Below are 72,089 nucleotides of genomic sequence, written 5' to 3' on the forward strand. Positions count from 1 at the left end.
ATTTTTCATATAACATTTCCCCGGGGTTCAAGAACAGATCCACCCACCCGTGATGTAGGTTGAGGTCCTCAGCACCCATATCACGCATAGATCTGTTCCCGTTCTCCAGTTCAACAACATTAGTGGTGAGTCCTCATTCTTCTAGGATGATTGACATGTTATCTTTCAATTTTCAGTCTTTTAGTTTCGGTATTGCTAGAGTTAGTTAGGCATGCTCTTGTCACTTAGAGGCTATTATTCATATATAGTTAGATTTAGTTTAATTGAGTTTGGTCTTTCAGTTGTCATTAAACTAGTTTTATATATTTAGATTTAAAATGGGTATTCCCCATCATTTCCCCTTTATGTCATGTTTTAAGATTTTACACAGAATTATCTTATTTCAGTTATCTTAGTATCCTTATGATGTACCACAAGCATTAGCTTGGGGTCACTCGTGATCCTAGGTCCTGTGTTGGGGGTAGCTTCAGGGTGTGACAAACTTGGTATCATATCACTATATTTAAGAGTCCTACGATGTCCAAAATGCCGCATTAAGTAGAGCTCTTTTCATGAGCGTATAACGCACAACACCTATGAGGGGGAAGGCTACGAAGTATTTTAGCACAAACTCTAATTTCTTGATATTTTTATCATGTGTTGGTATGATCTCTCTTTGAATTCATCGTAATGCATTTTCAAATCATGCCTCCTCTCAAAGTTTACCCCAGGAATGCTAATGCCCTTAACTTTAACGCAACTCCTCCAGTCCCAGATTATCAGGTTTCAGATGCAGTTTCATAATTTAATTCAAATATTGTCCTAGAGTATAGCTTTCAAGAATAATGAATAATTAGCAGGTTCCAGTTCCTGCAAATGATAGTGGTGGATCAATGATAACTATGATCTCTGATTTTGTTAAGATGAATCCACCTGTGTTTCTAAGTTCGCATGTTTGTGGGATCCCTAAAACATCATTAATGAGATCAAGAAAATATTTGGATTGATGCGAGTGACGGTAAATGAAAGTGAAGAGTTGGCATCCTTCCAGCTTAAAAATGTAGCTCACTATGGAAAGACAATAGGGGCGAAAATTTCACCCATGTTACTTGGGAATGTTGTACTGGAGCTTTTTTTGACAAGTTCTTGCCAAGATAGCTGATGGAGTCTAAGGCTCAGGAATTGATGAATTTTAGACAAGGTTCCATATCGGTCCAAGAGTATGGAGTTAACTTCACCCAACTTTCTAGGTATGCTCCACATATGGTTGCCTATTCCAGGGCTCAGATGAGTTAGTTTCTATTTGGGGTATCTTACTTAGCAAGAACAAAGTGCATAAATTCTATGTTGCTAGAAGATATGAAAATCTCTAGGACCATGAGTCATGCTCAGCAGGTTGAGGAAGATAAGCTTAAGGAACGGGCTAAGAAGAACAAAAAGGATAATATAGGAAACTAAGAGTATACTTAACAAAAAATGGGTGGTCGAAATTGCTCGTAGTGTCTATAGAAATCTTTTTCTCTAGCACCTTCATCAACTAGTGTTCCCTCCTCTGGGTCTCGTCAGGATAAAAAAGGCAAGAACCTACCCAACTTGTCCAAAGGGATGTGTTTCCCTTACTAAAACCTATTCAACTTTTCGAAAGTGTGGTAAAAACCATCCAGCGAACGTCTTGCGGGGAAAGATTGATGTTTTAGGTGTGATTGAGGGATTTCCCTTCTTCAAAACAGGATAAGCAGGTAACAATGGTAGGGTTCAGTCTAGAATTTCAGCATCACCAGTAGGTCGCTCGATTTAATAGGGTAACTCATCTGGTACATGTGTGGTACGCGCTAGAAAAGGTTATATGCTCTCCTAGCCCGCTAAGATCAGGAAGATTCTCCTAATATGGTTACTTGTACATTGTGATTAATTCATTTAGATGCTCCTGCATCGTTAAATCCAGGGTCTACACTTTCCTCTGTAACTCAATATATAGCAGTACACTTTGGTGTTAGTCCATAAACTCTCTTCGAACCCTTATCGATCTCTACTCCAGTTTGTGACCCACTTATAACTAGATGGTAAATAGAAATTTCCATGTAATAGTCTCCCAGAAAGTCACTTCAGTAAATCTTGTAAAGTTAGACAAACAAAACTTCGATATCATTCTAGGCAAGTATTAGATACACTTCTATTATGCCTCAGTCGATTCTGATACTAGGATCATTCCAAATGAGAAAATCGTAGAAAGGAAAGGTACAAACTAAGTGCTTATGGGTTGATTTATCTCTTCCCCCAAGGCCAAAAAGATGATCTCTAAGGATTATATCTACTTTCTAGTTGCGGTTGGGGATTCAAGCTCCAAAACCCCAACTCTTGAGTTAGTCCTATTTGTTAATGATTTTTTAAAAGTGTTTCCAGAAGATATTCCTAAGTCCTTCTTAAAGGGAAATCGACTACGGAATTGATCTCTTTCAAGATACCCACCCTATTTAATTCCTTGCTTACAAATTAGCTCATGTTGAGCTAAAGGAATTGAAAGAGTAGTGGAAATACCTTCTAAATAAGGGGTTCATCAAAACATATATTTCCCCAAGGGGTGCACCCATATTATTAATGAATTTCACGGCCCGAGGATAACCTTAGACGCGGACACGGGACCTAGGATCACTAATGACACAAGCTAATCCTGCTGGCATATCATGAGAATAGTAAATTAAACTGAATCAATAAACACTATGCGGAAACTAAATCATATTGTAATCGGAAATACTGGGAAATACCCATAAACTAAATGTGAATATAAGAAAACCCGAGAGCTTGAATACAAATGAAAAGTCAAACTCTAGCACTTAAGTTGAGACTAACTATCTCTGAATATAGCCTCTACTAACTATAAATGATGGGACATACCCCAACTACATCTTGAAAAAAGTAAAACTAAAGCTAAGAACAACATAGATAATGGTGGATGTAGTCCTCAAAGAGTGAGGACTCACCTGTTATCTATGCGTGATCTAACTAGTTAGGATATGAACCTACATCACAAAAAGATCAAGCACACAGTATGTGCCAGTACTTGAAAGGTAATGAGCATGCAAGATAGAATAAAACTAAACAATAACATAACTGAACAGAGAAATAAAGTAATGATATAATCTGAACATGATAAAGATACCGAAAATACGAAACATGAACTAACTGAATGCAATGTCCAAGTTTATAATATGTTGAGACTGAATTACTGAACTGTACATATAACATGGTAAATGCAATATAGTTTGACTGAACTGTGGGAGCTGCTAATAACTGACATGAAACCAAATGATCTAAATATAGAGTCTGATGTATACTCCCCATCGGCAGGAACCAATATGTAGCACTCGTATTCTATGTGTACTAGTTTATTTATATGACCATTATAAATTTCCTTGTGGTATAGTTATAGACTCGGTTTCCTATGCAACTAGTCACTATAGAATAGGTTTAAAATGAACTGTCCAGTAGATTTTGATGTGACTTCATTAAGTTAAATCGATGAAATTATTTAAACTTGAGATCATAAGGTGACGTTTGAGTCTAAAGTTAAAAGTTAGTGTATATAAGTCTTAAGTTAATTTAAAGGTATTGAAGTCAATAAGTGGAATAAAATATTGAGGTGCTTGCTTACACTTAAGATAATAGGTGATGTAGCTACTTAGAATTAGTGAATCACATTTTAAGTGAAAAGAGCAAGTAGGTGATGCAGCTACTTAGAATTAATGGACTACATTTTGAGTGAAAAGTACAAGTAAGTGATGCACCTATTTAGAATTAGTGAACTTCATTTTAAGTGAAAAGGACAAGTAGGTGATGCAGCTACTTAGAATTAATGGACTACATTTTGAGTGAAAAGGACAAGTAAGTGATGCACCTATTTAGAATTAGTGAACTTCATTTTAAGTGAAAAGGGCAAGTAGGTGTTTCACCTACATAGAATAAGTGGAGTGCATTAAGGAAAAGGACAAGTATGTGATGCACCTACTTAAACTGGTGAAAGAAATTAAGGAGGTGATGCACCTGCTTGCTTAATGTAAAGGACCATATTATTTTCCAATTTATTAAGTGAAAACGTCAAAAAGGGACCCCTTAGAGCATCAAGCTTATCATATCTCCTTCATATAACTTATTCTCATATAATTACTCCGAAGGAAAGCCATGAAAGCTCCAAAAGTTTTGGTCTATAGATTCACCATTAAAATTTGAAGAAAACCCATTGTTTTTAAAGTACAAGTTGGTAGAACATTTCCCATATTAAGGAATTCAAGTGAATAATCGGATTTAACATCAAGGTCAGGGAGAGAGGATAACCTAAACCTTGAATAATAAAAGTCTTAGCAAGTGTGGTTTCTTCCTACAAGGTAACCTGAGGAAATTTTCATCCTTCTCTTGTTCTTGCATTGTTTGTAAAAGTTTTATGTCTTAATAACCTGAGGAGTACTTCCTCTATATTATGTGAGCTTGGTGAATGTTCAGGAAGGATGTTCTTTTTGGGACAGACATGGAGTGGAGTCGCCTTAAATTTTAATTGTGAGATTGTTTTTATAATCTAAATGTTAGTTGAAACTCATGGGATGTTGATCGAAAGTCATGATTTTATATTACTATTGTGATGCTTAGGGACTATTTTTTTTATCGTAAAATAAGGAGATGTGGATGGATATGTGCAGAGAAGTAATGGGAACTGGTTAGAGGATAGAACATTGAAAGTGTACATATGTGACGCTTAATTGAGTGTTGTGATACGCTCAAACTTACTTCTCAAATAAGAAGTAAAGCGGTCGTGTCAAGTAAATAACCCAACTAGTGAGGTTGGGATCGTTCCCACGAGGAAAATAGTTTAGACTTAACTTTAACCTATTATTACTATTGTTTGGTCAATGACTCCCTTGGAAAGTAAAAACAATAAAAGGGGGGTTTCTAGTTCTAAATGAGTGAAAATAACTAACGAAATTGAAAGAGACACTTAACAGCTTTGAATGTTGGAGTTTAGTCAATTAATGAAAGTAACTAGGGTTTACGTGTTCCCCACAGGTTCATAACTTGATAAGTCTAACTATAACAATTCTTTCCTAGTATCTTGCATGCAAATGATACGTTATGTATTTCTAAATCCTTGGTCCGACATCTAGAAAATCTCACTCCGCACCTTGGTCCAGCTACGTGTGTTGCTATCCTAACCTTTATCCTTATCTCATTTAAGCATCGTATTCGATATTTGACTAAGTTATTAACTCGTACCAATCAATACTAGCCTATTAGATAGTATACACTAAATCTATGTTGATAATTCTTTTCCTATTATCTACCTCCTTGGTCCGGCAAGTAGCATTAAGGCGAGTTCTAACGTTGGCCATCCGTTAAAAAGACTTCTAAGCGAAAGAATTATTAATACATGCAAGACACTATTCTAGAATCGTTATTTTAGTTAGGTTTTATCTCATTATTTGCCTATGGTTCCCACAACCCTAGTTATGGAGTTTAGTTACTCATAGTCATAATCACAATATTCAAATATATTATATAAGAATTCATGTACTTACTTCAATGAGAAAGAGTAAAATCCGAAAGTTCGCTTGATTAATCAACAAAAACCACCAACAATCACTTGCAAGAATCTCAAAGTAATCAAGAATCTCACGAAAAGTCTAACAATGGTCTAGCGTCTCACTATGCGGAGTTAAACGTCTAATCTAATAATACCGAGTCTAACAATACAGAGTCCAACCTCAAAAACGAGGTTTTTCGAACTATTTATAAAAAATAAAAACCTAATTAAACAAGGACTCCATTTTCTGGAATCTACGAAAACGCGGCTAGGTCGACGGACCACGCGACGGATCGTCATGGTCACGACGGAACGTCATGGACTCCGTCGTCCCATACTTATGCAATTTCTTCTGCTGCTCTCTTCATTACCCTCGACGGCAAGTATGACGGACCGTCATAGGCACAACGGTCCGTCGAGGGTCTTCATTCCAAAACACTTCAACTCTTGGAATCTGGGTACTGGGATTACTTCTCTGAACTTCATGACGAACCTGCAGGACGGACCGTCATAGACACGACGGACCGTCACAAGCTGCGTAACCCCACACATGGTCAGACTTCCCCATCTTCCTTCAGCAGCTGCACTACGCTGCCACATACGGACCGTCACAGGCACGACGGACAGTCATAAGCTCCGTAGGTGGTCTCTTCTGCATTTCTTCGCTCAAAATCTCCGCATTCATCTTTGGACAGATTTCCTGCAAAACAAAGAGACACTTATATAAAAATTAGCACTAAAAGGCTTTTGGACACACTAAACATAAGGAAAAAGTATTTATAATACCGTGAAACCACGGTATATCAACACCCTCAACTTAAATTCGTTGTTTGTCCTGAAGCGACGCACTATGACTCAATACCAAATCTTTGTACTATAGTATCCATGTTCTATCCTTTGCAATCATTTGGCTATCAATCCCGATTAATCTCATCAACTCTATGCATGCTATCACTATTAGGCTTGAATTTTGTGGGATCAGAACATGACACAGACTCACCATGCATTAACACCTATCCTCTTCAATTTCTCACCGAGGTGCTAACAATTCTGGTATTGCAACTAATGTCCTCACTTTAGAACAAAATCCTCATTTTTCACACAATGATTTCAGTTTGAGTATAAGGATTACATTTCAACACTCGCTCTCAGAACAAAGTCACACTCATTCATACCTATTGCCATAAGCTTGCCCTTATTTTCACTGCCTTAAGTTCGCTATACAACCCTTAGGATCACGATAGGACTTTCTTAGCTTGTAACATAGGCTCAGGGTCAGGTAGGGTATATTTAGGTATACTTTAGTGACTTTTTGCCCTCCTTGACATATCGGCTAAACCTTCCCTTTTCTATCATTTTATCTCGCCCAGTTTCTCATATTCTTTCCCTTTGCTCAATTTTCTCTTCTTTCTTCATTTGTGTAAGTGACTCTCTTCTTTTCTTGTTTGTAATTCTTGTATATTTTTCTTTTTCTTTACTTTTCTTTCAACTAATTTTGAGTCACTTTACTTTTGTTCTTTCTCTCTCTTTTGTTCTTTCAACCCCACTTTCCAGAGCATTCCTCATAATAGCCACCCTCAACTCATGGCTTTGCCATGAGTCAAGGTACACTAGCCAAAGATGGGTCAGGGCCATAACGAAGGTTGTTTACTGCATTAGCCACCCTCAACTTATGCTTATTGCATAAGCTGAGGTGCACATGTCCAAGGAGGGACCAGGGCCAACACATTGTTCCCCGAAAAGATTAGTTAGGGTGAAAAAGAAAGGTCTAATTTAAGCTCAGATTATTTGGATCAAAGAAGGATAAATTTCATTCGGTTTCTTTTATTTGGGTTGGAAATGGGCTTTCTTGAATAAGGGCCTATGATCCTTTCCTAATTGTTTGTTACAGCTTACTTTTAGCAGGACTAACCAGGCAAGTTCTAGCTCAGTACCAATAGTGGACTATTCAAATTCTCCTCACACTCACTTGACATCTCATCACTATACCAGATTATCAGACACCTAGTTCGAATTTAAGACTTAGGGTAATGCAATGGTGTAACTCTATTTCATGCTTAGAGCCACACAATTATCAGTTACTATGCCTAGTCATGCATCATTTTCCAGTTTATCAGGATATCATTTTAGCCATCATGCTCAAGAATTAAACTATGTAAAAAAGATATAGACATGCCGGTTCAACAAAAAAAGTAATCAGTCTTTTGGGGAAAAAGAACACAGGCAAGAAAACCCTAAAAGAGGATAGTGAATTGGCCTACTGAGACTTCACCCTAACACTCACTTTCCATTTACCCCACCCCCAACAAAAAAAACATGCAATTGTCCCCAATGCATAAAAATTTAAATACTAGAGTGGTAGGTGAAGCAAACCTGTGGCGCAAAGCGCCGTCGATCAGCAAGCTGGTGGGTCCGGTTTCCCGGAACCCGCGTCCTCTGCAATGTGGACACCCTCAGTGTTGTCCTCAACAACAACCGCACTATCAGTAGTGCCTCCTGCTATCTCCACAGTTCGGGAGCTAGACGCCCCAGCCGCTAACTCTGATGCTCTCATCTGGTGCGCCTCCTCCTCAGCAAGTGAGGCTCTCCTTGCAGCCTCCATCTCTCGGCGCTCCTTCTTCCGTGCTCGCGCCTCGTCCTCTGCTCGACCCCTACGCCTCTTGGCATGCTCTCAAGGGGGAGGTGGTGGAATCTCTGAGGTGGCGAATAGGGCCGCTAGCACTGTGTCCTCGGCAGACTAGACAGAAGGGGCCTAAGACTCTGGCACTCTAGCCTCTAAGATCATGTCGATATCTGCACGAAGACTGTCAACTACAGCCTGAAGAGTCGACACATCCACCGGAGGGGCTGGTCGGGCTAGCACCCTCAACTCAAAGGCGTCCAAGCGCTGGTTAACCTCAGCGATCTTCCGCTCTGTATACTGTACCATTTTCCGCTCTAGGCGCTCTTCTGACTCAGTAATAGACTTCTGCATCCACGGCTGGATATGATGCAGAAGTGTAGCCATTTGCGCCTCTAATTTTTGGACCCTAGCAAGCGGGACCAGTGCCGATAGAGGGGCTGTGCGAGAGGAGCTCGGGGCAGTGCTACTACACGGGATAGACTAGATCGGGGTAGTGTCAGTGGACGCCGCCTGTGTAGCCGTGCGGGTCTGGGCTACCGTATAGGCAAGATCATCTGCAAGTGGGGGCAGCTTTGGACGGGGCCCTATACGTGGAGCCAACTCATTGGCCTCGTCTCTGATGAGGCCAACGTCACCAGTGCCCTGCGGGGTCTTGAGCTGATCTACGTGCCATATAGGCACACCTGCGGACCTGCAGAGAGCAAAGATCATGCACGGGAAAGGGTAAGTAGTAGTGACCTTGAAAGCCCTCTCGTGCATGACTGCCTGTAGAAGCCACGCGAAGTCCATCTCGAACCCGTCTATCATCGCCGCCATCAACACTGCTCGATCCCATGTAACGATATTATCAGCAGCTGTGGGGGTAAGGCAGTGACGGACAATTATCCACAAGAACTTCGCCGTGAAAGTGAGGTTGGCCTTCTTGATGACCCCATTTGGCTCAGTTACCCAGTCGGCCCCCTCTCCATCAACTGACAGGTGCAGGGCCTTCAACCTCTTGGTGGTCTCTCTCAGTGATGGCTCGCGCAGGAACTGGCCATCTTTAACTATCTGCCAGCGGTAGTCAAACTCGGCAGTGACAGGGGTCCGAGTAGCATCACCACCCTCACCGTATAGAAATCGGCGAATGGCAGGCAGGGAAATGTCAACCTGTATGCCCCGTACTCGGACCTGCTCCAGTGGGGCCTGTTTAGCGGGGGCAGCCCTCCTATATATCTGTGATCGGAGAGTCGCTACGTAGGATGCGTAGAACTATCGGACCATTTCTTCACTGTAACGTCCCAACGGACGTGCTGTCCACTCCAAGCGATGCCTAGTGAAGAGATTTTGGATCTCAGGCATCGTCGAGAGACTCCCTTTAAGGACCCGCAGCTCCAAGGTGAGTGCTCAAGTCATCACTCCTTTATCAGTCAGGAACTTGGCGTCGGAGTAGACTTGAAATTGCCCGTCGACACACCACTGGTTGGGCTGGTCAGTGGCTGGGGTGGGGGCCTGAGCTGGTGAACCTGATGTGGATTCCGAACTGTCAGCCTCATCAGACGAGGCTCGACGCTGCAGCGGTGGCGGGTGTGGGAACCTCAGCAGAGCCGGAGGCTTCCTCGGACCACGATACTCCTAAGGAGCCAGACGCTCCTTCTTCATTTGTGGCTGACCAAGAGGGTGTGCGGGTCAGTGTGCGCTCCTCATCAAACTGGGAGGCAGTGACTACGCCGGACGCCACCTTTTTGGGTGTGGCTCTGGGAGCACGTGAAGCACAGGAAGGGGTGGAAGTTCCTGGGGGCACATACTCAGGGTCACGCTCATCATGCGAGCCAATGACCATGCGGGAAGACGGGGCGATAGACTTCGATCGTCCGCGTGCGTAGATTTGGTCTTGCTTGGGTGCCATAGTAGATAGTACCTGTAAAGGATCAATATTAGTATGAGAAGTGGCAAACAAGACAAGCAAAACCACAAAAACAATTAAAATAGTATGTCATTACTATGGTAACAGGGACACACGACGGGCATGGTGACGGCTTGTCGTGACTATGACGGACCGTCATGGGGTCCGTCGTGTTTTACTTAAGCTACGTATATATGGAGAACCCTGAAGGAGTCTCTTACTAGTATGACAGTATGTGCAGGACGGACCGTCACAGGCACGACAGTCCGTCGTAGGTGTCCATCGTAGGACACTTGAAAAAAATATGGAGACCTTAGGAGAGGGGTCTCTGACCGTCATGACGGTCATGAAGGACGGACCGTCGTGGGTATGACGGTCCGTCACATGTGTCCGTTGAAGGACACTTGGAAAAAGTGAGAGACCCTTAGAAACAGGGTCTCTGACAACCAGAACGGTTGTGCAGGACGGACCATCGTGAAGACGACGGTCCGTCACATATGTCCGTTGGAACAGGGTGCTAGGTCTTTTGGAACGTACCCTGTGATGGTCCGTCGTGGGTACGACGGTCCGTCGTCGGGGTCTCGTTCTGTATATCAGTGACAGAACTAGGGGGTACCCCATGCATCCCCGATGAACCCTGGTCAAACTTGTAGTGTTTTGGACCTACATTTGTCTAACCCAACTACCTAGGAAACTAGCAATGCAAAAGCACCTATGTCTAGGGTTGTAAACACAACAATTTCAAAAATTTGTAACCTAGGTTAGACAGAATCTTATAAAATAAACGAACATATAACGAAGAACTAAGCTAATACTAATTAATAAACAAAAATGCAAGATAAATGAGTAGAAATTAGAGACACATACCTTAGAATTGGAGAAAAACAAGGTGGGAAAGTACTCGGTGACCAAGAAGACACCCACAGCAGCAACTCCGACTAATAGATGATAACTTTTAGGGCTGGTGAATTTTGGGGGAACAATGATCGAGGGAGAGAAAGTGGAAGTTGAAAAGAGAGGGAAATGGGAGGAAAAATGAAGGAATGGGGTGAAATGAGGGGTTGGGGGGTTTAAACGGACTGATTAAAAAAAAAAAACTCCAGCCGGGTCGGGTCGGGTACGACTCATTAATCACGCGACGATTCCCGACGATGGTCCGTCTCAGTTGTGACGACCCGTCGTTGGTTCCGTCGTGTGTTCCATAGTTTTAAAATAACAGAAAGACGTACCTGGTATGACGGAGGCATACGACGGTCCGTCGCAGGCGCAACGGTCCGTCGATGTGTCCGTCAGTTACTGCTGCAGAGCAATTTGCTGCAGAATTTCCTGGTGATGTGCCTGCAAATTTAAAAACCCATTAGTAGAAAAATGCTACCATTACTAAAAAGACTATAAATATTGGGTTGCCTCCCAACAAGCGCCTGATTTAATGTCGCGGCACGACTGGGGACACTTGATTACTCAGACTTCATCAAGATGGTATGCCTCTATCACTTCATTCCCTGATGCTTTATGCCCAAAATAGAGTTTTATTCTATCTCTATTCATCTTAAACCGCACTCCCTCCTTAGCTTTTAACTCAACTGCTCCATGAGGGAATACTTGGGTAATCAAGTAAGGGATAGTCCATTTGGACTTGAGCTTGTNGTCTATCATCATCCTCAAAAGTGACCGATCTTTTCTTTGTGACAAGATCTTTCATAAACTTGGCATAACCGGGCATTTGTTCTAGAGCTTCTACCGAAGGGATATTGATAGAGAGTTGCTTCAACATTGTTATGAAACGCCGATATTGACCATCCTCGGTCTTTTTCACTAATCTCTGAGGGAAGGGTGGTGGTGGCCTAGGCATGGGAATTACCTTGATAGGTACTTCTGCATCTTTTCCATTACTTTCCTCTGCTTCACCACTACCCTTTACCACATTATCATTATCCTTTCTCACATTTTCCTCAGTAGATGGCATAGGTGGGTCAATGGTTTGCTTACAGTGCGCATCATTTTTTGGATTTTGGACAGTGTTTCTAGGAAGAGTGCCCGGTTGCCGTGTGTTCACTGTCGCAGATAATTGGGCCATTTGCAATTCGATCTCTTTAATCGCTATTGCATGTGTATCAACTTTTTGCCTAATACTAGCTAAATCACCCCTTAACTCTTTAATGTGCTCATCACTATCATCGAACCTCCTCATCATTTTGTGCAACATATCCTCAACTCGCGCCATACTATATCCACCTTCCCTAGGAGTAACTTCACGATTTTGAGGAGGGACATAGGGCCCATTCCTATCATTTCTGTTACCGTAGTTACCCCTATTGAAGTTGTTGTCGCAGTTGTAGTTTCCATCTCGAACATAATGACCTTCACGGTTGTAGTTACCATAGATCCGACCTTGGTTCCCTTGACCTTGGCGCCAATTATCCTGATTTGAGCCTTGGGCGCTTGGTCGGAAACCCCCCGTCTGCTCATTTACTGCATAAGTGTCCTCCGCATAATAGCATTCATCATTAGGAGGTGGTGGTTTATCCAAGTAGTTGACTGCATTTATCTTTTCTGCACCCCCAGTGACATGTTTTGGTACCAACCCAAGCTCAGTTCTCATCTGAGCCATTTTACGAATCCATCTGTGGCTGGGTTGTGAGTGGACTGCACTGCGAAGGTGTTTCTCCCTGTATCAGACTTCCTAGTACTCCAAGCTTTGTTATTCCGGGAGATTTTCTCTAATTTTTCAGCAATCTCAGCATAAGGACACTCCCCATAAGATCCACCTGCTATAGTGTCCAGCACCGCTTGATTGTTATCATCCTGTTCCCAATAGAAGTATTCCTTCAGTAACTCATCATCTATACGGTGATTTGGAACAATTCTCAAGAATGAGGTGAATCTATCCCAAGAACTACTAACTGACTCTCCTGGTAGTGCCACAAAGTTGTTCACTCTGTCTTTGTGGTTTAGTTTCTTGGAGACCGCATAGTAGCGTGCTAAGAAAACATCCCTTAGTTGGTTCCAAGTAAAGATTGAGTTGTATGGGAGCTCAGTGAACCATATAGCAGCCTCTCCCGTCAGTGAGAGAGGAAACACTCTGAGCCCTATTACATCTAAATCCAAATCAGTCCTCCCTACACAACTTTTACACACTGCCCTTACCTTAGCTATATGGGCATGTGGATCCTCAGAAGTTATCCCTGAAAACAAACTTCTGGCAGTGAGCATTTGCATCAGGCTACTAGTTACCACAGAAGTGTGGCCTGTGGGTAGAGGAGGCAAAACCAGTGGCCCATCCGAATCTTCTATGTTATCATAGCCTCTGTAGTATGCTTGGGGCCATGGAACGGGATTTTGTCCCCTCTGTTGGTGTTCACCCGGAGCATCGGGTAACATCTGACCATGAGCATCAACCGGAGCTGGGATGTTCTGGTTCGGATCATCATCATTTATTCCCAAGTTTCGATTCATATTGCGCAGTGTAAGCTCTAACTCGCGATCATAGGGAAACAAGGGTTCTCTTCCTCTCCGTGTATTTGGCATACAAGGAGGATAGTTCTAAAAAAATCAAAATCATTAAAACAAAGTAAAATCAAGAAAATATCAACTAAACTATAGTAATAAGTTCAAGTTAATCTAAAAGCTATAATCCCCGGCAGCGGTGCCAAAATTTGATACGCTCAAACTTACTTCTCAAATAAGAAGTAAAGCGGTCGTGTCAAGTAAATAACCCAACTAGTGAGGTTGGGATCGTTACCACGAGGAAAATAGTTTAGACTTAACTTTAACCTATTATTACTATTGTTTGGTCAATGACTTCCTTGGAAAGTAAAAACAATAAAAGGGGGGTTTCTAGTTCTAAATGAGTGAAAATAACTAACGAAATTGAAAGAGACACTTAACAGCTTTGAATGTTGGAGTTTAATCAATTAATGAAAGTAACTAGGGTTTACGTGTTCCCCACAGGTTCATAACTTGATAAGTCTAACTATAACAATTCTTTCCTAGTATCTTGCATGCAAAGTGATACGTTATGTATTTCTAAATCCTTGGTACATCGAGGGTCTTCGTTCCAAAACACTTCAACTCTTGGAATCTGGGTACTGGGATTACTTCTCTGAACTTCATGACGAACCTGCAGGACAGACCGTCATAGACACGACGGACCATAACAAGCTGCGTAACCCCACACTTGGTCAGACTTCCCCATCTTCCTTCAGCAGCTGCACTACGCTGCCACCTACGGACCGTCACAGGCACGACGGACCGTCATAAGCTCCGTAGGTGGTCTCTTCTGCATTTCTTAGCTCAAAATCTCCGCATTCATCTTTGGACAGATTTCCTGCAAAACAAAGAGAAACTTATATAAAAATTAGCACAAAAAGGCTTTTGGACACACTAAACTTAAGGAAAAAGTATTAATAATACCGTGAAACCACGGTATATCATGTTGCACGAGCTGACTTCCTACCATCCCTTTATATACTGTTTTTCAAACGAGTGAAGCCCAAGGAGTTCCATAGGACTTTATAATAAAGTTGTATAGTATAAGAAAAAATTAGAGGAGAATGGGTGGGAAGAACACCCTTGATAGTATCAATTGTAGATTTATTGCCAAGTACTGTTTTGGTCTTGATCAAGTAGCCAAATTTGTTGATGAGATACTAATGCTAGTTTTATTATTTACTCCATTGTAGATAAATAATCTGAAAGGAATACGGTTAACTCATTGTAATATTCAAATTTGTGCAGCAAGGTATGTAAGACTATTCGATTTCCTATTTCTTTGGCATAAATCTAACACTTGTATTACAAAGTAAGCTTTCTAAGTGCCCTTGATAGCGACTTGTTCCTACACCCTAGAGAATTAAGGTGAGTAATCTAATATGAGGTTATAACTAAATGTACGTGCTTACTCTACCATGTATTACCATGCAAGATTTATACTTGTTCTATCGTCAAATTTCCCTTGGCAAATACTCCCCTTATATAATCAAAAGTGATGCTAGATTACACATGGTACATATGTCTATATATTGGATATACAATCTGCCAATATCTTGCCAACTTTCCTCAATGGTCTGTTCCATCATATATGTCATCTTTTCACATGTTCATAATTTTCCTTTATTAGTTATTATTACTTTCATTCTGTTATACTAGCAAGTTATCTCACAATATCCCTAATTGCTCTATTGTGTATTTTTATATTGTACTTAGAATATGTATCTGTCCTTAATTTGAATCTGCCCACTTTCTCCCTTGTTTCCACGTTCATGTATACCTCGTATTTGATATTATTTAGTGAGTATTTGGCAATCATATAGAGTTCAAATCTCTTGGCTGAATGTTAAATATCTTTACTTGATGTGCTTCAATTTGAGATGTCAAAACGCTTACCGAGTCATATAAGCTCCTATGTACTATGTTGGTGTCACATTTGCTTCCTATGTCATTGTTATTATCGTAAGTCCATATTCATATGGCTTCTACTACTGGTCCATAGTTTCAAATCTCGACAATGATCATTACCACTAAAACAACTATCTCAAAAGATATAATGATCATCAAAAAAACAATCTCAAAGAAGTTATGATTATCTAAAGAACAATCCCAAAAGAATTATTAACATCAAAACAACAACTTAAAGGATTAAACAATCTATGTAAAGCAATTTGTATAGTTAAGGGTGGCTGCAGAGCGAAAAATGCCTAGCATGGGTCGATCCCAATTGGTTTTGAAGGGTGAAAACTCAAGGGTGAAAGCCTCACGTGGGCCGATCCCAATTGTTATTGAAAGGGGAAACTCAGGGGTGAAAGCCTAGCATGGGTCGATCCCAATTTGTGGAAATATAAGGACAGTATCCCAGGGGTTAAAATGCCTAGGAGGGTCATCCTTTTCTACCACTGATCAGTTGTTCACTTGTATCATATGTCTTATAAAGAATATAACACACATAAAAGTAAGGAAAAGAATGTAACATGCATGATTCAACAAGTACAAGCTATGGTGGTTGGTTTCACTTGAGCTCTCATTTTACATATGGTTGATTATGCCTTATATATTCGGTACATTCTTTTGTACTGACGTCCCTTATTAGGCGTGCTACATTTTATGCTACAGGTAAAGGTACTTAACTAGTACATCTCCCTTATAAAAGAACATGATACTCGACACTTATTGATGAGCTTAACATTGATTTAGGGCTTTTCCAGGTCCTTATCTATGCATATTTTCATAGTTGTATAGTCATGAATTCCGATAGAGGCTTTGTGACATTGTAAAGTTATCAACTATATCCATAGTTTCACTTGTCACATTTATCGATTCATCTAGTCGACATGTATTGTACATGAAGCTTCTCCTTAGTAAGTCTATCTACATAGTGGTTTACTTTCTCATCTTAGGTCACTTTTAAATCATGTATTCATATGGTACTTGTCCGCGTCACCTAGGGTTAGGGTATGACACAATATACCCTGCAAAAGGTTTAGAGGCATGACTAGCGTGATCACTAAAATGATGCCTATATATGGAGCTTACAACCTATGGGGGCACGTAGTTCTAGTGCTATGAAGGTAAATAATCCTACTCCAACTCGGTATTTAGATACTCCCAATTGATTATATAAACAAGACCTATTATGATTAGTATGTTGTAATACTGGATAACTCAAAATGCGAACAATTATATTGATACGGTGACATTCGTAAACTGAAGAATGTATGTATATACCTTAATTAATTGACCTAGCATGTGTAATTATATTGATATTGTGAGATTCATAAATTAAATCATGTATATATATAACTTTATTAAGTGACCTAGGATGTGCAATTCATGAACTAAAAGAAATATATAGATAGGGTTCTAAATTTTATGCAATAATGGGTGCAACAACATGATAATCTGATTTGGATCATACTAAAAGCTGAAAACCAAAATTTTCTAACATTCAAGAAACCTTATGTCTACATAAATCACGGGAATCATGAAACTAACAAAAATCTAGAGGTAAAAGGAACCTACTAGTGAAATCCCACATATCAAGAAACTTACAAAAATCTACGGACGTAATGTGTTAAAAGAATCCACTACTGAAATCTCACAGAGAAATATTTCAATTTTGGGGCTGGAACTGATGGAATCTTTTTGTGGTTCAGGGTTGCTCGACCTCTTTCTTCTTTTGCATTCTAATTTTCTATGTTTTTGGTAAATGATCTGACTTGGGTAAGTTCCACTTATTTTTCTAGGCTATAATTGTCCAAAACACGTAGTTTCGGTGTCCAATACATATGAGAAAAAGACCAAAATAACCTCAGTTAAAAATTTGATGGGGCTGACCACGACCACTATCAAGGACAATAAAAGGGACCATGCACCGTGGGAATAGTCGTGGTCATTGGGCAGTGGTTACTGGTCAGGAGGTGCTATTCACTAGCCTTACCACGTCCCATGTGGATGACCATGGACCGTAAAGGTCCTCGTGGTCCTCACTTAGGTTGTGGTCTTTTGGTTCAGGTTCACAGACCCTCCCACACACTGTGAAGGTCCTTGTGGTCCTCACTTAGTCATGGGGTCTGAGATCTAGGCTTGGTTCTCTTACTCGGTAAACTAAAACGGATGCCACCACATAATATCGTCCAAACCATAACCCGTGAAGGGTCCTATGGTCTAACGCGTAGGCCTGGTGGAGTCTAACTCTCCACCACGGGTAGGTCAACGGAACCACGGTCTAAGATCTGTGTTGTAATTCACTGGTTCAAGTAATTTTTTGAAATATTTATCTAAGCCTGATTTTCAAGGTGTTAGAATGTTTCCTTGTGGAACAATCGCCCTTCAATAAAGACTAAACTAGCTAAAATGGAGGGAAACAGTTGCAAACCTTACCACTAAATATTGAAACTGATTTCTCACTAAATTAAGTTCTTAGAACATGCAAATACACTAAAAATGGAAGTACAAACTGGTGGAACATGATACTAAGACTGAATTTACGCATGAATAATTGAAAAACTGGTGAGGAACTATTACTTCAAGATGGAACGTAATCAGAAGGAAAGAGGTGAGGATACTTGACCTTCATGGCTGCTTTTTCTTCTCAAGTAGCTCCCTTTACGGGCTGACTCCTCTAAAAAACCTTAACTTATTTGACTTCTTTGTTTCTCAATCTTCTAACCTAAAGATCAAGAATTTCAACTGGTACCTCCTCGTAAGTGAGACTATCCTTCAAAGCCACAATTTCTAAGGTAACTATAGATGTTTGATCACCCATACACTTCTATTGCAATGAAATGTAAAAAACCAGTTGCAGTGATGCTATTTATAATGGAAACTCTTACTCATAAGCCACTTTACAAATTCTTTTCAAGATATTAAAGGTCCTATATATCTAGGACTGAGCTTGCTTTTCTTTTCAAATCTCATCATCCCCTTCATAGGTGACAATTTTAGGAAAACAGTATCAACTTAGAAATCTAATTCCCTTCTCATCACATCTCAATAAGACTTCTAGTGACTCTAGGTTGTCTTAATTCTATCTATAATGAGTTGTAATTTCTCCATAGACTCATGAACTGAGTCTGGCCATATCAAGGTTGCTTCATCTACTTACAACCGATCAATTGGAGATCTGCATCTACACCCATACAATGCCTCATAACGGTTCATCTAAATATTAGACTTGTAGCTATTATTGTAGGCCGACTCTATAAGAGAAAGGTGAACATCCCAATGACCCTTCAAGTCGATCGCACAAGCCCTGAACATGTTCTCTAAGGTCTGAATGGTATGATCTCCCTGACAATTTTTCTAAGGATGAAATGTTGTGCTAAGATTAACCTGAGTACCAAGACCTTTTTGAAATGACTTTGAGAATTTAGACGTAAATTGAAGACCTCTATCTGAGATGATATACAAAGGAACCCCATGCAACTTGACTCTCTCATTAATGTAAAGCCTGGTGTAGTCCTCCGCTGAATCTGTTGTCTTCATAGCCGAGAAGTGGGCAGAATTAGTAACCTTGTCAACAATTACCCAAATGGAATTATGATGTCTACAATACGAGGTAAACCTATAATAAATTCCATGTTGATCACTTCCCACTTCTAAGTAGGAATGTTATTCTCTTGGGTCATACCTCCCGAATTCTTATGTTTTACTTTGACTTATTGACAATTAGGATGCACTTAGCCACAAAATCTGTTATTTGCCCCTTCATAACATTCAACCAAAAGACTTCCCATATATTAAGGTACATCTTAATGGCGTCCAGAATAGAATACCTGAAATTATGGGATTTTGCAAGAATCTGCTGTACGAAATCACCTATCATTTGAACACATAGTCACCCTTGATACCGAAAAACAACATCTCCCCTTTGGGAGAAAACCTCAACTAGCTACTAATAGACTGCACCCTTTAGGTGGACCAATATCGGATAAATATCTTGATTTTCCTTGACCTCTACAATCAATGAAGATCCAAACCCATTCTGAACTGTCACATTGACCAAAATCAGTTATGCTAATAAGATGAACTCCTAAGTAAGCAATCCTGTTAACATGCTTCGCTAGTTCCTTTATTTCTTCTTCAACATGTGTTACACTACCCATAGATGGTCTGCTACGAGCATCTTCTACTATATTGGTCTTACCAAGGTGGTAATGAACACACATACCATAATCCTTGAGGAATTCAAGCATTCTTCTCTAGCTTAGATTCAACTCTTTTGGTCTGAACACATACGAAGGCTATTATGGTCTGTGAACTAATATACGTGAACACCATACAAGTAACGTCTCTAAATCATAACTGCAAACACTAATGCTACAAGATCGAGTTCATGAATTTGATAGTTCTTCTCATGTACCTTAATCTATATAGAAGCATGGGCTATAACCTTACCTCGCTGCATCAACACACAACCTAGGACGACTATGGATGCATCACAATAGATAACATAAATGTCTTAACCCTCTCGTAGCGTCAAAATAGGCATTATAGTCAACCTAGTTTTCAGCTCTGTGAAGTTTTTCTCATAATCATCCGACCACTGAAACTTAAACTTTTTTTTGCATCAACTTAGTCAATGGAGAGGCTATGGATGCAAATCCTTCCACGAACCTTATAAAATAGTTAGCCAAACCCAAGAAACTTCTGATATCTATAGGAGAGTTAGGTCTCCGCCATTGTTTCACTACTTATATTTTCTTGGAATCCACTCAGATCCCTTCGCTAAACACAATATGCCCAACTAAAGCAAAAGATTACAATCAAAACTCACACTTCCTAAGCTTATAGAATAACTGGCGATCTTTGTGTGTTCACAAAACAACCCTCAAATGATTCGTATGTTCTTCCTCATTCCTAGAATAAATGAGGTTATCATCAATAATGAAGATAACAGACAAGTCCATAAACTGCTTGAACACTCTGTTTATCAAATCCATGAATGCTCCATAAGCATTTGTTAGTCCAAATGACATAACTAAAAATTTATAATGACTATATCGAGCTCCAAAGGTTGTCTTTGGAATCCACTATTCTACTCTAAGCTGATGATAACCAGACTGCGATCTATCTTTTGATATGACTAGCACCTTGAATTTGGCCATACAATTCATCAACCTGGGGATGGTATAGTTATTATGTATTGTGACCTTGTTCATATTCCTATAGTCAATGCACATTATGAGGGCACCATCTTTCTTCTTCACAAACAACATTGATGCACCCCGAGAGGAAATACTAGTTTTGATGAAGCATTTATATATATGGTCTTTCAACTGCTTTTCAATTCCTTAAGCTATTATGGGGCCATTTTATAAGGAGTAATTGATATAGGCTCGATATGTGGAAGGAGATCAATTCCATAGACAATTTCCCTTTGGGTATAAACTCTGGGGAGATATTTTAGAAAAAATTCTCGGAACTTTTTAGCTACTTGAACTAATTCAAGACTTTGGGCTTTGGAGCTTGAATCCTTAACCCAAACTAGATGATAGAGACAACCCTTAAATATCATTGTACTTGGTTTAAGGTAAGAAATGAATCGAGCCACAGGCTCTAGGCTACTACCCTTCCATTCTAAGACTGGTTCGTTAAAAACCTGAAATGAACAATTCTAGTTCTACAATTGATCGAGGCATAATAGGAATGTAACAATCCATTCCTAGAATGATATCAAAGTCTACCATTTCTACTCTAGAAAATCTATTGAGGTTAGTTGCTAAGAAATTGTGATAGGGCAATTTCTATAAACTCGTCTAGCTGGGTCACTGTTTAGAGTGAGACTAAGAAGGGTTCTGAGAGAGTTTCAGGCTAACATCAAATTTGACTTCTATAAAAGGAGTTTTAAGGAAAAAAAGTATCCCCTGGATCTAACAAACCATACATATCGACATTAAAGACTCGTAACGTACTAGTTAGTACATTAGGAGAATGTTCCTAATCCTAGCGATCCTGAAGAGCATACAACCTATTTTTGTGATGTTCGCAACTTGTACCAGATGAATTACCTTGTTGAGTCGGGCGACTTGCTGGTGTTGAAGTTGTAGAATGAGCTCTATTATTACTACCACTTTGACACTTCTTAAAAGGTCAATCACTCAACCTGTGACCAGACTAAACACACAGAAGACATTCTTCCCTTCATGCAAGACACTCACCTAGATAGTTCTTACCGCTTTTATGAAAACTTGGGTAGGTTCTGGTTCCTAAAACACTTCCTTGAGACTTAGAGACTAATGCCCTACCTTCATTATCATGTCTAACCTTGGAGGATAGAACACTAGCTGATGAAGGTGCTGGGGCTAGAAATTTTATCTGAGACTAAGAGCAATTTCCACAATTTCATTTTTGTTTAGACACTCATATTTGCATGTCCTATCCATCTTATTCTCCTTATCTTGTTCCCAAAGATTATCTCCCTCAACCTAGTGAGCATGATTCATCAGACTAGAGATGTTCATATCTTCAACATAACATTCCTACACTCTATTTTCTCAAGGTCGAATACCCCATAAGGAAAATTGTTCATTTGAGCCCTAGAATTGGAGACCATGTAAAAAGCATACCTGGAGATTTAGGTGAAATTGAGTCCATACTCTTGGAATCTGATGTTACTTTGTCTTCATTTCATGAACTCCTGAGCTTTTTTGCCTCTCTTAGCTCTCTTGGGAAGAACCTATCTAGAAAGGTTTCACTAATACAATCTTTAGTCATAAGATTTGCATCTGTACCCCTATTCTGTTTTCGCTAAGTATACGAGATATTAGCCACATCTTTAAGTTGGTAAGAAGCAACTCTTCCCGATCAACCCCAGTTACATGTATGACTTAAATCATCTTCTTGACCTCATCTATGAACTTTTGGGGATCCTCACCAGTTTGCGATCCCAAGAATTCAGGAGGAATCATCCTAACAATATCTCCAATCTAGCTAGAGCTGCCCAACATTAGCATTTGCCAAAATTGGGACCCACTAATTGTTCTGGTTGGTCACACTCCGAGCCAACAACTGGATAGCATTATAAAACTTAGCATTCAAAACTTTTTGATCTGGGAATGGAGGAGCTCTGTTTGAATTCCTGGCATTTGCATTTTTTGTATAAGCTCTACTAGGAGGCATTATTTGAATTGCACAACAAAGAATAATCGTGAGAAGTTGGATATTACCTCATGCACGATAAGAGTAGTAAGAAAATGAAGTTATCCTAAAATGCTTTGTAGCCTCCCTCTCATGTGATGTAGTGCACTTCACACCCATGAAAAAGAATCTAATTATTATGTCCTTTCATACATCTTAGGACACATAAATCCAATTCTTTGAATCCCAAGTTTCTCACGGCCCGTGTCTAACCCACGTCTAACCCCTAGATATGGACACGTACATAAGATCGCTAATAACCTCAAGATAGACTTGTGGTATATCATAACCATACTAAAGTAAACTAAATCAATAAACACTGTGAGGAAGCTAAATTATATGGTAATCTGAAATGATGGGGAATACATATATACTAAATCTCAATATAAGAAAACTAAGAGTTTGAATACAAATGAAATGTTAAACTCTAACACTAAAATTGAAACTATCTCTAAAATATAGCCTCTACATTCAAGAAATACTAGGACATGCCCCAGCTAAATTTATCAAAAAAATATCTAAAGCTAAAATCATGAAATATAATCATGTCACTAGACCTCGAAGAATGAGGACTCACCAGTGATGTTCAAGAACCAAAAATCAGGGACTGAACTATGTCTTATATTACTGCTGACGACTTGAACCTATATCACGAGAAGATGTAGTGCAACGTATGCATCAGTACTTGAAAGGTAATGAGCATGCATGATAGAATAAAATTGAACAATAACATAACTGAACAAAGTAATAAAGCAATTATATAATCTTTATATGATAAGGATACTGAAAATACTAAAATAAACTAACCAAATGCAATGATCAGGTTTTAACATGCTAAGACTGAATTACTTAACTATACTTATAACATGGTCAATGAAATAGAGTCTGAGTAAACCGTAGAAGCTACTAATAATAGACATAAAACCACATGACTTAAATGTGGAGTTCAACGTTTATGTCCTATTGAGAGGACCCAATGCACATTTCTAAATTTATAAGGCATGACTGCAGTGATAGATCACTAAAATGATGCCCACAGAGGAGACTTACAACCTATGGGGGCACGTAGTTCTAGGATTATGAGGGTGATTTCCCATAGTCTAACTCGGTATTAAGCTACTCCTAATTGATTATATAATAAGCAATATTATGACTTAAATGACGTAATAATGGATATCTATAAATAGAGACATACAAACCAAAAATGGAACAATTATACTGATATTGGGACATTCGTAAAGTGAAGCATGTATGTATATATCTCAATTAACTGACCTAGAATGTACAATTCATGAACTAAAAGAACTACTTATCTAGGGTTTTGAATTTCATGCAATAAGCTGAGAAACAACATGATAATCTAATTTTAATCATACTAATATCTAAAGCCCAACAATTTCTAACATTCAGAAACCCTTGGTCTACATAATATTAAGGGAATCAAGAAACTAACTGAAATTTAGGGATCTGATGGGTGAAAAGAACCCACTAGTGAAATACCACATACATGGTGACAAATTCCACAGAGAAATCTTATGATATTGGAGTTGGAACTGACGGAATCTCGTTGCATTCTTGAACTAGGGTTGCTTGACATCTTTCTCCTTTTGGGTTCTAATTTTCTGAATTTTGGTGAATGATATGACTTGGGTAAGTTACACTTATTTTTCTACGCTAAAACATATAAACCCACTTAATTTAGGGGTTAAATGATGTATTTTAGTTGTCCAACGCATAGGGAAAAATACAAAAATAACCTTACTTAAAAATTTGACTGGATTGACAATGACCACTTTCACGGACAGTGAAAGGGACCACGAACTGTGGGAGCAATCGTGGTCCTTGGTCAGTGGATACTTGCTTTGGGGTATTGTTTAGGAGCTATACAACAACTTGTGTGGTGGACCACGAACTAAGAAGAGTCCTTGTGGTCCTCACTTTGGATGAGGTTTGGTGGCTCAGGTTAAAGAACCGTTTGAGGACCACATACCATAAATGTCCTCTTGGTCTTCACTTATGAGTGATGGTCTAAGGGTTAGGCTTGGTGGCCTACTAGTTAAGCTCCTACAAATGCCACCACGGTTTATCGTCAAGACCACATCCCTTTGTCTAATGTCTGGGCCTCGTGGACTCTAACTTTCCACCACGGGCAATTCAACAAACCGTGGACCCTATAACCATATGTGAACCACTTCGTGGTTCACTTGTACAAATAATATTTTGTAATTTTTTTAGTTCTTGTTTTCAAGGTGTTATAGTGAAAAATCAGTCTCTCGTGATGTGCATTAGTTATAGATAGTTGAATAAATTCACAATCAAGAATAAGTACACTATTATAGGGATTTATGACCTGTTCAACGAACTTAAAGGTGCTAGTCATTTCTCGAAAATAGTCCTCAGACCCCGTTATCATTACCTTAGAGTTAGAGATAAGGACATTCAAAAAACAACGTTCAAGACTCGGTATGATCATTATGAATTTGTAGTTATTTCTATTTGACTAACCAATACTCTTGTAGCTTTCATTGAATTGATGAATAGGGTGTATAAGCAGTATTTAGACTTATTCGTTATCATCTTTGTAAATGATATCCTCATTTACCCTAGGAATGAGGAAAAACATGCAACTCATTTGATGGTTGTCATGCAAACTCTCAAAGATTGGCAGTTGTTTTCTTAGTTTAACAAATGTGAGTTTTGGTTGTAATATGTTGCTTTACTTGGGCAATGGCCCAAATGTCACGACTGGAATCTAGACCCCAGAGGAGACCGGCGTCGTTGACCTCTAAAATGTCGCAAACAAGCCTACTTACGTCATACTTGCTTTACATAGGTTAATATTAGCAGAAAATTTGAATTTTTTTCGTTCTTTAAACATGCTTGCTAAATATTCTTAACAGTTTATAATCGTTCGTCATCAACCATCTAATATTAAAGAAATAAACAACTGAAAGAAATAGTTCATTAAGTCTTAATTGTATAATTGCCAAAATGGCCCAATACAAAGTCTAAATCAAAACAGGAAAGAAACGCTATTAGAACATGCTCCACTAGCTCACCTCTAAAACTATGCTAGATTATAAAACAATAGCATCTTCAAAATCATGAGGACCTACCAAACTCTGGATGAATGCTGACGTCCAGATAGCTGCAGCAAAGATCCTGCAATTCTATCGACCACCTGTGCCTGCACCTAAAATAGTATAGACGTATATGGTTAGTACACAATTGTACTAAGTATGGGTATATGCAAGCACACACTAAGAACATGCATGAGAAAGAACAGCTCTTTCCAAACGACATGGTTTTTGGAAGTCAAGTCAGTAGACTTGCCAAATTGAGATTAGGAAAGTTAGTGAACTTTCCCAATTGGGTTAGGAAGGTCATGCCATGAGAGTAACATGCATCATTATAAATATCGTATTGCACACAACATATAACATCTTCATATAGCACATATCATAGCACATAACCTATACCACCTTGCTTATTTCATATCATTCATTCATATGCCATGAGACCTCGGAATCATGGACTTGACATTAAGACTTTCCAAAATGAGGGCCCAACATATGGGACCTCAACTAGGGAGTCTTCATTAGCAAACACAGAGTCTGCTTCATTCATTCATACGTAATTCATTTCATTTCATTCATAGGCCAGTGTGAACACCAGTTATACCTACGATGTAGTTTAAGACTTTCATCGGGTTTGTTGTGCAATGATCAGGAATGACCTAATGTCAGTACCCGAGTCTAGCTCACCTCTTGATTATCCTATCCTAACACCTTTTGTATCATTCATTTCATTATGTGCTTCATTTGAGGCTGGCCTCAATTAATCACTAGGAACTTTATCTTTAACCGACATAGATCATGTGAGTATCATGAAATCTAGTGTCTTCCCCACACCAAAAAGATGTGGAATCACCGGCCAAAATGACTCAATAACATGCTAGCGTATATAGGAATTTAACCCTACCAGATCCCTGTATTGGCAGTATATGTTCAAAGACTAGGAGATGTATGGAGTCCTATTCTCGGCAAGCCGGATAGTCTCATCTCATGAGAGTTACGTGAACCATCGCCCTTCCCAAAAGAAGGCATCACCGCTCATAGCTAGCCTATCAGTGCTCAGTAAAAAGTTCCATTACGTTCAACTCATACGTCTTGGAAGTTGACTTCTAATATGAGGACAGTATAGGTCATTAGATGATATCTCATCTCATCATTAGTATCAAGTGTGTTAAGCTTGATACCTTCATTAGGGTGTTCATAGAGACTGGTCTCTTCATTGTCTTACACTCTCCTTGGTGAGTACGTATTGGTAACTATTATTAAAATTACTTGAGATTTCTCTCATCATATTCATTAGCCTCATGCCATGTTGTCACCGCATTCTTCATTATTAGCAACTTTGCTTTTCATAGTTACTCGCCTCTTATTACGTGAATACTTATTTCATCATTTCATTGTGTATCTTATCATATGCCAATGCACTTGGCCACTAAGTGTATCTTACACTCATACTTAAACCTCCTAGGGTTCATCGTTTCATTACATTCATCTTAGGTTCACTTATTTTTGAAATTATGTTAAACTTATGTGTCTATACATACAAGCCATGGGATTTCATTCGTAGTTTGCTAAGTGATTATTACTTTCCTAAGATTATGTAGTACAAGACTTATGTATCTTGTATATATACCAGGATCTTAATTTTTTTTATCTAAGTAGATGGCATTATTCTTGGATATTTTACTCACGTATGACTTATGCATCAATACGGAAATTTGGGCAAGGGAACCAAACCTTGGATCACTTGGATATCATTTATATTTTTCATTAATTTTATTTCTAATATTCATAACATTAGACTCTAAATTAAATCTCAACATTTACATAGAAGGATTAATTTTCTATTTTAATTTCACTCTTAGATAACCAAATGGTTGGGGGTTCGATCCCACACAACCCCTTTGATTATTAGAGTTAAATTCTCTATAATAGGGAGGTTNATAGGGAGGTTGTGGGTTCGAACCCCCCCAAAACCCCCCCCCCCTTATTTTTTTTTAATTTTGCTGAGGAGGCTGTGAGGTGGTGGGTTCGAACCCCCACAACCCCTCTATCTTTATTTTATTTAAATGGGTGAGTGGCAGTGAGGTTGTACGATCGAATCCCCACAGCCTCACTTTATTTCCTTGTTATTTCTCCTCTCCCTTCAACGGTGAGGTCGTGGGTTTGATCCCCATGCCTCGCATTTTCTTTTTTCATTATTTCCTCTCCCTTTGCGCGTACTTGAAGGTCGTGGGTTGGAATTCCACGCCTCCCATTTACTTGTTTACTTAATTTTTCTCCTTCTCCTCCCCATAGGTCGCGGGTTCGATTCCCCCGAACCCTATTTCCCTTATTTTTTTCGCGAAAACAGGAGCTAGGATCGAATTCCCCCAGCCCCCATTTTCCTTTTTCTTTGCCTCACGAAACCAGTAGGTAAGGGGTTCGATTCCACTTAGCTCCTTCACGTTTTTCTCTTATTTTTCAGCCTTCTCAACATGTGACGTCTTGGGTTCAATTGCCATTGACCTCACTTGTTTATTTTCCTTTTTAAAAACCCATAATTTAACCTTATGGGAGAGTATGCAAATCTGGAAATTTTTTTCTTATCATTATTCACTCATTTTTCGTCACCTTTTTTTTGAGTTTACTTAGCTAAAAGAGTGTTATTCAACCCAACATTTTTCATTATAATGAACACCACATTGCACACACATAAAATACACCTAAAACTTATGAATATTCGACCCCAAAACAGTGGCTAAAGTCATTGCCCACGATGCACACACAACACCAATTTTTGGTTACACTTCGAATATCGTTTTCGTAATTTCCCTCACATAAAACAAGTTAACACTTAATATAAATACGTCACTCATGCCTAAGTTAGCAGAACAACATACCCATCCTACGAATTCGTTTGAGAGCTAAGAACAAGGACATACAAAGGGGAACAACCTTAGTTTTCAGGAGCTTGAGAAACGTTCGAAGGAAAGTACTCTTGGAGAAAGAATTCCATGAGAGAAACCCATACCTTTTGATGTTGTTCAAGTGTAAAGCTGATGCCCGGAAACTCCTCCAAACCACGCCCAATTCACTTCAACGTACACACCATCGACGAACCTCTCTTAGCCTTGATGTTTTGATTACTTTATCTTTTACTTAAAAATTCTTGTGAGTTCTTCAATTGTGAAAAACTCTTGATGTATTTTCTGGTTTTTGTTGTGTTTGGCAGAATAACGTGAGAGAGAGATTGAGAACGTCAGAGAGTTGAGAAACGTGAGGGAGAGAGTTATTAGGATTAGGAGACTAAATTAAAGACTTAGTCAAAATAGGATTTAATTAACTTAATAAAAAACTGATATATTTTAATTAATACATGAAAGGACCATTTTAACCTTAATCAATAGATTTTAATTGATGATTAATCATCAATTCCTTGCTCCTAGTGGGGCTCAAACCCGAGTGGCAATCCATTTGCGAAATGGGTCACTCTGAGTCGCCCCAAATTTGAAAAGCTCTTTTAATTAAATTAATTAATTAATTTATTAATTCTTCAGGTTAATTACAATATTACCCTTGGCCTAGAAATGACCATTTTACCCCTGGACCCTCAAAACATAAAATTTCTTCTTTTAAGTCCGGTAAAGACTCCTTCGATTAAATCTTCATTTTCGCGAGCCTTACTTGGTTGGTTCCAACCTTTCCAAGCCCAACTAACTCCCCAAGTTAGTTGACTTGATCGTAGTAAGGGTTTTAAGGTCTGGTTCTACGCATATCAATCGGTGAGAACCTTGGTTTAATGGAAAGCATTCTTGACACCCTAAGTCTTGATCCTATTCATTTTTAGGGTTGTTACATTATCCCCCCTTAGGAACATTCGTCCCCGAATGACACTACCACTTCACATCGTAATGCTTGTTAGGTCATAATAAAATCACCATACGCAGTTAATCAATAGCAACAAAATACGGAGAGATAAGGAAACATAAGCTTAAGAGTAGGAAGTCTAACCTCAAGAGCTGAAAAGATGAGGGTAGCGGGATATCATGTCGGCCTCAGCCTCCCACATAGCACCCTCAACAAGATGATTTCTCCACAATACCTTCACTTTGGCAATCTCCTTGTTCCTCAGCCGCGTGACCTGTCTGTCCAAGATCTCAACAGGTACCTCCTCATAAGACAAGTCTTCACCAACCCCCAAACCTTTAACAGGTAGGATTGATGCTGGATCACCTAGGCACTTTTTTAACATAGAGACATGAAAGAATGGATGAATAGAAGCTAGCTCCGCAGGAAATGCTAACTCATAGGCCACCTCACCCACACGCTGTAGAATCTCATATGGCCCAACATACCTCGGACTCAACTTCCCTTTTCTACCAAATCTCATCACCCCTGTCATAGGAGATATTTTCAAGTAAACCTGGTCACCAACATCACACTCTAAGGGTCATTTTCTGTTATCAGCATATGACTTCTGCTGACTGTACGCAGTAGTAAACCAATCCCTAATCACTCTGACCTTCTCTAAGGCATAATTGATTGATCTCCGGACCCAAAATGGATGATCTCCAACCTTGAACCACCCAACTGGAGATCTACACCTTCTACCATACAGTGACTCAAATGGTGCCATCCCAATGCTTGAGTAGTAGCTATTATTATACGAAAACTCTATCAAAGGCAAATGGTCATCCCAATTCCCTCTGAAGTCGATCACACACACTCTCAACATGTCCTCTAATGTCTCAATGGTGTGCTCTGTCTGCCAATCTGTCTGAGGATGAAATGCAACACTAAGCTTTACCTGTGTGCCCAAGCTCTTCTGGAAAGATTTCCAGAAATGAGAAGTAATCTGAGCTCCTTTATCTGAAATAATAGACAAGGGAATCCCATGCCATCTCACAATCTCACCGATATGAAGTCTCGCATAATCCTCAGCTCTGTAGGTAGACTTCACAGGTTTAAAGTAAGCAGACTTAGTCAATCTGTCCACAGTAACGCATATGGAGTAATGTTGTCTCCTAGTTCTCGGAAGACCAACCACAAAGTCCATATTAATGGCCTCCCATTTCCACGTTGGAACCTCAATAATCTGAATCAGACCACCAGTCTTAAGATGCTTTGCCTTGACTTGCTGACAACTAGGACACTTAGCCACATATCCTGCAATGTCCTTATTCATGTCATCCCACCAATAGATTTGCTTAAGATCATGATACATCTTGGTGGACCTGAATGTATGGAATATTTGGAACCATGGGCCTCTGCCACAATCCTGGTCCGTAAATCATCCACATCTGGTACACACAGCCTGTTCTGGCATGTAATTATGCCATCAACTCCCAAAGCGAAAGACTCATTCATTTTTAACAACACTGAGTCGTTCAGCTCCATCAACACAGGATCAAGATGCTGACCCTTCTTGACTTCAACTACCAAGGATGATTTAGAACTAGGATGAACTGAAACACCCCCACTAGTAGAGTCACCAATCGCACACCCAGTCTGGCCAGTCTGTGTACCTCTTTTGCCAACTCCTTCTTCTCGTCCTCAATGTGGGATGTACTCCCATGCTCATCCTCCTCAAAGCATCAGCCACAACATTAGCCTTACCTGGATGGTAGTGCACATTCATGTAATAATTCTTCAATAGCTCCACCCACCTGCGTTGACGTAGATTCAACTCCTTCTTTGTGAGCACGTACTGGATACTTTTATGATCCGTGAAGACATCCACATGCACTCCATACAGATAATGCCTCCACAGCTTCAATGCAAACACCACATCTGCCAACTCCAAGTCATGAGTGGGATAATTCTTTTCATGAACCTTGAGTTGTCTGGAAGAATAGGCTATCACCTTACCAACCTGCATAAGAACTCAACCTAAACCAACCCTAGATACATCACAATAAACCGTGTAATTCTCACCACACTTAGGTAGAGTAAGCACCGGGGCTGAAGTGAGTCTGTCCTTGAGCTCCTGGAAACTCTTCTCACAAGTCTCCGTTGATTCAAACTTGGCTTTCTTCTTCTTCTAAGCTATAAGTGGGGCAGCGATGGAAGAAAATCCCTCCACAAACCTGCGGTAGCAACCATCCAATCCCAGAAAGTTACGGATATCGATGGGAGTAAAAGGCTTTCGCCAGTTCTTAACAACTTCAGTCTTCTTGGGGTCCACCTCTACACCTTGATCGGACAGAACATGACCCAGGAAGGTCACTGATCTCAGCCAAAATTCACACTTGCTGAATTTGGCATACAATTGATGCTATCTAAGTACCTGCAAGGTTAGTATTAAATGTTATTCATGCTCTTCCTTGGTCTTAGAGTAGATGAGAATGTCATCAATGAATACTATGACGAAAGAGTTAATGTATTCACGGATGACTCTGTTCATGAGATCCATAAATGCAGCAGGTGCATTCGTGAGACCAAATGACAGAACCAAGAACTCATAATGATCATAAACGAGTATGAAAAGTTGTCTTTGGGACATCTCCCTCCCTAACCCTAAGCTGCTGATACCCTGAATGAATATCAATATTAGAGAAGAAACTAGACCCTTGGAGCTGATCGAACAAATCATCTATTATGGGAAGTGGATACTTATTCTTTATAGTGACTTTGTTGAGCTGCCGATAATCGATACACATTCTAAGGGTCCCATCTTTCTTCTTTATAAACAACACTGGAGTGCCCCACAGGGATATGCTCGGCTGAATGAAACCCTTATCAGTGAGATCTTTTAACAGCAGCTTCAACTCTTTGAATTCTGCTGGAGCCATTCTATAAGGAGGAATCAAGATTGGTTTACTATCGGGTTCTATGTCAATACCAAAGTCAATCTCTCAAAGGGGAGGTACTCCAGGCAAATCGTCAGGAAACACATATAGGAAATCATTCACTACAGGCACTGAGTCTATGGAAGGAATGTCATGATCTAAATCGTTAACACTCACAAGATGACATAGTAACCCCTTGGACATCATTTTGTTGGCCTTAAAATTTGAAATCAAGGGCTTGGGACGACTCAAATTGTACCCCTTCCAGACTAACTCTTCTTCATTAGGGAAGTGAAATTTCACCACTCTACTACGACAATCCAAGCAAGCATAACAACCGTGAGGCCAATCCATGCCAAGAATAATATGAAATCATGCATGGGTAACTTCATCATGTTTGGACACATGGTCTTAGCACTTACAACTATTGGACAATCCTTGTATACCCTATTAGTCCTTACATTTTCTCCTAAATGTGAACTAACCAATATAGGATCATGTAGAACCTCAGGTAATACTTCAAAAGTAAGGGCAAGCAGAGGAGTTACAACGGAAAGCGTAGACCCTGGATCAAGTAAAGCATAAACAGAAGTTGAGAATACTTGCAGCATACCTGTAACAACATTAGCAGACTTCTCCTGATCCTCCCTGCCCTTTCAGGACATAAAATCTGTTCCTCTTGGGAGGCTCGGCTGCTGCTGCACCCTGTAGGTTAGGCCTAGGATGAGCATTACTTCAGGCCTGACCTCTGTTCTGTGGACAGTGTCTGACCATGTGTCCACTCTTACCACAACCGAAGCAGGCATTTGTGCCTTGTCTGCATTCTCCACTGTGAGCTCGGCCACACTTAGCACAATTCTTCTTAGGATGCTTTATCTCACCTCCATTGCCCTTCTTGGGCTCAGGTCTGCCTCCTTTTGGTGTAGCACCCCTTTGAGCATTTGAATTCCCAGAACTCTATTGCCTCTTTTTGAACCTTGGCTGCTCACGGACGCCAAAATTATTTTTGTGGCCTCCATGACTGGGACCTACCTGATCTTGAGGCTTAGCCCTCCTAACATCACGAATACCTCTCTTTTTGCGGCTGTCCTCTATATGCTGGACATGTACCATAAACCTTGAAAGGTCCATGTTATCATGGAGCATCGCATATCGACACTCCTCCTCCAAATCTCCATTGATTTCTGTGAGGAACCTGCTCATCTCATCCTTTCTGTTAGAAACCAGGGAAGTAGCATATCTGGATGATTTCAACAAAGCTCAGTACCCTCCTCGTTCTTGCTATTAAATACTAGAGGAAAGCAACATACCTTGATAGCTTAACAAATTTCAGGAAATACTCCCTTACTGTCATAGAGCCTTGCTTAATGTTGATGAACTCCTCAACCTTGGCCTCCCTCATCTCTCTGGGGAAGAATCTCTCCAGAAATGTTGTCTTAAACAGCTCCTATGTGACTGGCACTCCACCAAAGACACGGCTATCTTACCACATCTTGCTCCAAGTCTGTGAAACATCCTTGAGCTGATAGGAAGCCAACTCAGTCTTCTCAATATCAGTGGCCCCCATAGCCACCAGGATCTTATGCACCTCATCTACAAACTCTTGATGATCCTCCGATGTCTTAGCCCCTGTGAATATGGGAGAGTTCATCCTCGTGAAATCTCACAATCTGTCAGCCATGCTGCGAACCAAGGGGTTCTCCCTCTGAATATCCTGCCGGTTGACTTGGGCAGCCATAGCCTAAGCCTGCATCGTGATGGCCTATGCCATCTGGTCCAAAGATGCCCTTACCTCAGCATCGGTCAACCCAGATGGGTTAACCGGCATGGCCACTCCTTCAGTTGGGGCCTGGGGTAGAACTTGATTGCCCCCAACAGTTGCCCCCCTCCTCCTCTGACCAATAGCCCTCCTAGGGTTCATTCTCTGAAAAACAACAGGGGTTGATGTTAGACACACTCATAACACCAAGAACTCAGACATTAGGAAAAGCACGATAAGATTAGAAGAAGTGAAATTTTCCTACACATCATGCAGTCTCTGATTCCGGATAGTGGTGCACTTCACTACCATGACTTAGAAACTACTCAATGTTGTTGATGTGAACTCATTATTCTCAGAATTTAACCTGGTGCTCTAACACCAACTTTGTCACGACTGGAATCTAGACCCCAGACGAGACCGGCGTCGTTGACCTCTTAGAGGTCACAAAGAAGCCTACTTATGTCATAATTGCTTTACATAGGTTAATTTTAGCAAAAAATTTGAAACTTTTTGTTTTTTAAACATGCTTGCTAAACATTCTTAACATTTTATAATTGTTCATCATCAACCATCTAATATTAAAGAAATAAACAACTGAAATAAATAGTTCATTAAGTCTTAATTGTATAATTGCCAAAATGGCCCAATACAAAGTCTGAATCAAAATAGGAAAGAAACGCTAGTGGAACATGCTCCACTAGCTCAACTCTAAAAATACGCTAGAATATAAACCAGTAGCATCCTCGAAAGCATGAGTACCTACCAAACTCAGGATGAATGCTGACGTCCGGATAGCTGCAACAAAGATCCTTTAACTCTATCGACCACCTGTGCCTGCACCTAAAATAGTATAGATGTATATGGTTAGTACACACTTGTACTAAGTATGGGTATATGCAAGCACACAGCAAGGACATGCATGAGAAAGAACAGCTCTTTCGTAACGACATGATTTTTGGAAGTCAAGTCAGTAGACTTGCCAAATTGAGATTAGGAAAGTTAGTGAACTTTCAAAATTGTGTTAGGAAGGTCATGCCATGAGATTAACATGCATCATTATAAATATCGTATTGCACACAGCATATAACATATTCATATAGCACATATAATAACACATAACCTATAGCACCTTACTTCTTTCGTATCATTCATTCATATGCCATGAGACCTTGGAATGATGGACTTGACATTAAGACTTTCCAAAATGAGGTCCCAACATATGGGACCTCAACTAGGGAGTCTTCATTAGCAAACACAGAGTCTGCTTCATTCATTTATAGTTACTTCATTTCATTTCATTCAAAGGACAGTGTGAACACCAACTATACCTAGGATGTAGTTTAAGACTTTCATCATGTTTTGTGTGCAATGATCAGGAATGACCTAATGTCATTACCCGAGTCTATCTCACCTGTTGATTATCCTAATCTAACACCTTTGGTATCATTCATTTCATTATGTGCTTCATTTGAGGCTGGCCTCAATCATTCATTTGGAACTTTAACTTTAACTGACATAGATCATGTGAGCATCATGAAATCCAGTGTCTCCCCCACCTCGAAAATAGGTGGAATCACCGGCCAAAGTGACTCAATACCATGCTAGCGTATATGGGAATTCAACCCCGCCAGATCCCTATATTGGTAGTATATGTTCAAAGACTAGGAGATGAATGGAGACCCATACCCGGCAAGTCGGACAGTCTCGTCTCATGAAAGTTATGTGAACCTTCGCCCTTCTCAAAAGAAGGCATCACCGCTCATAGCTTGCCTATTGGTGCTCAGTATAAAGTTCCAATACGTTCAACTCATACGTCTTGGAAGTTGACTTCTGACAGTATAGCTCATTAGATGATATCTCATCTCATCATTACTATCAAGTGTGTTAAGCTCAATACCTTCATTAGAGTGTTCATAGAGACTGGTCTCTTCATTATCTTACACTCTCCTTGGTGAGTACGTATTGGTAACATATATTTAGGCTCACTTGAGATTGATCTCATCATATTGATTATCCTCATGTTATGTTGTCACCACATTCTTCATTATTCGCACCTTTGCTTTTCATAGTTACTCACCTCTTATTACGTGAATGCTTATTTTATCATTTCATAGTTTATCTCATCATATGCCAATGCACTTGGCCACTTAGTGTATCATACACTCATACTTAACCCTCCTAGGGTTCATCATTTCATTACATACATCTTAGGTTCACTTATTTTTGAACCTAAGATGTATGTAATGAAATGATGAACCCTAGGAGGGTTCATCATTTCATTACATACATCTTAGGTTCAAAAATAAGTGAACCTAAGATGTATGTAATGAAATGATGAACCCTAGGAGGGTTCATCATTTCATTACATACATCTTAGGTTCAAAAATAAGTGAACCTAAGATGTATGTAATGAAATGATGAACCCTAGGAGGGTTCATCATTTCATTACATACATCTTAGGTTCAAAAATAAGTGAACCTAAGATGTATGTAATGAAATGATGAACCCTAGGAGGGTTCATCATTTCATTACATACATCTTAGGTTCAAAAATAAGTGAACCTAAGATGTATGTAATGAAATGATGAACCCTAGGAGGGTTCATCATTTCATTACATACATCTTAGGTTCAAAAATAAGTGAACCTAAGATGTATGTAATGAAATGATGAACCCTAGGAGGGTTCATCATTTCATTACATACATCTTAGGTTCAAAAATAAGTGAACCTAAGATGTATGTAATGAAATGATGAACCCTAGGAGGGTTCATCATTTCATTACATACATCTTAGGTTCAAAAATAAGTGAACCTAAGATGTATGTAATGAAATGATGAACCCTAGGAGGGTTCATCATTTCATTACATACATCTTAGGTTCAAAAATAAGTGAACCTAAGATGTATGTAATGAAATGATGAACCCTAGGAGGGTTCATCATTTCATTACATACATCTTAGGTTCAAAAATAAGTGAACCTAAGATGTATGTAATGAAATGATGAACCCTAGGAGGGTTCATCATTTCATTACATACATCTTAGGTTCAAAAATAAGTGAACCTAAGATGTATGTAATGAAATGATGAACCCTAGGAGGGTTCATCATTTCATTACATACATCTTAGGTTCAAAAATAAGTGAACCTAAGATGTATGTAATGAAATGATGAACCCTAGGAGGGTTCATCATTTCATTACATACATCTTAGGTTCAAAAATAAGTGAACCTAAGATGTATGTAATGAAATGATGAACCCTAGGAGGGTTCATCATTTCATTACATACATCTTAGGTTCAAAAATAAGTGAACCTAAGATGTATGTAATGAAATGATGAACCCTAGGAGGGTTCATCATTTCATTACATACATCTTAGGTTCAAAAATAAGTGAACCTAAGATGTATGTAATGAAATGATGAACCCTAGGAGGGTTCATCATTTCATTACATACATCTTAGGTTCAAAAATAAGTGAACCTAAGATGTATGTAATGAAATGATGAACCCTAGGAGGGTTCATCATTTCATTACATACATCTTAGGTTCAAAAATAAGTGAACCTAAGATGTATGTAATGAAATGATGAACCCTAGGAGGGTTCATCATTTCATTACATACATCTTAGGTTCAAAAATAAGTGAACCTAAGATGTATGTAATGAAATGATGAACCCTAGGAGGGTTCATCATTTCATTACATACATCTTAGGTTCAAAAATAAGTGAACCTAAGATGTATGTAATGAAATGATGAACCCTAGGAGGGTTCATCATTTCATTACATACATCTTAGGTTCAAAAATAAGTGAACCTAAGATGTATGTAATGAAATGATGAACCCTAGGAGGGTTCATCATTTCATTACATACATCTTAGGTTCAAAAATAAGTGAACCTAAGATGTATGTAATGAAATGATGAACCCTAGGAGGGTTCATCATTTCATTACATACATCTTAGGTTCAAAAATAAGTGAACCTAAGATGTATGTAATGAAATGATGAACCCTAGGAGGGTTCATCATTTCATTACATACATCTTAGGTTCAAAAATAAGTGAACCTAAGATGTATGTAATGAAATGATGAACCCTCCTAGGGTTCATCATTTCATTACATACATCTTAGGTTCACTTATTTTTGAACGTATGTTAGATTGATTTGTATATACATACAAGCCATGGGGTTTCATTCATAGTTTGCTAAGTGATTATTACTTTCCGTAGATTATGTAGTACAAGACTTATGTATCTTGTATATATGACAAGATCTTAATTTTTTGATCTAAGTAGATGGAATTATTCTTGGATATTTTACTCATGTATGAATTATGCATCAATATAGAAATTTGGGCAAGGGAACCCAAATCTTTGATCACTTGAATATCATTTATTTTTTTCATTAATTTTATTTCTAATATTCATAACATTAGACTCTAAATTAAATCTTAACATTTACATTGAAGGATTAATTTTCTATTTTAATTTCACTCTTAGATAATTGAATGGTTGGGGGTTCGAGCCCCCAAACCCCTTTGATTTTTAGAGTTAAATTCGCTACAATAGGGTTGTTGTGGGTTCGAACCACACAGCCACCCCCCCCCCATTATTTTTTTTAAATTTCGCTAAGGAGCCTGTGAGGTGGTGGGTTCGAACCCCCACAGCCCCTCTATCTTGATTTTATTTAAATGGGCGAGTGGCAGTGAGGTTGTGGGATCGAATCCCCACAGCCTCACTTTATTTCCTTTTTATTTCGCCTCTCCCTTCAGTGCTGAGGTCGTGGGTTCGATCCCCACGCCTCGCATTTTCTTTTTTCATTATTTCCTCCCCTTCGCACATACTGGGAGGTCGTGGGTTCGAATCCCAAGCCTCTCATTTACTTGTTTACTTAATTTTTCTCCTTCTCCTCCTCATAGGTCGCGTGTTCGATTCCCCCCAGCCCCATTTCCCTAATTTTTTCGCGAAAACAGGAGCTAGGATCGAATCCCCCAGCCCCTATCTTCCTTTTTCTTTGCCTCACGAAACCAGTAGCTAAGGGGTTCGATTCCCCTTAGCTCCTTTACGTTTTTCTATTATTTTTCAGCCTTCTCAACATGTGAGGTCTTGGGTTCAATTGCCATTGACCTCACTTATTTATTTCCCTTTTTAAAAACCCATAATTTAACCTTATGGGAGAGTATGCATATCTGGAATTTTTTTTCGTATCATTATTCACTCATTTTTAGTCACATCTTTCATGAGTTTACTTAGCTAAAAGAGTGTTACTCAACCCAACATTTTTCATTATAATGAACACCACATTGCACACACATTGCACACATAAAATACACCAAAGACACATGAATATTCGACCCCAAAAAAGTGGCTAAAGCCACTGCCCACGATGCATACACAATACCAATTTTTGGTTACACTACGAATATCGTTTTCGTAATTTCCCTCACATAAAACATGTTCACACTTAATATAAATACGTCAATCATGCCTAAGTCTAGAAGCACAACATACCCATCCTACGAATTCATTTGGGAGCTAAGGACAAGGACATACAAAGGGGAACAACCTTAGTTTTCAGGAGCTTGAGAAATCGTTCGAAGGAAAGTACTCTTGGAGAAAGAATACCATGAGAGAAACCCATACCTTTTGATGTTGTTCAAGTGTAAAGCTGCTGCCCGGAAACTCCTCCAAACCACGCCCAATTCACTTCAACGTACACCCCACTCGACGAACCTCTCTTAGCCTTGACGTTTTGATTATTTTGTCTTTTACTTAAAAATTCTTCTGAGTTCTTCAAGTGTGAAGAACGCTTGATGTATTTTCTGGTTTTTGTTGTGTTTGGCAGAATAACGTGAGAGAGAGAGATTGAGAACGTGAGAGAGAGTTAATAGGATTAGGAGACTTAATTCAAGACTTAGTCAAAATATGATTTACTTAACTTAATAAAAATCTGATTTATTTTAATTAATACGTGAAAGGACCATTTTACCCTTAATGAGTAAATTTTAATTGATGAATAAATCATCAATTCCTTGCTCCTAGTGGGGATCGAACCCGAGTGTCAACCCATTTGCGAAATGGGTCACTCTGAGTCGCCCTAAATTCAAAAATCTCTTTTAATTAAATTAATTAATTAATTTATTAATTCCTCAGGGTAATTACAATATTACCCTTGGCCTGGAAATGACCATCTTACCACTGGACCCTCAAAACATAACATTTCTTCTTTTAAGTCCGGTAAAGACTCCTTCGATTAAATCTTGATTTTCGCTAGTCTTACTTGGTTGGTTCCAACCTTTCCAAGCCCAAGTAACTCCCCAATTTAGTTGAATTGATCGTAGTAAGGGTTCTAAGGTCTGGTTCTACGCGAATCAATCCGTGTGAACCTTGGTTTAATCGCAAGCATTCTTGACATCCTAACTCCTTATCCTATTCATTCTTAGGGTTGTTACACAAAACCAACCTCTCCTTTAGATATAAAATGTTTCTTGGGTATGCCTAGTTATTTGGAAAGGTTCACAGAAGGATTTTCATCCATAGCTCCCCCATTGACTAAATTATTTTAATAAAGGTTAAGTTTTAGGGGTTAGACGAATGTAAAAGAGATTCTATGAACTGAAAATGATGTTAACTATACCTTCGGTTGTGACTCTATCAGAGGGTTCAGACAATTATGTGATCTATTGTGATTCATCTGAGTCATTCAAGGTTGTGTGTTGATACAGCGAGGAAAGGTTATACCATATGCTTCTAGAAAGATCAAGATATGTGAGAAAAACTATCTGACTCATGACCTCAAGCTTCCAACCATATTATTTTGCCTTAGGATGCAAAGGCATTACTTGTATAGTGGTCATGTAGATGTGTTTACGGACATTAAAATCCTTCCGTATATGTTTACCCAGAAAGAGTTGAATCTTCGCTAGAGGGGATTTGTTGTGTTCCTTAAAGACTATGATATGAATATGCTTTACCATCTTTGTAAGGACAATGTAGTAGAAGATGCTCGTAGCATACTATATATGGGTAGTGTAGAACATATTGAGGAAGAAAGGAGAAACTAGGTAAAGATGTTCACTACTTGCTCGCTTAGGAGTTATCTTTATGAGCATATCAGATTATGGGGTGACAGGTCAGAATGGGTCAAAATCTTCATTAGTAGTAGAAGTTATGGAAAAGAAAAACAGCGACCCAATATTGCTTTAACTCAAGGGTGTAGTTCCACAACACAAAGTTGAGGTTTTCTCCAAAGGGGGAGATGGTGTGCTTCACTATCAGGGTCGTTTGTGTGTTCGTAAGGTGGGTGAGTGTAAGACAACATAATCTTGTAGAAGACCATAACTCTAGGTATTATATTCATCCAAGTGCCACTAAGATGTACCATCAAGTCTTTTGGTGGACCGTCATGAAAAGGGATATAAATTTTTTTATGTCTAAGTGCCACAATTCTCAAAAAGTAAAGGTAGAACATCATACACAAGGAGGCAAACCCAAGGGATTAGCATTCCTACATGGATGTGGGAAGTGGACAACATGGACTTCATTACAGGTTTACCTTGTACTCGCAGACAACATGAATCCATTTGGATGATAGATGGCAAAGTTACTAAGTCTTCACGCTTTTTGGTCGTTAAAACTACAAATTCGGCAGAGTACTACACCAAGATATACATTAATGAGATAGTTACGTTTTATGGGTTCCTTTTTCTATTATTTTAGATAGAGCTCCTCAATTTTACCCTCATTTTTTGAAGTCAATTAATAAAGGTCTTGGTACTCAGGTTAACCTCAACATAATATTTCATCCACATATAGATGGTCAGGGAGAGCGTACAATTAAGACCATAGAGGACATATGAGAGCTTGCATGATCGACTTCAAACGTAGTTAGTACGATCATCTTTCTCCTATAGAGTTCACCTACAATAATAGTTACCATTCAAACATTCAAATGACCACTTATGAGACATTGTATGGGCGTAGATGTAGATCTCCAATTGGTTGGTTTGAAGTAGGTGAAGAAGCTTTGATAAGGCTAGATTCAGTTGATGATGCCACAGAAAAAATTTAACTACTAGAGATAGACTAACGACATTCTAGAGTCACCAAAAGTCCTATGCAGATGTAAGCAGAAGAGACGTGGATTTCCCAATTGATGATTGGGTTTCTTGAAAGTTTCACAAATGAAAAGGGTGATGAGATTCGTCAATAAAGGGAAGCTCAGTCCTAGATATATAGGCCCTTAAGTGTCTTATGATTCAGAGTTGCCCGCAGAACTAGTAGAAGTGCATTTGGGGTCTTCATATTTCGTTGTACAAGAAGTGTGTGGGGTGATCTAACATCCCACCATTGGATAGTGTGGTTATTAAGGAGAGTATCACTTATGAGCATGTGCCTGTTGATATTCTTGATCGTTAGGTTCGATGGTTGAGAAACAAAGAAGTCACTTCAGTTAAGGTTTTGTTGAGGAGTCAGTCCGTAGAGGAAGCTACTTCGGAAGAAGCAGCAGCCATGAAGGCCAAGTACCCTCATCTCTTTCCTTCCAATTCTATTCCATCTTGAGGTAATAGTTTTCTCTAGTCTTTTAGTTACTCATGCGTATATTCACTGTCAGTATCATGTTCCTTCAGTTATAGTTTCTTTTCAGCATATTTGTATGTCCTTGGAACTATATTTAGTAAGAATTCTGTTTCCAGAACATGGTGAAAGGGTTTGAAGATCTTTCACTTGATCTTCAGCTAGTTTAGTCTTCATTCGAGGAACAATGTTCCCATAAGGGAGATATGTAACACCTCGTATCATAAACAGACCAGAATGCAAATTTTAAAAGTTGCATATGCTACTGACAGGCACCACCCACGGACCGCAGGTGGGGTCCTTGGATGGCCACCTGTGTTCCTCCCACGAACACCCAGAAAAATGTGTCTAAGGGTCGACCCATGGCCGGAAAATCGTAGGTCAAACCACGCGCCATAGTCCTTGTCCATCGATCGAGAACCTATAAATCCCCTCTCTAAAAGCCAGTGACAGTTGACAGAACGAATCATAGGTGAGTAGACGATCTGTTGGTCAGTCCATCGATTGGCCCCGACAACATTTAAGTCATAGGTTGTTTGGTTTTTTCCATGTGTGTTGGACCCTCAAACTTCGTTGTTTTAGTCAGATTAGCACAGTAAAAAAATTAGAACATACCCTAGTCAACTCATCCTCCAAAATAATCAAGTTGAACAAAAAGAAGGAGAAAGAGTCGACCAAACCCTCTAATAGAATGCAACGAGTTTTCTTCGAATCCAACCCTAAAATTGAAAGATTTCTCGATGATATTCTTCATCGGGTATGTGAGATTTCACTAGTGGGTTTCACTTATTAGGTACCTAGAAACTGGTGAGATTATTTATTCTCTATATCATGTTTAGACCTATAGTTTCTCATCCTTTCAGTATTGTCATGAATTAGCTGTTATAGTATTCCTAGTCAGATTATCATTTTTTTATAGAATTGTTACTTAGTTAATGCATGAAACTCAAAACCTTAGATGTGTAGATTTGTTTAGTTGATGAATAACAGTTGCTAGGTCAAATTATCCAAATAAACATGCCTTAGTTAAGAATGTTTCGGTTATCAGTATATTAATGTTGCATTTTAAGTTAACATGTCAGTATTTTTAACTATTCAGTGTTAAAGAACTTCAATCATAAGGTGTTTTTTGCATAATCAATTAGGAGTAGGCTTAATACCAAGTAGACAAAGGGTGATTCACCCTCATAGTCACAAAAGTGTGTGCCCTCTATGATAAATCCCTTCTGTGGGCATCAGTTTTATTGATCACGTCAGTCATGTATTTATACCATTGGCAAGGTATATTGGGTCCTTTCGGTGGGGAGATACATTCGACTCCACGGATAACTCTAGTGGTTTTATGTCAGTTAATAGTAGCTCCCACAGTTAGATTGTAGTGTATTGACCAGATTATCAGTTATAGTTCAGTATCAGTTTCATCATATCATATACTTGGTCGTTGCATTCAATTAGCTTAGTATTTAACATGTTTCAGTACATAGATGATGTTCAAATTATATCATTTCTTCTATTGCTTAGTTCAATTATGTTTATGTTATTCATTTTTATTCTATCTTGCATAATCAATACCTTTCAAGTATTGAACCATACTCTACCCTACATCTTCTCGTGATGTAGGTTTAGATCCTCAGCACTCAGATCACAAATAAATCATTTTTGATGTACGGTGAGTAATCATTCTTCGAGGACGGTTGACATGTTATCTTTCTATTTTGAGTTGTTTCGTTTTTATTTTGCAAGAATTAGTTACGGAATGTCCCAACAAATCTAGTGTGTTAGAGGCTTTAATTTTGACATAGTTAGATTTAGTTTTAGTTGTGTTTGTTCTTTTAGTTGTCATTAAACTCAGTTTTATGTATTCAGATTTAGAATGGATATTACCCTTTATCTCCCCTTTATGTTATGTATTAACCTTCCGCACAAAATTATCTTATTTCAGTTATCTTAGTATGTTTGTGATATGCCAGCAAGGTTAGCTTGGGACCACTCATGATCCTAGGTCCCGTGTTTACGCCCTTGTGTAACTTAAAGGCGTGACAAAAACAGAAATTATATTTCAACAAAATTAATTGTAAAATATATATATATATATTAGTTGTATGACTTTCCAAGGGTGATATCAATAGTTGAACTGAGGGATTTCTAAGTTCAATACAAACAGCTGAGTGGTTTTTTAATTATAAAACAAAGTTAAGTGACTTTTTAAGTAAATTATTCTAAGTTGAGTGACTTTCTTAGTGGAGTATTAAAAGTTCAATGACTGAGATATAAACTCATCATTTTATTCAACGTACTATTTTTCATTATTATATTATATCATATAAATATATAATTAAACTTAGTGCCCATTTGGCCATCAGATATGAAACCATAATTTGAAATCATGACATAAATTATGAGATGTAGTTGAAGTTTTATTTGAAAATGCAATTAGGACATTTTATGTTGTATGTTTTATACTAAACATAAAAATTTCATAAATTATAAAACTATTAAGATTATCTAATTCTTTTTACAGTCTTACCAAATATGAAAAAGTTTATAAAATCGCATAATATAGTATCCCAAAGATATTCGAAAAATTTACAAAATTTTATAAGTTAAACTTTAATTCAATAAAAAATAAAATTAAACATAAGTTATAGTGTCTGGTTTTTAATATAATCCTCCCACATACTACCAACAAGCATCTCATGATGATAGCTCGGTTTATGTGCGTCTTAATCATGGCCACTAATCGACCGGTCACACTGGAGCATTTCTCGATTATGTAACTAAGAAGAGAAAAAAACATTGTTACTTTGAATCATTTGGTTGGTAAGTAAAGTTGATCAAAACTGAATAATATAAATGGTATAGTGGGAATTGATATGAATTACTAATAAAATTTATGTTGGTGAGAATAATCTTTATATGAGATATAAATGGTTTAAAAGTCATGATATGAATTATAAATTTTATTTATATATGAAATAAACTGTAAGTAGATTTAAATGCGGGATAGCTTTAATAAAATATAAATTTTTTTTAGGTCAACCTTAAATCTGAAAAATCTCATATCATGATTCGAAATTCCCAAATTAGCATGAAATTACATGTCTAAGCGCTAATTTCATGTCTTGATTCCAGATGCCTCATTAAAGGGAAAGCCCCTTGAGAAAATATTGAAAGAAAAAAAACCTATTCAAGTTGAATGACTGTAATATCCTTTCAAATATAAAAAAATTATTTACCCTTATGAACTAAATTAATTATTGATAGTAATAATGTTTAAAAAACATAACATATACTTTTTTCACATGACACAATAAAAGTAAATATATATTATATTAGAGATAATTAACAAATATAATAGCACATTCATGGTATGAATACAAAAGGAAAAAATCATTCATATCATTCATACAATACATTCATTGTATGAATACAAAAGGGAAAAAGGAGTTAATGTATAAATGAATTGTATTTTTTTGGGGGGGTGGGTGGGTGGGTTATTTTTTATTCCTTTTGACAACTTAATATAAAATGTGTTTGTTACCTGAAAAGTTGAATAGAATTTTTGAGAATTTCAAAGAAGTAATATTAGGGAGTTTTGAAAGGCTTCCAAAGTGCTTTCATTATTTCTAAGCTATATGTAAATCACTTGATTGATTTTTCAACCACAAGATTTTTACAACTAGTTTTTTTTTACATTTCATTTGATATCTTTTTGTCCCTCTTGCCTCCATCTAATACCTTGTCATAAATTATTAATGGTAGATCAAATTGTAACAAAATCATGCATATGAAGTCAAAATTAAATTGTTCAGGATAATGAAATAGTTCAAATTCCAGGAATTAGTAATATAAATAAATTTTCATGGATACTCTTTTTTAAAAAAAATCATAAATTGAGTCTTTAACAATATTTGTTTCGAATCAAAGAAATGAAGCAAACCCGGCCCATCTCAATAATAGACAGAAATATAAACAATAAAAGGAAAGTCTACAAGGTTTTTGAAGGGTTTCAAGACTTATTTTTCCTCTTCAAAACCCTTTTTTCATCGCCACCACACTTACATACTCCTTTGGTGGGTGAAGGATCCTTGAGGTGAAGAGATTCAGGCTATGGTTGGTGGGATCTGGGTTCATACAACATCATTGAGAGTCTCCAATTTCTTCTATGCTCAGGTAGGGAACCTTATTCTTTTGTATTCAATTCTTGGGCAGATTGTTCTACCTTTTTGATACATTATGTTGTTGAATTTGATCCTGATACGTATAATCCTGTTCCAACACTAATGAAGGTCGGAGCTGGGTTCATACAACATCATTGAGAGTCTCCAATTTCTTCTATGCTCATGTAGGGAACCCATCTTGTTCCAACACTAATGAAGCTGCCAAATTTATACCTTCTCTTTCTCAAATATATCATAATTGTCTTTAAGTACACCTCCTATGATTTTAGATAATTTATTAGTTCTCAAATATTTTATTCGAAGGCTAATATCATATATACGTTAATATAACCATCTAAAAATTAGATTGTTGGATTGTGTGTGCGCCAAAGTGATCACTATACAGGTCCTTTGATAGAGTAATAGTGCGAAAACTGAATAGCTCAAGTTAAATCTGGCACAAGAGTGGAAATCTACTTGCTTAACGGACTAAAACCACGACCTAACACACAAAGATTTGGAATTGCTTTCACTAATCACAAGAAAAAATGAATACAGATTCAAGCTACAACAATGAAACTAAACTCTTAGTCTCACACTAAGTAATACATCTACTACTTACTGAGCAAGAGAAATACATTCATTGCCCACTATATTAACTACCATGAATTAATATAGACTTCAACACCCAAGACACACAATTAACTCTAATTCTGTTCTTACAACAATACACACAAAGGTTTTGAAATGTTTCTTTATGAATGTGAAACAATCCTACAACTTTAGCACAATACAAGCATTAAACAGCACCAGCAGATAAAAATTTCTCTTCTTTGGCAAATTTCTCTTCTTTGGCCTATCATGTCCCTTGTTGTATGCGTTCTCTTATGCTTGAGTTCTTGAGAAGAAATTTTCTCTTACTTTGAATGAAGGAATCTAAAGTTGTTTGCTACTTTGAATATATCAATACACAGATAGAGTTATTGACCAATGAACAAACAACCTCATCCGCTCCTATTGGTGAAGTACGCTGACATGTTCACCAACAAGCTAACACGACAGCTTTACATCCTTTTGAACCTCGACGAGAACACTCTACTAGGGATCTGGTCCCTTAATTTGTGAGGATCAGAAAACACCTAAAATACAATATTTTCCTCCTTTTTTATGATGAAAAACAAACATCCTTCTCACACTGAGTGTACTAATTCATTCCTTTGTCAGTATTCCCACCTGTTATTAAAAGTCATCCATTCCCTTGTCATCATGCCCACTTGTTACATTCATAAACATGTAAAAAACTAGTCTCCCTTTTGACATCATTGATAAGGTCAGTAGTAAACAAGCAAAAGAAATATTCAAATAAGTAAGGATTACAGAGTCATAGGAAGAACAGGACAATGTCCTTTTAGATTAGTGTGTCACAGAACTAGCTATCACCAAAACAATTATATTGCCATTACACCATTTTCAGGAAGAAAAAACAAGAATAAAAGACGACATACAATTTAGGACAGAGGGGGGCCATGAAAAAAATATGTTCAATCGAAAATTAGCATATGTGTGCATCTAACCAAGCTGCTTAGTGGGGACTTGACCTTCTCACTAAGTTAGAAGTTTGAATCTACCAGTCTAGCATTGTTAGCCTTCAACCAGTCGATTTCCTCTTTATTCACAATGTTGGTACTAGGTCATTGAGATTTTCTTTTTTAAGCAGGGCCAGGCGTCGAGAAATCACTACATCCTTAGCTCGTAGAAGTGTAGTGAAATCGTTCATTTCATGTTTAAGAGTTTCCTGATTTTCAAGGTGTTTAAAAACATGAGACCACCTTTCCCTCCACACATTCATATTCAATAAGTGTGGTCATAGAGAAACACTGCGTGATAGAACCTGCTACCCTTCTACCAAGGGGACCTCAAAATGATCAAAAACCAAGTTCAATAAACTACCACCGTAAGCTATCCATGCTTTGCATTCCTGTATGTCATTATCTGATGCATTTGTTCAATCATGATTATGGGAAGATTTATTGCTTCAATCTTATCCAATTGTTCCATGAGGAATAGTTCCGCAGAAGAGCGCAGTGCTCATGTCACGCCCCGAGCTACCCCCGAGACACGGATCCATGGAACCTAGGACGACAAGTGATCCCAAGCTAACCTTGATGGCATGTGCAGGAGCATACTAAAGAATATAAACTGTTACGGAAGCTAAATCATAAATTTAAACTCAAAAGATGGGGAATACCCATATTCTAATAACTGAGATAAATGAAGTCAATGAGTTTAATACAAAGAAGTTATTAAATCAATACTAAGTTGAAACTAACTAAGTCTAAAATAGGACTCTAACAGGACTAGACATACTGGGACAAGCCCCAGCTAAATCTAGCAAAACTGAAACTAAATGACTAAAGACTGAAATGAAACTCATGATTGTTGTTCTTGGAGAATAAGGACTCACTACTGAATCTGCTGAACTGGAGATCGAAAGTAGATCTATGCGTGATCTGGATGCTGAGAATCTGAACCTACATCACGAGAAGATGTAGCGCATGTATGCGTCAGTACTTGAACGGTACTGAGCATGTAGGATAGAGTAAAGCTGAAACAAAACATGACTGAACAAGCATAAAAGCAAATATAATAGTCTGACATGATAAAGTGAATTCTGAGCTAACTGGATGCAATGACCAATTTATAACTTGCTGAAACTGAATACTAAATATACTGATAAATGGTCAATGCAGAGAGACTGATTAATCTGTGGGAGCTACTAATAGTAGATAATAAAAACACATGAGCTAAATGTGGAGTCCGATATATACGCCCCATCGAGAGGACCCAATATACTTTGCCAAAGGTATAAAGGTGTGCTGGCGTGATCACTAAACTGATTTCCCACAGAGGGACTTACAACCTACTTGGCTAGTAGTTCTGAGACTATTGGGTACGCTAAACCCTAGTCCAACTTGGTATTATGCTACTCCCAATGAATCCTGTAAATTTACTGATTATGTCTGAGTTTCTGTAAATACTGGATAGATCGAAACTGAACCTGCAAACTTAGAATGCGACAATTAATCTAGTAATTATGCATTTATAACTAAGGCATGTATATCTGAAGTAAGTGAAATATCTGACCTAGCATGTGTAATTGAAGAACTAAAGAAATACATAGCCAGGGTTCTGAAATTAATGAAATAAACTGAATAATAACATGATAATCTGAATTGGATAATATAACTAATAAGTTCATGAAGTTTTGTTGAAGTTCTAGAAACCTTAGGTCTAATTATGATACGGGAATCAAGAATCTCACTGAAAACTAGGGACCCAATGGGTGAAAGGAACCCACAAGTGAAATCACACATACCTTGTGATGAAATCCATGAAAAAATTCTTACTTTGGGGGCTGATAATGCGGGAGCTTGTTGCATTCTTGAACTAGGGTTTTTGCGCTTTTTCTCCTTTCTTGCTTCTAATTTTCTAACTTTTGATTTAATGATTTGACTTAGATATGTTTTAAATATGTTTCTAGGCTTAAACTGACTAAAATCTTATTATTTAGGGTCAAAACGATGTAACTTAAGGTTTAAACGAAGTGGGAAAGGTCAAAAATACCCCTGGGAAAGTTGTTGTCGAACCAATCGACGGCTAGGACTGACAGTCCGTCGGTTGGGCCTGTTCGATAGACCTTTACTAAAACGGGCATAACGTTTTACTTAGAGGTCTAATTTTAGCAAGGTTTGTGGCTATGGAAAGCTAATTTAATTATCTATTTGTGGGTGGGTAATGGGACACCTAATTCAGTTTGTGGTAGGAGTTATTACTATTTGAAGTTGACCCAAATGCATTTCCCCTTTAACTGTCTGCTAATTCCCACCTACGGATGGACCGTAGTTCCACCTACGGACGGACCGTAGTTCCACCTACGGACCGTGCTGGTCATTCATAAATCCTGTCAAAGAGTGGGTAAATGAGGGTCTCGATCGAAGGTCATAGACTACAGACCGTAGACTGACTTATGGACCGTGAGTATGTCTGTCGACCAACACTTAAACAATTATCCTGGGCTGAGATTTTTGGGAGATTCTGATCCCATCGACGGTTGTGAAGGACGGACCGTGGGTCAGGCTACGGTCTCTCGATGGCCACGTCAGTTGCACCTACATATTTTTCTTTAAAAAAAATGATTTTTGGTTTGTTTTGGCTACGGGGTGTTACATTATCTCCACCTTGGGAACATTCATCCTGGAATGAAGACTAAACTAGCTAGAATAGAGGGAGAGAGCTGCAAACCCTACTACTAAACATTGAGAACTGAGTTTCTGACTGAATTGAGTTTTGAGAACATGCAAATACGCTGAAAATGCAAGTACAAACTGAGGGAAGATGATTCTAAAGTTGAATTCATGCATGAATGACTGGAAAACTTAAGAGGAATTATTACCTCAAGCTGGAGTGGAATTGGAAGAAAAGAGGTGAGGATACTTGCTTCTGCTTCCCAAGTAGAGCTCCCTCTATGGACTGACTCATCCACAAAACCTTGATTGGGGCGACTTCTTTGTTTCTCAACCTTCTAAGACGATCAAAAATCTCAACTGGTACATCCTCATAAGAAAAACTATCTTTCACCGCCACACTCTGTAATGGCACTATAGAGGTTGGGTCACCCACACACTTCCTCAAGAGTGAGATGTGGAAGACCGGATGCACTGCTGCTAATTCTGCTTGCAACTCTAACTCATATGCCACCTTGCCAACCCTTTTCCAGATCTTATAGGGGCCTACATATCTAGGACTGAGCTTCCCTTTCTTTCCAAATCTCATCACCCTTTTCATAGGTGAGACTTTCAGAAAAACCTAATCATCAACTTGGAACTCTAGTTCCCTTCTCCTTACATTTGCATAAGATTTCTGATGACTTTGGGTTGTCTTAAGTCTATGTATAATGAGTTGAACTTTCTCCATAGCATAAAGGACTGAATCTGACCCTATCAAAGCTGCTTTACCTTTTTCGAACCAACAAACACGAGATCTACATCTACGCCCATATAAAGCCTCGTAAGGAGACATCTGAATGCTGGAATGGTAGCTATTGTTGTATGAGAACTCAATAAGAGGAAGGTGATCATCCCAACTAACTTTGAAATTGATCACTCAAGCTCTCAACATATTCTCAAAGTTCTGAATGGTACACTCTGCTGCCCATCCGTCTGTGGAAGAAATGTTGTATTAAGGTTAACTTGTGTACCAAGACCCTTCTGAAATAACTTCTAGAAATGAGAGGTAAACTGAGGACCTCTATCTGAGATTTTAGAAAAAGGAACCCCATGCAACCTCACAATTTCACTAATGTAAAGCTTGGCATAGCCCTCTGCCAAATCTTTAGCATTGACCGCCAAAAAGCGAGAAGACTTAGTTATCCTATCAACTATCACCAAAATGGATTCATGTTGTCTACGAGTATGCGGTAACCCTGTGATGAAATCCATATGGATTACTTCCCACTTCCAAGTAGGAATGTCAATCTCTTCAGTCATGCGTCCTGGTTTCTAATGTTCTAACTTAACTTGCTGGCAGTTGGGACACTTACTCACAAAGTCTGCTATATCCCTCTTCATGACATTCCACCAATAGACTTCCCGCAGATCGCGGTACATCTTAGTGGCACCTGGATGGATAGAATACCTAGAGTTATGGGCTTCCGAAAGAATATGTTGTCTCAACTCGCCCACATCAAGGACACACAATCTACCCTAGTAGCGAAGTACACCATCTCCCCCTCGGGAGAAAACCTCCATTCTCTGATTGTGGACTGTATTCTTAAGTTCAAGCAAAATTAGATCACTACCTTTCTTTTCCTTAAACTCCACTACCAAAGAAGATTCTGCCCCATTCTGAACTGTTACACCATTGTCTGATATGCTCATAAGGCGAACTCCTAAGCGAGCAAGCCTGTGAACATCCTTCACTAGCTCCTTCCTTTCTTCCTCAACATGGGCTACACTACCCATAGAAAATCTGCTAAGGGCATCTACTACTACATTCGCCTTACCGGTATGATCATGCACACTCATATCATTATTCTTTAAGGAACTCAAGCCATCTCCTCTGGTGAAGATTTAACTCTTTCGGGGTTAACACATACTGAAGGCTCTTATGGTATGCCAACACCATACAAGTAGTGTCTCCAAATCTTGAATGCAAACACCACTACTGCAAGCTCGAGATCATGAGTTGGATATTTCTTCTCATGCACCATAACTTTCTAGAGGCATACGCTATAACCTTATCTTCCTGCAGAAACACACAACCTAGGCAAACTCTAGAACGCTCTGGTAGAGTCAAGATAGGAGATGTAGTCATTCTAGTTTTTTCAGTTCTGCAAAGCTTTTCGCACAATCATCTGAAAATTGGAAATTGACCATCTTTTGAGTCAACCTAGTCAATGGTGAGGATATAGAGGAGAATCCTTCGACGAACCTTCTATAATAACCATCTAGACCTAATAAACTTCTAATATCTGCAGCAGAGGTAGGTCTGGGCCATTGTTTCACTGCTTCTATCTTCTGTGAATCCACTCGGATCCCTTCACTAGATACAATATGACTAAGGAAAGAAACGGATTGCAACCAGAACTCACATTTGCTAAACTTAGCGAATAGCTGCCGATCTTTGAGAGTCTGTAAAACAACTCTCAGATGACTCGCATGTTCTTCCTCATTCCTAGAGTAAATGAGGATATCATCAATGAAAACGATAATGAACAAGTCCAAGTACTGTTTGAACACTCTGTTCATCAAATCCATGAAAGCTGCAGGAGCATTGGTTAGTCAAAACGATATAACTACAAATTCGTAATGACCATACCGAGTTCTGAAGGCCGTTTTTGGAATGTCACTATCTTTGACTCTAAGTTGATGATAACCCGATCAGAGGTCTATCTTTGAGAAATTACTAGCACCCTGAAATTGGTCAAGAAAGTCATCTATCCAGGGGATGGATATTTATTCTTGATTGTGACCTTGTTCAACTGTCTATAGTCAATGCACATTCTGAGAAAATAATTTTTGTACCTTACGAACAATACTCATGCACCCCATGGTGAAATACTAGGTCTAATGAAGCCCTTATCTAGAAGGTCTTTCAAATTCTCTTTCAATTCCTTAAGCTCTGATGGAGACATTCTGTAAGGAGGAATAGAAATAGGTTGGGTATCCGGAAGAAGATCAATTCAAAAGTCGATTTCCCTTTTGGGAGGAACTCTGGGAAGATCTTCTAGAAACACTTCTGGAAACTCACAAACTACTAGAAATGACTCAAGAGTTGGGGTTTAAAGGCTAGAATCCTTAACCCGAACTATATGATAGAGATAACCCTTTGATATCATCTTTCTGGCCTTAAGGTAAGAAATAAATCAACCCATAGGCGCTAAGCTACTACCCTTCCATTATAATATTGGTTCGTCTGGAAACTGTAAACAAACAATCCTAGTTATACAATTGACTGAGGCATAATATAAGTGTAACCAATCCATGCCTAGAATGACATCGAAGTCTACCATTTCTAACTCTACTAGATCTGTTGAGGTTACTTTTTGAGAGACCGTGACAGAGCAAGTTCTGTATACCCGTCTAGCTATAAAGGGTCCTCGACTGGAGTAGAGATTGAGAAACTTCTGAGAGAATTTTCGGACTAATACAAAAGCTTAGTGCTATACTGAGTTACAAAAGACAAAGTCATGTTTGTTGTCTTTCCACTTAGTGAACCATATGTGAGTCACACCCTTGAGTTGGTAAGATGCAAATCTCACCTATCAGTACCAGTTACTTACATCACACCAAATATTTTCTTGACCTTATCAATGAACTTCTGTGGGTCCTTGCCAATTTGCGACCCTTAAAACATAGGCAGATTAATCCTAACAAAATAACAAACTCTGGCTGCCACTAATCGGTCATTTCTATTAGTAGGAACTAGAGCCAGCTATTTGTTCTGGTTGGTCATACTCTGAGCTAATAACTGTATGCCATTCCTGAACTCAGAATTGGAGACTTCCTGATCTGGGACTAGAGGAGCTGCGTTTTCAATTCTGGCATTTCCATTCCTAGCATTAGCTCTACGAGGAGGCATGATCTAAAACGTAGAGCATCAAGTTAGAGAGGAATAATATCATACCTTACGGACGATAAGAGTAACAAGAAAGTGAAGTTTTCCTAAAACACTTTGTATCCTCCATCTCATTAGAGGTGGTGCACTTCACACCAATGAAAATGACTCTATTTAGTGCTGCTTTTAATACACCCTAGGGATCTTGAACCTAGTGCTCTAATACCATATTTTTTCACGCCCCGAGCTACCCCTGAGATGCGAAAATGGAACCTAGAACCACAAGTGATTCCAAGCTAACTCTGCTGGCATGTGCATGAGCATACCAAATAATATAAATTGTTGCGGAAATTAAATCATAAATTTAAAAATCAAAAGATGGGGAGTACCCATATTCTCTAACTGAGATAAATGAAATCAATAGGTTTAATACAAAGAAGTTATTAACTCAATACTAAGCTGAAACTATGTCTGAAATAAGCCTCTAACTGGACTAGAAAAACTGGGACAAGCCCCAGCTAAATCTTGAAAAACTGAAACTAAATGACTAAAGACTGAAACGAAACTCATGATTATTATCCTCGGAGAATGAGGACTCACCACTGAATCTGCTGAACTGGAGATTGAAAGTCGATCCATGCGTGATCTGGATGCTGAGAACCTGAACCTACATCACGAGAAGATGTAGTGCACATATGCGTTAGTACCTGAAAGGTACTGAGCATGTAGGATAGAGTAAGCTAAAATAAAATATAACCGAACAAGCATAAAAGCAAATATAATAATGTGACATGATAAACAGAATTCTGAGCTAACTGGTTGCAATGACCAATTTATAACATGCTGAAACTGAATACTGAATATACTGATAAATGGTCAATGCAGAGAGTCTGAATAATTTGTGGGAGCTACTAATAACCGATAATAAAACCACATTTGCTAAATGTGAAGTTTGATGTATACGCCCCATCGGGAGGACCCAATATACCCTGCCAGAGGTATAAAGGCATGATGGCGTGATCACTAAACTGATTACCTACAGAGGGGACTTATAACCTACTTGGCTAGTAATTCTAGGATTATTGGGTACGCTAAACCCTAGTCCAACTCGGTATTATGTTACTCCCAATGAATTCTATAAATTTACTGATTATATCTGAGTTTCTGTAAATACTGCATAGATTGAAACTGAACATGCAAACTGAGAATGCAACAATTAATCTGGTAATTATGCATTTATAAGTGAGTCATGTATATCTGAAGTAAGTGAAATATCTGACCTAGCATATGTAATTCAAGAACTAAAGAAATACATAGCTAGGGTTCTGAAATTTATGCAATAAACTGAATAATAACATGATAATCTGATTTGGAACATATAACTAATCTGCTCATGCAAATCGGTTGAAGTTCTAGAAACCCTAGGTCTAATCATGATATGGGAATCAAGAATCTGACATAAAACTAGGGACCCAATGGGTGAAAGGAATCCACTAGTGAAATCCCACATACCTAGTGATGAAATCCATGGAAAAATACTTAGGTTTCGGGGCTGGAACTGCAAGAACTTATTGTGTTCTTGAACTAGGATTCTTGATCTTTTTCTCCTTTCTTGCTTCTAATTTTTCAACTTTTGATTTAATGATTTGACTTAGATATGTTTTAATTTTGTTTCTAGGCTTAAACTGAGTAAAATCTGATTATTTAGGGCAAAACGACGTAACTTAAGGTTTAAACAAAGTGGGAAAGGTCCAAAAAACCCCTGGGAATGTTGGTGTCTGACCAATCGACGCGCAGGATTGACGGTCCGTCGATTGACCGACGCCCCATCGGTTGGTCCGTCGATTGGTCCTGTTTGACAAGCCTTTACTAAAACGGACATAATTTTTTACTCAGAGGTCTAATTTTAGCAAGGTTGGTGGATATGGAAATCTAATTCAATTATCTATCTATGGGTAGGTTATGGGACACCTAATTCATTTTTGGCTAAGATTTATGACTATTTAAAGTTGACCGAACTACATTTCTCCATTAACTGTCTGCAAATTCCCACCTACGGTCAGACCTACGAACCATAGGTCCACCTACGGACCGTGCTGGTAATCCGTCGCTCTTTTTAGAGAGTGGGTGAATGGGGGTATCGATCGACGGTCATGGACTACAGACCGTAGTCTGACCTACGGATCGTAAGTATATCCGTCGACCAACATTTAACCAATTTTCCTGGGCTGAGATTTATGGGAGTTTCTGATCCCATCAACGGTTGTGCATGACAGACCGTAGGTTAGGCTACGGTTCTTCGATGGTCATTAGTTGCACATGTATATTTTTTTGAAAAAAAAACTGATTTTTGGTCTGTTTGGCTATGGGGTGTTACAGTTCACTTTCAAGTTCTAGGCAGGAGTACCTTATTTACAAACTCAATGAATAATTGACGCTCCCCATTTAGAGATTTCTTAGGAAGCCGAGCACACTTGGTGTTACAATATTTTGTAGCCCATTGGACATACTCAATAGAAGGCTCGCATCCTTGAACAAATCAGGTCCCTTTGCAGGTTTCCCCAGAATTATAAGAAAAACTTATTCACTTAAAGTGATCTCTACTGCACGATTATCGATTCGGCCATCTTCGAGAAGATTTATATTATAGTAAAAATCAAGTACCTCAGGCTCACTCTGCAATATGGCCTCGACCACATTCGAGAAAATTTATATTATATATGGCATTGAACAGTAAAATAGATATTACCAACTTTACAATGCCACAGAATCTAACAGGGAACACATTCTATGTTTAGTCAGAAATTTAGGATCAAAGATCCTACCATTTAGTACATTCTGCTTCTCAAGCTTTGCAATTCTTTCTTCCCTGTTTAATATCTTTTCTTCCTCCTTTATTTTTATAGACGAACCAGGTCCCAAAATAGGCTCTGGATTAGAAGCAACCTTTGTCTTTACACATGCCTTCTTTGCTGGTGATTTCTTCTTTGTTCTTGTGATCCTTGGAAATTTTTTCACGTTTTTCCTCCATTTCCTTTTGACTTTTGGCTACAGCTCGCATGATGTCCTCACACTTTGTTTTACTAGACCCTGAATTTTAGGACAACACTATATGGTTCATGACAAGTGTATTATCAACTTTTCTTTCCCTGCAATTTAGAATTGTTTGAGCCTTATTTGCAATCATGGCATTACTCATACAGTTTTGTGTGATTCCCCTTGTTATATACTTCCGATTACCCTTTTTTGAGAAAGAAACCACCAACTTCCCTTTACCTTTTCTGTTTTCTTTTGCCCTTAGATTGACTAGGTCCTTCTAAAATTTTGGCTTCAATATCAAGACTAGTCCCTTCAATTTCAGCAGTGGTTGTTTAGGATTATGTGCTCTTCTAACTCTTTCCTCGTCCAATCATCATCTTTCATGTATTCCCTTTGACCAGCATCACTAGGTGCAGCAATCTCCGAGGTTTGATTAGACACGAGCTTAGGTTTTTTTTAGGACCGGATACGATGAGTTGCATTCAACCTCAGAGAAAGGTGGATGAATAACTCCTTCTAAAGTGGCCAAACTCTGCATAAGCCACTCGCCTGATGTGGCTAAAATGTTAGATTTCGTTCCATTCTTTCATGTAGGTCCCCATCAAATAGTATTTCAGACATTATTGAGGACATTGGTATGTTTGGAAGTGACATCAATATATTTAGTAGGCTTAACCACTTACTATGCTTCAGAACTTAGGGAATTTTTACCTGATGAAACTAGAGTCGGCGAAAAAGGGAGGCCCTCAACGTGATTTACTAAGGACTGATCCACGACATTAGTTTGTTGCATGGTAGATTCACCAATTTCCCTCATTCCACACATGAGAGTAGAAGTAGAGATATCTATAGGAGTAGTTGAGAACCAGAAGGGAATAGAGATTACCATTTCTGTAGAGAGAGAGGAGTTCTTGAGGGAGACGAAGGATTCCGAATCTTCTGAGAACTAAGAGAAGATTTTTTTTTAATTCAAGAGAGCTGTCAGATTTATTAGACACAATAAATATTGAAAATAAGAAGCCTATTTATCATTAGTATCGGGTCCCCCAAAAAGGCGACAGTTGATTTTCAAACTGAAAAGACATCTATAACTTTCATAGGAAATAGGACAAAGACCGTTGGGCAATAACTCAATATAGTAGAATGATACTGACCTTGCAAGAGGACATGGTCACTTGACATAAATAGACTAACCATCATGACTAATAATATTTTTAGTTATAATTCAATGAGAGTATAGCTGCAGTAAGGTAAAAGTAGTGAAATCAGAAACAGTAAGCAATAAGACAATTGTAGATACCTGCCATCCTTACCTTAGTTAATGTAGAGGCTGCTTGCAAATTTATTGAGGAATTAGTGTAGCTTGTGCATTCCCAAACTCAATCTATTCTTGACAAAATGTTTGTTTCTTAATATTTTGGTAAAGATGTCAGTTATTTGCAAAATCTTATCACCACATTCCCTTTATCAACACTGTTTCGAAATAAATGATGTTTCCAATTAATGTTGTTGGTTCTCTTATGTTTGACTTGATTCTTTGCCTTGTTCATTGACATTGTGTTGTGACACATATGAGGAATTGTGTCAGTGAGAATACAAAAATCTTCAAGTTTTTGATTGATCTACAAGAGTGATTAGAATATGAAGTAGCTACTTCATACTCAACTTCATGTGTAGACAAAGATACTGAATTTTGCTTCTTTTTTCCCATGAAATCGTTGATGAACCTACAAAATAGTCCATTCCTAAGGTTTTTTCATGTCAATAAAAAATCCATCATAATCATCATTAGCATATCCAACTAATTCAAAAGAATCTCCTGAAGGATAAAATAGGACTAGGTCCTAAGAACCCTTTGAATATCGTAGAATCATTTTTGATACCTTCAAGTGTAATTCCTTTGGATCTTCTTGAAATCTAGCATACATCCACATGAAAAATACAATATCTAGTCTCCTTACGGTAAGATAGCGGAGAGATTCATTGTTGTTCTATACATTGTTTCATTTACATCAATGCCTAACTCATCACTGTCAAGTTTGGTACTCATGCCCATAGGTCTATCAATTATCTTGGCCTCCTAAATATTGAACCTTTTGATCAGAAGGTCTTTGATATATTTTTTTTGACAAATAAAGGTCCAAGAAGAAAATGTTTGATCTGCAAACCTAGGAAGTAGGTGAGTTATCCATCATACTCATCTCAAATTCACTTCCCATCAGTGCTATAAGCCATTTCGAATGAAGATTTGAAGTAGCTCTGAATATTTTGTCATCCTCATATACTTGTGCTATGAGAAGCTCCATTCCAATTGAATTCAAGAAAAAAGTGTTGTCCATTTTTCCTCTTTTGAAACAATTTTCAAGAAGAAATTTTAACAGTCGTTCATACCAAGCTCTATGAGCCTACGTCAGAACATACAAGAATTTATCTAATTTCAATACAGGATTTTACAATTCAGGATATTCAAACCCTGGAGTCTTCTTAAAATATACTTCTTCCTTTGGATATCCATTTAGAAAAGCACTTTTAACATCCATCTGAAAAAGTTTGAACTCCATATGGATAGCACAAGCAATTAGGATTCTGATTTCTTCAATTTTTGCCAATGGGGAAAAAGTCGCATCATAATCAATTCATTCTTCTTGATTGTATATCTGCACCACTAGTCTTGACTTATTCCTTGTGATATTCCAGTGTTCATTCAGCTTACTTTTTAACAACCATCAAGTCCTAATAATAGTTCTGTTTCGAGGTTTGGGACTAGGTGTCACACTCTTACTTCTTTCAAACTAATGAAGCTCCTCCTGCATTAGGTTCACTTAGTAAACATCCATTATATTTTCTTTGAAGTTCTTGGGTTCAATAGTTTAAATGAAAGCAGAAAATGCAACTAGATTTCTAGTTTTTAATCGAGTGTGCATTCCAGATTCAATGAGACAACATTGTCTAAGGGATGAGAAGACTAATGTTTCCATCCTGATTTCCTCATAGTCTCTTTGTTGGGTTCAAAAACATGTTCCCCTTCTTTAGAACTTTCTTTTTTGGTTTTTATATATTAAGAGATCCGAGATAATAGAAGGACCAGGTTCTTCTGTAGCTTTTGCATCATCTTCTTTATTTGGAACATTTTCCACCATAGTCTTGCACAAGACTATCTCTTTGAATTTTCATTAGTTTTTCAAGTTCAAGATCATCCATGTCTACAAGGTTGTTCCTTTCACCAACTTCATTGAAGATAACATGAACACTTTCCTCTATGCACAAAGTTCTCTTATTGTCGACTTTGTATGCCTTGCTTGTGAAGGAGTACCCCACACAGACTCCTTCATCCCTCTTTGGAAAGAATATGACAAGATCATCCATTCTATTGTTCACCACAAAGCACTTGTAGCAAAAAGCCTTCAGATAACTGAATGAGGGTTGTCTTTCATTCAGTAGCTCATATGGATTTTTCTTAAGAATTCATTTGATGAGAAATCTGTTTGTAATATAGAAAAATGTATTTACCGCTTCTACCCAAAAATTCATTGCAAATCCTACATCAATAAGCATCGTTCTACCAATATTCACTAGGGTTTTGTTCTCTCTCAACAATCCTATTTTGCTACGAACTTCTAGCAGAAGAAAAAGTTATGAAAAATTCCATGGTCTATGAGAAAACCATTTATCTGGGCATTTTAAGATTTGTACCATGGTCGGATCTGATCCCTGCAATCTTGCAATTTACCTTCATATGGACCCTTTTTGCAAAGATAATTAATACATAGTTGTTTCATACTTTGTTCGCATGAAAATTTTCCATGTGAACCTTGAGAAGTCATCGACAACCACCATAATGTTTTTCTTCCCATCCACGCATTGAAATTTGACACACCCACACAAGTCCATGTGAAGAAGTTTTAGTGGACTGGTTGTGCTAACACCTTTCTTTTGTTTAAAACAAGCTCTTGTTTCTTACCTTTAGGCAATTATCAATCTTGTTCTCTACATTTCAGCTTAGGTGAGCTACAGCCCCAGTCCCTTGAAACCTACTTATTAAACAGTGAGAAGCTTACATGTCCTAACCTTTTTTTCTAAAAATCAACACTTTCACCCTGAGCACTTAGGCATGTGAGATTATCTCTTTTTCTATAATCAAGGTCTGCAACATACATATTCTTAAGCCTTCTAGATGTAAGAATAACTTCTTTCGAAGTAAGATTATTGACAGAGCATTTATTTGATAGAAATGTCACTTCATTTCCTTTATCACATATCTGAGAGACACTTAGAAGGTTGTATGTTAACCCATTCATATAGTACACAATATCTATGGAGTGTTCCATAGATCTCCCAATCTTCCCAATGTCAAGGATGAACCTTTTTTTTGTGTTTCCAAATGACACACCACCACCTTGGTGTGCTTCAAGAGAGAGGAAGTTATGAGTTTCTCCAATCATATGCCTTAAGCAACCATTGTCCATGAACCAACAATATCTGCTTCCTCCCTTGTGCAAAGAGAGTCCCTTGTTAGATTTAGGTACCCACATAAGATGGAGTTCCCAATAAAATTCGAGAGACTTGATAAGAAATCTCCCCGTCCATGGTGGAAAATGTTCTTACTAAATCTATATCTAAGACCAGATGTTTTCCTTTTCTTAAATTTAATGAAACTTGCTTGATTTTCTTTTGTATTTTTCAAGGATTCACATATTCTTTTCAAGTGATCAGTTCTGCAACGTTGAGTGCATAACAAGTTATCACAGATAGACATGTAGTTGCTATGATGGTAAACGGGGATTCTATCTTTTGGCAACCCAAACCCTTACCACTGTTGAATTTCTGATTTTCCAAGTTAGAAAGAATCTTTGAAGAATCATTCCATTTAAAAGATTGATTTAGCTCTTTTTTAACTTGACTTAAGTCCCTTAATAATTGTGAATTTCTTTCAAGGGCGGAAACTAGTTTGGACTTAGAAATTCTTAGACTTCCTCTATATCAAGCTAAAAACTAATGATCTTCCTTTTTCTATTCTTCGAGGGTTCTAGTTCTTGATTATGTTGTGAGAAATAAGGGTTGACTTTTTATCTTGACAAAGATCTAGGTTTTCAGTTATGACCTTTTTGATCATTTGTTAATTCATCAAGTGAGTTGATTAACACAGTTGCAAATTTTCTAAACCTTTTAATTGACAAGGTAACTCTGTCACCCTTAAGGTTAATAAGTGTTACCTCATCCTTGTCGTCTTCATCTTAAGATTTGCTATAAATGAGAACAAGGAGTTGAATATGTCCGCATCATCCTTGAATGCCATCATGGAGACATCTTCATGGTGTTCTCCATCTTTAGAATCACTAAAAGTGTTTCCCCCATAATGCAAAGGCCTTCTTCACTATTTGATCAACATTAGCCTTTCTCTTAGCATCATCAGACACCTGGTACTTTCGCCTTTCTTCGAAGTCTTGAAATTCATGATATTATTCAAGGCTCTAATCTTATATTTAATACATTCCGGTTCTCAAACAAATTTTTTTAAAAAAATGATAAACCATTGGATATAATAGTCCGTCTTGGCGTACACTTGCATTTGAGAGTGGTTTGATCTTATGAATTGTATAAGAGATGATGTCACTTGCATTTTTTATTGACTCCATATGAATATTTGTAGAAGAAAGGTTGTTCTCCATCATTTGAAACCCTATAGTCACCAATGATCCACTATAGACTCCATTATCGTTCTTCCCAAGAATACCATTGTCGTTATAAGTAGCCGAACAATCTTGAACAATCGAAATTCCATTGGGCAAGAGATAAACAAATGAAGAACCCCACCCCCACCCCCACTTTCATCATCATATTGATTTCCTGAGAGTTAACTATTCCATATACTAAAAGAGATTCATTTTCATCTGTGCAAGCATCTTGAAAGATAAACATGTTGTGTTGCTTTGCACTATTGTTGTCCCCCTACTGTTCAAACCAAAAGAATAACTTAGTTATGGATAAACGATAAATTAAAGAACTAATACTATAATATTTCTATAAAACGCAACAATTAATCACTCACAACAGAACATAAAAGAAACATGCCACCGTTAAGATCTTGATCCTTGGAAATGTGCACCAACGGTTGCAATGGACTATTATTGGAAAAGACATCCCATTGGATCCTTGTTTTATTATTAATGAAGAATTCGAACAAGTATTGTTGTTTCATGGGTAACCTAATTGTGTTGTGGCACTTAACACTGCACCAATAAGTTCACCCTGATCAATATGTTTGTCTTTGTCATTAAATTTTGATATTCTTCAATTTCTATTTGAATTATTTTCCACTTATGAGTAGTTGCACAAACCCCTGCACAAAAATTATGAGTCATGCGTAGAGGCAATATCCACATACCTATCCCATCCTTTGAACCAATTGTCATAAATAAAATATCATACTAATCAAATTTTATTTTATCAATACTCAAACGTGTAAGAAAAAGGGTAAAAAGGATTTGCATGTATACAAAGTTGTAATCATGCAAATCCTATTGTGCCTTCTTTTTTACACTTTCGACTATTGTATAAAAAAAGGATTCTGATGATATATCATTCATGGGAGTTGGTTCAAAGGACGAGATAGGTATGTGGATTGGCTCAACGCATGACTCGCAACTTTTATGCAGGGGTTTGTTCTACTGCTCATAAGTGGGAACTAATTCAGTTAGAAAATTGAGAATATCCAAAGTTGATAACGAGGACAGACATTGGTAATGTGAGATTATGGGAACTAATTCAGTTAGAAAATTGAGAATATCCAAAGTTGATGACGAGGACAGACATTGGTAATGTGGGTGATCCTATTGGTTTAGTCTTAAGTTGCACAAAGATAATTAGGTTGCCCATGAAACAACAACACTTTTTTGAATTTTTCATTGATAATGACCCCCTACAAGTTCAAACCAAAAGAATAACTTAGTTGTTGATCAACATAAATTAAAGTGATTAATAATATCATATTTCTAGAAAACAAGGAGCCAATGGGATGTCTTGTCCCGTAATGGTCCAATACAAGAGTTGGTGCACATTTCAACGGATCAAAATATTAATAGTGACATTTCATTTTTATGTGCTAATGTGAGTGATTAACTGTTGTGTTTTCTAGAAATATGATATTATTTGTCACTTTAATTTATGTTGATCAACAACTAAGTTATTCTTTTGGTTTGAACTTGTAGGGGGACAACAATAGTGCAAAGCAAAACAGCATGCTGATCTTTCAAGATGCCTGCACGAATGCAACTGAATCTCGTTTAGTAGTTAACTCAGAGGAAATCAATATGATCATGAAGGGGGGAGGGCTTCTTCATTTGTTCATCTCTTTCCCAATTGAATTTCGATATTTCAAGATTGTTCGGCAACTTATAATGACAATGGTTTTTTTGGGAAGAACGATAATAGAGTCTATTTGGATCATTGGTGACTATAGGGTTTTAAATGATGGCGAACAACCTTTCAGCTACAAATCTTCATACGGAGTCAATAAAAAATGCAAATGACATCATCTCTTATACAATTCATAAGGGCAAAACCGCTCTCCAATGCAAGTGTACATGAAGACGGACTATTATATCCAATGGTTCATTACATTTTTTTTAAATTTTTTTGAGAAGAGGAGCATAGTAAATATCATATTTACATTCCTGAATAATATCAGTTTTTTAATGTTAATGACCTTATGTTGTTATTGTTTCGTACTATTTTCAGTTTACCTAGAAATTCTCTTTTTTGATTTTTTTACATTAAATGGTCTTGACATCACTCTAACATAATGTTAAAATGTGTGAAAACTACAAGAGATGGATGCAATAATTTTTTTTAAAAGTTATAGCATAAATCTAGAAGGGTTACATATAAAAGTGATAGATCAAGTTGGTGGAACGCTTCTCATAGCTTCTACTATATTGGAGAATTTTGGGTAAGTTTTCCGCTTCTTTTATTTCCATTTACAGATTTTTATCCCAAGCTGGTGATGCATTCTATGAAACTTTGTCCGCTTCAGCGGAGCTTCTTCTACAGTGAACCAGCTAAACCGACAAAAGTAGGTGAAGTTAGTGAGGAGCCACTCTTGATAATGCCTATTGCCGAGGGGATCTCTGCTCCCTGCAAATGTTATTTTGTACTAGAAACATCATGCATGTGGCCACGGGTCTGCCAAATTGACATCGTTGAGTGTTTTATATCTCTTATTCTCTCTTTTCTCAAATCATTGTGTAGTCTCCATTGTTGTGAGCTTAGTTTAGACTTTAGAGTGTTGTTGCTGGTTTCTTGTCCATTTCTCCCGGTTCAAAGGTAAATTTCTTCCCCTTTGTCTTCCATATTATTTTTTAAGTTTAAATTCCATAATTCATTCTTGTTTTTAGACCTCAAATTCTTTCATCTTCAATTCTCTAAAGTATCATTGTTGGACCATTTTCAATTCCGAATTCACTTCCATCTGTCTATAGTATATACCAGAATTAAGACTCTCAATAGGCGTTCCTTATGGTGATTTAGATACAAAATTGATTTCACTATCATAGAGGCAAAAACACAGTTGTTTCGAGACTGTATTTGTTGATTATCTATCTCCTTGTGACTCCTAAAAGCAAAGGGATGGCATTACACTTTTCGTAACAAATGAGATCAGAATTCTATAGTTTATCTATGTAAGCAAATTATTTATTTCAAAAGATTATTTTAGAAAAGTATTTGAAAAGTCAAAATTTAATAAAATAAAGTGTAGTTAAGAAGCTAATCGTTTACTTGGAAAAGATGGTAATTGATAAGAATGTGTTGGCTTGTTTATTGTTAACTTTCTCCAAGTGTCATCTTTTTTGACAAGCGTCAAGTGTCATGGACACGTGTCCTAATTTTGAACAATCTTCTAGCTTATAAATTGCTCCTCTCCATTTGATTATTTACATAAGGAAAAATACTAATCACTTTCTTACTCCCTATTTCACACACTTTTTGTCTCTCTTTGTTGACTTTTTATTTTATTAAATTTTGGCTTTGTTATTCTTTTATTTCCTCTAATGACTTGCTGATATTAATTAATTTGTTGATTTATGTTACCTCTATTTATTAAGATAGGGAAGTGCTTGTTAATCATGGGTAAACATTTCACATCGTTGATATAGTTTTTTAGGACAGTGCCCAACACGACTCAAGTATTTATCTATTTTATGTCCTATTATTTATTTATCTTCATAGTAATATTTATCTTGTTTTCAGGATTACTCTTTGATAAACAATTAAGTTATTTATTATTATTATTGTGAAATTTTCTAAAATTTCCCCAACAATCTAAGAAACTAGACATATAATATGTGTTACGGAACTTTTGATGACACGTGTCCTGAACTATTCATGATACTGATGGTATTGAGAATACTGATGTTGCTGCAACCCTGTTACTGTTTAAGTCATTCTGTCGGAGCTTATGGTATAGATAATTATAGGTATGTAAATAGATATGGTTACAAATCCATTGCTAATAAAATAACTTTCATCAAAAATACATTTAAACACAAAATGATGTTGAAAAGAAATGACAATCCCGCCAAGCCAAAATTAACTTTGGCTGAAACGGATGATGTGATTATTACGGTCATTTCAGAAATAAATATTGTGGCCAATGTGAGAAACTGAGTGATAGACTTTGGTGCTATTAGGCACATTTGTATAAACAAAATGATTTGTATTATACACCCAAGTTGGAAAAGGAGAAGAAATTATTTATTTTTGTAATTCAAGAAAAACTAAAGTTCTTGGAAATGGAAATGTTCTTCTCAAGCTTGCAGCTGGTAAAACTTTAGCATTAATTGATGTAACGTATGTTCCTAAAATCCAAATTAATTTGATTTCTGTGGGGTTATTAGAAAAATGTGGAATGAAGATTTCTTTTGAAAATAATGATGTCATATTGACTAAAAATAATATTTTTATGGACAATGAAATTTTGTAACTATGGCTTATTTATGTTTAATATTTGTGATAATTTCAGTGTATCTGTTTATGCTTACATGATTGAGTCTATTTTATTATGGCATGTTAGGACATGTTAATGTGTCATATATTAAAAATATGCGATCTCGAGATTTAATATATTATGTAAATTTTTTAAATAATTTTAATGATTATATTAAAGTTGTATTCGCTTTTGCATATTTATTTATAACAAGCTACATTATACTTGTTATTGTCTCATATATTAAGAACCTGCATTCTTGGTTTAATACATGATTTAGAGTTTAATTTTGATAAATGTAAAATATGTGTTGAAGCTAAAATTACTAAAAGTCATGTTTTCAGTAAGTAGAGAATTTGAATTATTATCTTTGGTCCACTCTGATTTGGGTGATTTGAAACAAGACTATGTCTAGAGGTGGTAAGATATTATATGATTTTTATTGATGATTTTTTTAGATTTACTAAATTGTATTTACTCAGAAATAAAGATGATGCATTTGATGTTTTATTGGTTATAACTCTGAGTTGAAAATAAACTTAATAGAAAAATCCAAAGAATTCAATTTGATAGAGGTGGAGAATTTGTAGCTATAAATATTTTATATAAAAAAGAAGGAATTATTCATGAAGTAATCCCCGCCTTTTTCACCTGAGTCTGATGGAGTACTTAAAGAAAAAATAGAACTTTGAAAGAAATGATAAATTTCATGTTAATTAGTTCTGATGCTCGTGATAATTTGCGGGGTGAAACTATTTTATCTTCATGTCTCTTACAAAATAAAATTCCTCATAAAAGAACTGGTAGAACTCCTTACGAATTATGGAAAGGTTATAGACCTAACCTGGAATACTTAAAAGTGTGGGGTGTGTTGCTAAAGTTCTTTTGCTGAACCTAGAAAGAGAAAATATGATTCTAAAACATGCAATCAATAGGTTTTAAAACTGCCGACTAATTGGTTGCGTATTGGATATACTGAAATAGTGTTGCATATAGATTTCTTGTTTTGAAAAGTGATGTACTTGATTTCAATAATATTATTGAGACAAAGAATATTGAACTTTTTTTCTACTGTGTGATAAACTTCTCATGCACCTGTTGAAAGAAAAAATGATAATTCCTTTAATATTGAGGAACTGTGGAGGAGCAAAAGGCCAAGAAAAGAGTATTTTTTTCTATGGAAATGATTTTTGAACTTTCCTTGTCGATAATGAACCATTAAATTATTTTGAAGTTATATCTTCTTCTGATGATGCTAAATTTTGAAAGAGGCAATAAAAATTGAACTTGATTCTATTATGAAAAATAAAATATACATTTTGACTGACTTACCTCCTGGAGCATAACCTATTGGTTGTAAATGAATTTTTAAAAAATAAACTTAATCATGATGAATCTATATATAAATATAAAGCTCGGTTAGTAGCAAAAGAATTTTCTAAAAAATAAAATATTCATTTTTTGATTCATTTGCACCAGTGACTAGAATTTATTCTATTCAAAAATTTAATTGTCTTAGCATCAATTCACAAGGTTTTTATTCAACAAATGGATGTAAAAACAACTTTCTTAAATGGTGATTTAGAAGAAGAGCTTTATATGGTTTAAACTGAAGGATGCATTATTCTTCGACAAGAAAATAAAGTTTGTAAGTTAATTAAATCTCTTTATGGACTAAAACAAGCTCCTAAAGAGTGGCATGAAAAATTAGATCAAGTCTTATTGAAAGACAAATTGCTCTTTTATCAAAGTGGATAAATGTGTAGACAATGATTATGTGCTAATATACTTATATGTTGATAAGATGTTTATATTTAGTACAAGTCTAAATATTATGAATAATATCAATATATTTTGTCTACTAATTTTGATATGAAAGATTTGGGTGAAGTAAATATGATTTTGGGAGTTAAGGTAATAAGGAATGAAAATGGTATAATGTTGTCACAAGAACATTATGTGGAAAGGATTTTTAAAAGATTTGAATGGTTTGAGGTGACACATGTAGACAATCCTTATGATACTAACTCTAAATTTATGTGACCCAGTTGCTCAGTCTAAATATGCTCAAATTATTGAAAGTCTATTGCATTTGATAAATTTTACTAGGCTTGATATTGCCTATGCTGTTTGTAGATTGAGTAGATATACTCATAATCTCAATAATGAGCATTAGTTTGCATTGAATAGACTGACGAAATATTTGAGAGGAATAATGAATTATGGTATCGTGACTCTGGCTCTCTCATTCAGATGAGACAAAATCCACTAGTGGATATGTGTTAACCTTAGGTGGTGGTGCAATATCCTGGAAATAAGCTAAAGAGACGATCAATTCTAGATCGACTATGGAGTCAGAGCTTGTAGCTCTAGAGGTTGCTGGTTTTGAAGTTGAATGGCTACAAAAATTCTTAGCGAATAACCCTTCGATAAAGGATGAATTGTTGATCCCTTTGATAAGGATGAATTGTTGATCCATTTGATAAGGATGATATGTCTCATGTGTTTATACACTATATTGTGAAGCCACAATCGATATTGCGAAGAATGAATCTTACAGTTGTAAGATCAGACACATGAATTGAGGCATGATGTTGTTAAGAAGCTGCTGAAAAATAGAATAATTGCAATTGATTATGTGAAGTTAGAATTGAATTCGGCCAATTCACTGACGAAACCCGTGGAAACAAAATTAATTCTTTAGACCTCAATAGAAAGGGTTTAAGGTCAATTTGTAGACAATAGAGATGGGAACCCAACATATGTAATTGGAGATCCTATGAAGTAGGTTCATATGGGTAATAACAAGTCGATATTGGCTCAGCGCACTAACTAAAAGTGTTTGAAACTGCTAATAAAAATGAGGGATGAACTATTAACTCTTAATGAATCCATAGTCCTTAGTTAAGGAAAGTGTATTTAAAGCGGTGTACACTTGATGAATTCACCTATATGGGAGTTGGAGTGTGGCCGCTCCTATGAGACTTTGGTATAGTCTCTATAGCTCTCATGAATACCAGGCACGCACATGGCCTGTAGGCGCAAAACCGCATTGAACAACAAAATTTTTGTGGTCAAAATGTGATTGGTAAAGTCACTGATTTACAACAATAATTATTTGGTTCATTGAAATATTATATTTCACCAGTAGTTTTGTAAATTAAATTTTCTCGATCTAAGTTTGGTTCATAGTCCGAAAGACACCAAACCTATTGCATTTTGTCCTGAAAATTACGCAAGTTATATTTTAATAAAATCTTTTGAAATAAGTAGGGGATTGTAATCAAATTACTTATTTCAAAATATTATTTTAGAAAAGTATTTGAAAAGCCAAAATTTAATAGAATGAAGTGTAGTTAAGAAGCTAATTGTTTGCTTGGAAAGGATGATAGTTGATAAGAATGTCTTGGCTTCTTTATTGTTAACTTTCTCCAAGTGTCACCTTTTTGGACCAGTGTCAAGTGTCATGGACACTTGTCTAATTTTGAAATATCTTCTAGCCTATATATTGCTCATCTCCATTTGATTATTTACATAAGGAAAATACTTATCACTTTATTGATCCCTCTTTCACTCACGTTTTGCCTCTGTTTGTTGGTTTTTTATTTCATTAAAATTTAGCTTTGTTATTTTTTATTTCCTCTATTGACTTGCTGATGTTATTTAATTTGCTGATTTCTGCTACCTCTATTTATTAAGATAGAGAAGTGCTTGTTTAATCCTGGGAAAACATTTCACACCGTTGAAATAGTTTCTTAGGACAACGCCCAGCACAACTCAAGTATTTATCTATTTTCTGTCCTATCGTAGTAATATTTATCTTATTTTTGAGATTAATTTTTGATAAATATAAATTTATTTATTATTATTATTGTGAAATTTTCTAATATTTCCCCAACAATTTAGAGAAAATAAACCACATAGGTCACTTGG

This window comes from Solanum pennellii, chromosome 10 (genome assembly GCF_001406875.1).
Source record: "Solanum pennellii chromosome 10, SPENNV200".
In the NCBI taxonomy this organism is placed as follows: domain Eukaryota; kingdom Viridiplantae; phylum Streptophyta; class Magnoliopsida; order Solanales; family Solanaceae; genus Solanum; species Solanum pennellii.